The sequence below is a fragment of the Lasioglossum baleicum genome, chromosome 1 (genome assembly GCF_051020765.1).
Source record: "Lasioglossum baleicum chromosome 1, iyLasBale1, whole genome shotgun sequence".
Classification (NCBI taxonomy): Eukaryota; Metazoa; Arthropoda; class Insecta; order Hymenoptera; family Halictidae; genus Lasioglossum; species Lasioglossum baleicum.
Window position 1 is genome coordinate 1,370,426 of NC_134929.1, and position 65,484 is coordinate 1,435,909.

Genomic DNA, 65,484 nt, shown 5'->3' on the forward strand with positions numbered 1-65,484 from the left:
TCGGTACCGGATTTCGGTTCTATCATTCTGTATTCTGTATTGTGTTCGGTCAGTTCGGTCTTATATATTTATTATGTAAGTAAATATTTTTCGTTATGTGGCGGCCTAACTTCCTACAGGCGCCACAAGAGGGACAGGTAGTTGAGACCTTTCCCGCAAGTACTCGATTCCTCAATGATTTGTATATATACAGTCCTCAACCGCCTTCCGACATCCCAACCGTCTAAGGCAGGGCCCGCTAGATAGCCTTACTGATGAGTCCTCTAGCGGGCCTAGGACGAAACGCTCCTTCCTTTTTCCTCCTCTCTTTCAGATTGGCCGAGCTCCCTTTCCATCTTACTTCAGCTCCCACATTGGTGACCCGCGACTTTAGAACACAAAAACGCAACACGGAGGACAACATGGAGCCTAGGAGGATATTTACGGGGGGATGAATACTACTACATACATCAATCGAGTGGGCATTCCTCGATAAGGCTTGAAGACGCACCGTCTCGCCGTCTGATACACGATATTCATCATCCCCCCCCCCCACGATCAGTACCAATAACGACTAGTATCGTTATCTACTGGCAGGGGGGTGATGTGGCGGCCTAACTTCCTACAGGCGCCACAAGAGGGACAGGTAGTTGAGACCTTTCCCGCAAGTACTCGATTCCTCAATGATTTGTATATATACAGTCCTCAACCGCCTTCCGACATCCCAACCGTCTAAGGCAGGGCCCGCTAGATAGCCTTACTGATGAGTCCTCTAGCGGGCCTAGGACGAAACGCTCCTTCCTTTTTCCTCCTCTCTTTCAGATTGGCCGAGCTCCCTTTCCATCTTACTTCAGCTCCCACAGTTATTTATAATATAATTTAAACAATCTTTAAATAAATAAATTTTTATAATTTGTTACGAGCCAGGGCCGCGAGCAGCACGAGTGGCCGGCGAAGGGTTATTACCCTAGGAATATGATATAAATTTGTTAGTTAAGGAACGCGGACGAACCCAATGCGAAATTGGGGAGCCGCTAGGATTATTGACAGCGAGGACGAACCTGACGCGAAGTCAGGGAGCCTCTAGGAATGGAGTCAAACGCAGACGAACCCGATGCAAAACCGGGGAGCTGCTAGGAGGTTGTATAATAGCACAGACGAACCTGATGCGAAATCAGGGAGCTGTTAGGATGCGGACGAACCCAATGCAAAACTGGGGAGCCGCTAGGTTGGATAAATCTCTGTTCGGACAATTGGAATGTCGCGAAAGAACCTGATGGTTAATCAGGGAATTGCTAGGATAATTAGTAAGCCTCGTAACTAGTATAATTTAATTGATACAATCCGAGCGGTAAGATTGTATCATGTGGGGACGTTCAATTACTTGGTTAGGATATTGGACGATAATTATGGGTTTAATGAATTTGAGTTAATTATCAAAGAAGACAAATATATTGTTACTATAGAGTTTCGTTCTACAAGTGTACTTGTGTCGCGAATGAACTGAATTTAGAATAAGAAAGAAATTGAAAGGTGATATTACCTAAGCTAAGACGCACGGTGTTGACGCACTGGCAATGCGGGGGACTCGGAGCAACCTTGTCACTGCCTAACAGATTTTAGACCGAACTCGCGGAATCTGTACGGTTAAACTTTGATTCAAAAGGAACGAACGTCCGATCTCACTGGTAGTTGACTTCCGAGATGCAGCACGACGCGACACTATTCGTGATTACGACAGTACTAGCCCACGAGAGTAGAAATGTAAGGGCTTATATAGCCCTGCAATGACGGGTGGTACTTGTCAGTACCCTTCAAGTGAACCTTCGTATTTTGTCAACGACCAGTTGGTCGTGCGTACGTTTGGGCCCTAAACTAACCTAAACAGTTATGTATGTTTATCTGGAGAAAAACTCTATTCGTTTATCTAGGACGGTTCCTGCCAGAGATGATATTGAACACCTGTTTGTCATCCGTAACATCTCCCCACCAAGAAGAAACATCGCGGTTCCCGTGATGCTTTCTCATCAGGAAGGAAACGTCCTAGATACAATAGACTTTAAGAAAAAAGAAAAAACAAAAGTGGAGAGATTAAAAAAAATGAAAGAGAGAGAGAAAAAAAATTGACGGGTGTAGTGTAGGTGTGTGAGTGTACTTATTGCTAGGAGACGACTCAAATTGGCACAGCGTAGCCCAGTTGTAGCCATCCTTCAGCCACGTCGTATGGTGACTGGTTCGGAAGCCTGTCAAGGAGGAGGCGCCCCTCGATGTGGCCATCCTCTCGTGTTCTTATTTTGGTGACGGTCCCGCTCCTGTACTCCATCACGTGTTTCGCAATAGCGATTATTTTGCTGATGGGGCGGCTGTTACGTGGGCGGATGCCCTCGAGTACCAATCGGATCGCCTGCCAAGGTTGGGCCCGAAAGCGCGGCGGCAGGATCCAGATCTGGCTGATCTCTCGATCCACTTTTGTGCCGCAATCTCCCAGGAAAACTGTGACAATTCCTGCTCGCACCTCGGTTATCTCGCCCCGGAACCAACAGGATCCTTCCCGTACCGCTGTTAGGAGTCCCGGCCTGATAGCGGTCAACATAGGCACGCACAGGTGATTGCGCGCTTCCATGTGGCTACTGAAGGCTCTAAAAAACGTCTTCACCTCCTCCGAATGGTTCCTCGCGGTGATCCAGGCAGTCGTCTGGTCCTCGATCTCACGAACAACACATTGAAACGGCGCGGTCACTTCACAGGGCCTCATTTTGCTTGCAGGCAGCAATCGTCACAGGCGTGAGGCTAATAGAAGTCGTCCAGGAGAAGATTCTTCCGCACTTCGCAATACCGCTTGTATCGCGGATCCTCGATGCAAATCTGGTCCAGCTGCGGAAGGTGAGGTATCTTAGTGAAAGACCTCAGCCTCCACAGAAGAGTGACAGGTACAGCAAGGGTCGGCGCCGCTCGTAAAACGTAACGAATCGGCTTCACCAAGATTCTGTCGCTTCGTATTCGGCAGCGTCCTTCCTGTCGTAAACCGGCTGCGAAACCGATTGCTGCCTTCGACCTGTCGACTTTGATCGGCACCAGCCTCCTCGTTGAAGTTGCCCTGCCTTTCACAACTTTTCCTCCCTTCGCTGGTTGATAAGGTCGAGGGATGATGATTTGTTCTGGCCTATTTTCCTTTCCAGAGCACCCAATTTGTCCTGCCTGTACAGCAACACTGCGTCCTCCCTTAGACAATTCTGGTGGTGATGATGCGTCTCTCTGCATGGATGCTGTAACTGTGATTTTCGGAAAAATCGGTGCTCTGCCTTTATAGGAACTGGGATCCTTATCTCTCCAGATGTGTGGCACCGCTGAGGGGGTGGGGGTAATCCTGCTCCTTAGAAGATTGAGGCGGAAGGCTTCATGTTTGGGGACTGTACGCCCGCCTCCGATGGTTCAATAATATTTGCTTCCGTCTGTTCTACGCTATCACGGCGCACGTTGCATTTTCGGAAGAGTTTGAATTTTAAAATAAACATTCCAACTAAGATTAGAAATGCTACTATTATTCCCACGGAGGAAAATGTTGAAATTTGTTGATGTCTGATCAATTCTCTATGGGTCGTAATGCCCTTTACCTGTTTTTCTATCTCGCCAAGAGATATAGCCGCTGGAAGCTGATCCCAATGGTTGATGAAGTGTTCCTTACTCGGCGGATTTAACTCTATTATCTTCATGTGATGTTCCGATATCTCAGGTAGTAAAAGCGACAAATTGTATGACGCGGCAGGGTAATATACTATGTTTTCCGAAGTTTTTACTATATCCAGTGCCCTCAATTGCATGGAGTTGATCGTGGTCTGACAGCCTGCTTCTAATTTGAGAATTCCCGTTTTGTAGAAAGTCTTTACTGTCGCCTTTTTTCCTTTGCAATAAATCTGTGCCTTCTTTTCTTCAGGCATAAAATATAACCATGCAGCGGGTGCGTTTAGAGCTCACCAATATGGTTCCAAGTGTCCGGTGACCTTAATATTGCATGTATTCCAGTCTATTGTGCCGGGGTTCAACAGTAGAGTGGTTTCACAGGTGGCATGTTGATTCGTTTGGTACACAGGTAGTGTAACTGGTCCCAATAGCTGTTTATGATGATGACGGCAAGTCCTTAGATAATCCTCGGTAGGTAGGAAATACTGTTGTTCATCAGATGATACTGCGATGTACGTGAATCGTGGTTGGATGTACGATGTCACTGTTTTCGATCCAAGACGTTGGGCGGACGGACAGGGATAGATTTTGTAAAAACTAAATACCTGGTGATCTAATAGTGGTACGGTAAGCTCAAAAACTATCCTGCCTCCAGTGAAAATTATGTTCAGCTTAGTAATCCTTTCAAGCTGTTCTGTCAACAATTCCTCAGGTGAGAAAGGGAATTCATGGGAAGAGGTTTGCCTAATTTTTAAAGCTGAATTCAATAATTGTTGGGGCGAGAAAATCGCCGGATGGAGGATCCCTTGTTTTGCTAAAAGTATTGCATCTATTAACAATAGTAAATTAGTACTATAATCGTCTAGACCCTTTTCAATTTCAAATAGTGCTTCCCTTATACCACCCTCGAAACGTAGCTTGTCTATTTCTGACTGGGTTTCATGTAATTGTTGAGAATGTTCGGAAACTGCTTTCATAAGCTCAGACATTCCTTTGGTTAAATTTAACAACCTTGTATGTACTGTCGAGAACTCACCCTTGATGATATGGGTTTGTCTTGCTATTACTTCTGTGATCTCCTGTTGATTCTTGTATATTTTGTTTAATTCCTGATTGTAATAATCTGCATCCTCTTGAGTTAAAGTTCCAAATAAAATATTGCTAACCGTACCCATGAATCCAAACGGTGCACTACGTCGAGGCGATTTTACCTTTAAGTATGGGTGGTCACCTATGGTGGATCGAATTAAATCCCGATAATAACGTGTGTTTTCTTCTTTCTTGATCAGTCGGGGTCCCAGGCCTTCATTGAGACATTTTGTTGCCTCGTGTCTTTTGCAAAGTTGATTGAGCATTGAAATAAGTTGTTGTACCGGTGGTGCGTGTTGAAGATATTTGTTAACATCGAGCGAAGTTACCAGGCGCCACTGGGTTTGATAGGTTCTCAGGTCCGACAGCTTCTCGAAAAATAATCCGGTTTCCACCTGTACTTTTTCTATTGTTGAATCATTTTCCTTGTGGGGTTGGCTCGTTGTCAGCGGCAGCAGGAGCAGATAAAAAAGAATCATTCTCGTCTTCGGCTGTTGATGCAAAATGAGCATGTTTTAGTTTATCTTGGTGTTTAGTAATTATTTTATTATGTGTCTGCAATACTACGTTATTCAAATCCGTCACGTCTATTATCTTGTACGGTCCGATATAGTGAGGGTCGAATTTACTAGTACGAGGTTCTAAGAGTACGTAAACGAACTCTCCCACATTGAATGTGGCTGATTTTGCTCGAGAATCATAATAACCTTTAGAGCGAATTTTCGCATTATTCAAATTATCTGCTGCTATATTACGGATTCGGACTACATTTGTTATCAGTTCTAATAAATAGTCTCCGTATGTATACCGGTGTACCGGTATGATGTGTACCGGTTGGAAATGAGGTTGGCTCTCGAGCCTGTTTACCAAAAATTAATTCATATGGTGTGAAGTTGGTAGCTTCATGAACAGACGTGTTATAAGAAAACATTGCAAACGGAATTAATAAATCCCAATCCTCGTAGTTCTCCATATAGTGTTTGAGGTATTCTGTAAGAACAATATGGCTTCGCTCCAATGATCCATTAGTTTGTGGTCGGTATCCGGAGGTGGTGATTTGTTTAATCTTGAATATTTCTGACAGATTTGTCATAAGAGTTCCAATAAAGCTGGTTCCCTTATCCGTGAGTATGGCTCGAGGTGTCCCATATATTGCAATAAAATGCCGTGCAAAAGCATCTGCGATGGTGGTGGCTCGGATATTAGGTATCGCTACTGCAATACAATATTTGGTTAGATTATCCTGCATGGTGAGAATGTGTCGGTTCCCTCCAGGTGTAATTGGTAATGGTCCAACGGTATCTAATGAAATTTTGTCAAATGCGTCCAACGGTGTGTCAATGATCAACATAGGTTGACGAGTTTTCGTTCTGACTAATTTTTGCTCCTGACAACTTTTACATTTTCGGATGTAATCCTGAATTTCGTTGCGCATGTGCGGCCAATGAAATCTTGATCGAATGCGATTGTAGGTTTTTGTAACTCCTTTATGCCCTCCTATTAGGCTATCATGTGCTTCATGGATGATTTCTTGCCTGTCTTCTACGGAAGGTGTAGTAATAACACAGTTACATATTGTAATTTGATAAGTTGAATCTGTAAAGACTTCTTTTAATGCTTTGAAAAGTTCATCAGGCGATGATTTATGATGATCTCCGGTGGCGGATATTCGGAAAGATTTGCTCCTATTTTGTTCTAAAGCAGATTGAAGAGTTTTCAATCCATTAATTATATCCAATCCTTTTGGTTTATCATAGAAGTTATCGGAAATTACAATGCTGAAGGTTTTAAATAACCCATTGTTTGAAATTATGACCTGTCCCTTTTTCGGTCGTGCAGCTAAAAGTTCTTGCTTATTTATCAATCCCGTGTCCAGTAACAGTTTTCCTACGGGGGTTATTAGGTTGCGATCAGCTGATATGAAATGTACATAATGGTCTTCCTTTGCGGTAAGGGTGTTTGAAGAAATGCTAATCCTCTGTTTCGGTTCCGGCGGCGCTTCCAGATCAGTTTCGGTAGAAGAACCATCGGTATCGGCGTCAAAGAATGGGTAAGGGTCGGCTGTGCGATCAGGCAGTTGCCGTGCCCTTGCTTCGCGTATTATATTGTTTGGAAATCGAATTACGTTGCGTTGCAAAATTCCACCTATTTCGGGAAATGGTACCTGCGGTATGTTGGGTACATCCTCCTGTAAATTGTTCCTATTCTCTATAACGGTGTTTTCCAGTGGCTCCTCAAACGAAATCAGATCACCAGATAAGCTCGTATTCTTATCCGTAGAAAAAATTTCAGTGGAGTTCGCTGCGGGTAAAAATGATGTGCATTGTCCTGATCTTCGTCTGGCATCACTATCTCTTTAGATAAACTCGGAAGAGTTCTATTTATGTTAATAATTGGTGAGTGTTGAACCTTCCCCAGGGCGGGTTGTTCCGTCTCATCTGAACTGCTGCTTGTTTGTTGATATTTCGGCCGTTTTTCTCGGTCTCGATGTAGTTGTCTGACGCGTTGTCCTATTGAAACAGCGTCGACAGCTGTTTTCGGTATTTGGATTTTAAAATCGGGGTCTTTGACTTCCCTCGGGATGAGTGGTAAACAGGTGGAAGTAGGATTACGTGATAATGCATCAGCATTCTTATTTGTTTTTCCAGATTTATGGACAACCTGATAATCATATTCTAATAGTCGGAGCTTCCATTTCATGAGTCTTGATGTCGGATCTTTCACAGAATGCAGCCAAACTAATGGTCGATGATCTGTAACCAATGTGAATTTTGTTCCGTACACATACGGTCGGAAATATTTGACGGCGTATACCATTGCTAAACATTCTTTTTCCGTGGCTGAATAATTTCTCTCTGCTTTGTTGAGGCTGCGCGATGCATAAGCAATTGGCAGATCATTTCCTATTTCACCTTGACTAAGCACGGCTCCAACGGCATATTCGGAGGCGTCTGTTGTAACGACGAATGGTTTGCTAAAATCTGGATATTGTAAAATAGGCTCTCGACAGAGTTCTTCACGTAACTGCTTAAAACTGTTTTCCTGTTCTTCAGTCCATTTGAATTTTTTGCCCTTTCCTAAAAGGTCAATTAAAGATTTTGCTTTTGTAGTGAAATCTGGTACGAATCTTCGGTAATATCCTACTAAACCCAAAAACTGTTGTATATTTTTCTGTGAGGTAGGCGTTGGGAAATCCTTGACAGCCTTTAATTTTCGGGGATCAGGTTTTACTCCCTGTCTTGAAATAATATGTCCAAGGTATGCAACTTCTTTTCGTAAGAATTCGCATTTATTGGTTTGAAGAGTTAAACCATGTTCTCGCAAACGGTTTAATAATTTCCTGACTTTAATGTTGTGTTCGTGTAAAGACGCAGCGTAAACCACGATATCATCCAGGTAAATGAAAACGTCCGTTCCCTGGAGTCCAGTTAATACCTGATCCATGAGGCGTTGAAAAGTAGGTGGTGCATTTTTCAAACCAAACGGCATTCGTGAAAATTCATAATGTCCATTAGGGGTGGTGAAAGCTGTCTTCTGTCTGTCTTTCGGATCCATTTCTATTTGGTGAAACCCACTGGCAAGATCGAAAACGGAGAAGTATTTGGCTCCTCCGAGACGATCCAATATTTCCGTAATTTGAGGCAGTGGATATTTATCGGAAATGGTCTTCTCGTTAAGCGCACGAAAATCTATTACCATGCGCCAACGTTTGTTTCCTTGCGCATCTGGTTTTTTGGGTACAATCCACAAGGGTGAATTGTACGGAGATTTCGACGGAGTAATAATACCATCGGATAATAAGCCATTGATTTGCTTTTTTATTTCCTCTCGGTGTACAGGAGGGTAGCGATACTGTCTCGTGTTAATCGGAATCTCATCAGTTGTATGTAAGGAGTGCTTGAAATCAGATGCCTTCCCTAATTTATCTCCGGGGAGATAAAATCGATCGGGAAATTCCTTTATCAATGCGGTGATGCTACACCGTTCTTCTTTGTTCAGGTGACTCAAATTTAGCGTTTCGGAGATTCCCTGTATCCTATCTTCTCTAGTTTTGAAATTACAATGTTGACGTACCTCTGAATAAATATCTTCATCTGATGTGCTCAAAATGTCGTAAGGTTCCACGATTTGTGGCTCTATTTCTACGTCTATGGCTTCCTCGCTAGTGTTGGTTGCCATAACATGACATTTTCCTCCGTCGTTCAGGACGGCGGCTTCTCCTATGTAGAGTTGTTTGTGTGTTTTTATGCGTGGTAAATAGCCTTCTTTTATCCTTGGATTAGCTATTCTTATGGCAATCTGTTGAGATGTTCGGGCATCGATGCGATGTTTGGTCCGTACATCTGAGTCCTGCTGGTAATTTGAAAATCGAATAGGCCTGATGGGCTTATTTTTTAATACCAGTGTCCCATGGTAATAAGAAATTTCTGCTTCTTCCTGTTTTAAAAATGGGCTTCCTATAAGTCCATCTGCTTCTATTGCAAGGCGCTTCACTACGTAGAAAAACGCAGGAGCTTCGTGTATGTGAAGTATCGTAGTTCCTAGAGTGCGAATTGGATTTGTAGTAAGACCAGTTATTTCAATTTCTTCGCGTGAAACAATTTCTGCTCCTTCTCCTAAAACGTCAAGAACTACTAAATTTACGGATGCTCCACCATCAATTAGAAATTCTCCCGTGCCTGATTCCAGTTCTGGGATTTTGATTTTGATTCGTGGTGCTGGAGCTTCCTTGATGAGGGTTTTTCCTCGAAGCGGACAGTTCTTTGGCGAACTTCTTTGTTTTCGCTCATCGTGTCGCCTGTACGGTGAGCGCGATCGAAGTTTAAAGATTTGTTCGATTCCACGGACGAATCTCGCGAATCTCTTTGGAATCGCGGACAACGCGGTCGATTCTTGCAGAATTTTCCATCGTGTCCGGATGTTCCGCAATGCCAACAATACGATTTTGACATGCGATTCCTATCGGAATTTTTTGAAATTGTATACCGTTTCTCTCCGTCTCTCAAAATTGACGAATCCGAACGGTTGGAGGGGGAACCGGAGGGGCTCCTGTGACGCAAGGTCCAGGCAGACGCTCGTCCTTCTCTTTCCTCCTCAAAACCAGATGGTCTCGTGCGTTGATCCCTGTGTCGGTCATATTTGCTTGGAGATAAGGGATATGACACTTCACGATCGCGGTAGCGAGAGTCCTGGTCATATGAATCTCGGCGGGACCACCTTGATGGTGATTCACTCCGAGGCGACTGTCGTCGATTCCTTAATCTTTTATCTATCTGTAGCACGGCGTCGTAAGCATCCTCCAGATTTTTTATATCCTTCAAGATAGCCGACACCTTCAGGGAAATCCGATCCGGTAATCCATCGATGAAGTTTTCAATGACGTCCTTTTCCATCAATTTGATAAATTCTTCAGCATGTGCCTCGTATTTTTCCCTCATGGCTCCGCGCGTACAGTAGACCAAGTGGCTTGTCCTATCGATGTATTGTCGTAGGCTTTCTCCTTCGCGAATATGTAGTTTCGCGATTTCCACTTGATAATATGATAGGCTCTTGCCGGGAGCGAACCGTTTCTTCAAATGTTGAATTAACGCTTTTACGGTAGTAAACTTGTGCTCTAATGTGCATCTACGTGCTGGCCCGACGAGCTTAGTAAGAACAATTGCCAGATACTCGGTTTCCGTACCCTCCGGAATCAAAGTTAACCCGTCCTCTAAAGTTTGCGCGAATCGAATCAAAGAGGGGTCTTCCCCGTTAAAGGTCGGAATTGTCGAAGTAATATTCTGTAAGCATGTCTTTTGCGTCAACAGCGACATAGAATTTGCAAGTGAAACCGTCAAGTTCATTATGTCAACGGAAGAAGTATTTGCAGCTGAATTCGGCATTTTTAAAGAATGTAACTAGAGAAAACTAGTATATTACCGAAACCTTTCAACTAGGAAAACTAGTATATATCGAAACCTTTTAACTAGGAAAACTAGTATATTATTGGTATAAAAGCGTGACTAGCGAAAACTAGTATATTGCTAATAATATTGAGACGTAACTAGGAAAACTAGTATATTGTCAATACTCAGCTACGAGTAATTTAACGTAGTAAACCCAAAATTAAAGTGATCCTAAAATAATTGAACAGATCCCACCGCTGTCACCAGTTCTGTTACGAGCCAGGGCCGCGAGCAGCACGAGTGGCCGGCGAAGGGTTATTACCCTAGGAATATGATATAAATTTGTTAGTTAAGGAACGCGGACGAACCCAATGCGAAATTGGGGAGCCGCTAGGATTATTGACAGCGAGGACGAACCTGACGCGAAGTCAGGGAGCCTCTAGGAATGGAGTCAAACGCAGACGAACCCGATGCAAAACCGGGGAGCTGCTAGGAGGTTGTATAATAGCACAGACGAACCTGATGCGAAATCAGGGAGCTGTTAGGATGCGGACGAACCCAATGCAAAACTGGGGAGCCGCTAGGTTGGATAAATCTCTGTTCGGACAATTGGAATGTCGCGAAAGAACCTGATGGTTAATCAGGGAATTGCTAGGATAATTAGTAAGCCTCGTAACTAGTATAATTTAATTGATACAATCCGAGCGGTAAGATTGTATCATGTGGGGACGTTCAATTACTTGGTTAGGATATTGGACGATAATTATGGGTTTAATGAATTTGAGTTAATTATCAAAGAAGACAAATATATTCTTACTATAGAGTTTCGTTCTACAAGTGTACTTGTGTCGCGAATGAACTGAATTTAGAATAAGAAAGAAATTGAAAGGTGATATTACCTAAGCTAAGACGCACGGTGTTGACGCACTGGCAATGCGGGGGACTCGGAGCAACCTTGTCACTGCCTAACAGATTTTAGACCGAACTCGCGGAATCTGTACGGTTAAACTTTGATTCAAAAGGAACGAACGTCCGATCTCACTGGTAGTTGACTTCCGAGATGCAGCACGACGCGACACTATTCGTGATTACGACAGTACTAGCCCACGAGAGTAGAAATGTAAGGGCTTATATAGCCCTGCAATGACGGGTGGTACTTGTCAGTACCCTTCAAGTGAACATTCGTATTTTGTCAACGACCAGTTGGTCGTGCGTACGTTTGGGCCCTAAACTAACCTAAACAGTTATGTATGTTTATCTGGAGAAAAACTCTATTCGTTTATCTAGGACGGTTCCTGCCAGAGATGATATTGAACACCTGTTTGTCATCCGTAACAAATTTATTGCTATATTCGTTATTTAAATTGTTATTTCAATAATTTATTGTTAAAATAATTGTTTAAACAAATTTTTATAATTTGTCTCTATATTCGTTACTTACATTGTTATTTCAATAATTTATTGTTAAAATAATTGTTTAAACAAATTTTTATAATTTGTACAAATTTTTATAATTTGTTTCTATATTCGTTACTTACATTGTTATTTCAATAATTTATTGTTAAAATAATTGTTTAAACAAATTTTTATAATTTGTTTCTATATTCGTTACTTACGAACGACGAACACGAGCGAGGAAACAAATGCAAAATAGTATTTCATATGTTTTCTGGAAACAAATGCGAAAGAACATATTGTTTATTATTAACTTAATTATTAATTATTATTAACATACATTGTTTCCTCGCTCGTGTTCGTCGTTTACATCAGTAGCATTAGAGAAGCTAAAGACTAAACTGCTAAACTGAACAGTAGTACCGCTATCGCAAAGTTCGATTTATATTTTTAATTTATTAAAATGGGAAGAAAGAAATGTGAAATTGTGAGACAGTTTTTTGAAGTGACTCCATGCAGTAGAAGCCTACGCTGTTCAATAGGCGACTGTTCTTCAATCACTTCGGTATGAATATTTACTATTTACTAACTGCATTTTAGATTTACGGTAAATATTTTTCTTATTATTGAAATGTATATTTTAAGGATCATTCTACAAACCTGCAGAAGCATCTCGAAATTAACCATCCGAGTGAATTTAGGCTGGTAATGATTGAAAAGACCGACCATAAAAGAATGTCAGAAGATGGAGCAATGAATAAAACCAGTAAAAAATCGAGACATGACTTAATGCCCTTTTCCCTGATAGATGATGAAGCTTTTCAAGACATTCTTGAAATGTTACCTCAACATTCAAAAACTGACGCAGATAATATTAATGCCCATAAAGTGCGTGAAGCAGTTTCAATAGAAGCAGCGAAATTACGGGATAAAATTAAAGAAGAGTTAAAGGATGCACTGATATCCATAAAAGTTGATGCCGCAACGTGTATGGGCCGATCTTTTTTGGTTATCAACGCTCAATTTATAAAACACCAAAAAGTATCTCTTAGGACATTAGATGTGATTGAGTTGTTTAAAAGCCACACTTCGGAACATTTGAAAACTACAATACTTAACACTTGTTTAAAATTTGATATTTCTTCCAAACAAATCTATACCATTACAGTAGATAATGCAGCAAATATGGTAAAAACTGTTAATATACTAAATAAAGAAGAAAGGGGAGAAAACGAAGAAGAAACAGAAATAATGGGAACAGAGCTACCTCTCTTAATAAATTCTGATTCTTGTGAATCATATGCGACAGAATTTACAAGGGAGGTAGACTTCACAACGTATGCAATAAGATGTGCAGCACGCACACTCCAACTAGCTGTGTGCGATTTGCTAAAACAAAAAAAAATTACCGAAATCATAAATAAAGCAAGGTTTGTTGTGAGAAAACTACGCACGCCTATTTTAAAGTCTGCATTATCTGCAATGTGTTCAAAAAATGCCATATTAGATTGCACAACGAGGTGGAATTCCACCCTTGATATGCTTGAGAGACTGGTAGAATTAAAGTCATATTGTGACCAGATCACCGATAATGATTTAATATTAGCAGATGAAACCTGGGAAGAGATATCAGATCTAATCAACACGTTAAAACCTGCTCGAATTGCAACAAAACGTATGCAGAGCGAACAGCTTTTAATGGGAGAATTGTATGAAATTTGGAAGAGATGCTTCATTGATACTAGTACGCTGAACACGACGTTTTCAATTGATCTGGTAAACAGTATGAAAAACCGCGAAAAAATGTTATTTGAAAACGAAGTAGTTTTGTCAGGAATTTTTATGGATCCTCGGTATAATGTTATTTTAAGCGAGGCACAAATTGATGTAGTTAAAACTTGCCTTTTAAAAACATTCAGAAGGATTAAAACTATTAAAAGTCTAACAACAGTCAGTGGAATATCCACTGAAAACAATCAAGTGGTAGAAGAAAATGATGAACAGGAGGATGAATTCGAAAAATTATTAAAATCTGCAGAAGCAAAACGTATACGATGCAGGCCTGAAATAAATTTATTTAAAACCATTGATATGGAAATGGAGGAGTACCTAAGAGAACCACGGGTAACAAAGTCAGTAAATGTACTATCCTATTGGCACAACAGAAAGAATATAGCACCCCAATTATACGAATTGTCAAAAGTAATTTTGGGAGTCCCTGCCACACAGGTTAGCGTGGAACGATTGTTCTCAGGCTTGAAATTTATTTTAAATAGCTATAGAACAAATATGAAATCGCATCTTATTGATGATATATTGTGTATAAGACTTAATTTAAATAAATGAAAAATTAAAACACACACATTACAATATTTTTTTAATTTCCTTTTCCCAATATTCCTTCATATCAATTTCGTTTCTTCGCTAATTACCGATATCCCCACCATCTCATCTCATCGATTTCAACGATTTCTTAGTACGTTGCAGAAATCAACATTTTGAATAACTATTCTCTATAAATATACCGACATTTGCCTTCAGTTACCGACATATTTTCAAAAATTGCAGCAACGGACTGACTGACATAGAAGAAATACAAAAATTTATTCATTTAAATAATTGTTTCAACAATGTACACGTATTTAAATAATAAATATCGAAACACATATCCATAATGATAATGAAATAATAATTCAAATTACGAATAAAGAAACAAATTATAAAAATTTATTTGTTTAAACAATTATTTTAACAATAAATTATTATTGAAATGATAATTCAAATTGCGAATACAGAAAAAATTATAAAAATTTATTTTTTTAAACAGTTATTTTAACAATAAATTATTACTGAAATAATAATTCAAATTACGAATACAGAAACAAATTATAAAAATTTGTTTAAACAATTATTTTAACAATAAATTATTGAAATAACAATGTAAGTAACGAATATAGAAACAAATTATAAAAATTTGTTTAAACAATTATTTTAACAATAAATTATTGAAATAACAATTCAAATAACGAATATAGAAACAAATTATAAAAATTTGTTTAAACAATTATTTTAACAATAAATTATTGAAATAACAATTCAAATAACAAATATAGAAACAAATTATAAAAATTTGTTTAAACAATTATTTTAACAATAAATTATTGAAATAACAATTTAAATAACGAATATAGCAATAAATTATAAAAATTTATTTATTTAAAGATTGTTTAAATTATATTATAAATAACGAAAAATATTTACTTACATAATAAATATATAAGACCGAACTGACCGAACACAATACAGAATACAGAATGATAGAATCGAAATCCGGTACCGCAATCCAGAACCGAAATCCAGAACCGAAAAATAACAGTTACAGAACCGAAATAATATCGGTTCTCCAGAACCGTAACCGTAACCGATATAAGCCAGAACCGATATTCTCGTAACAGTTATAACATCATTTCGGTTCTTCATAACTGTTTCGATCAGAACCGATATATATAACAGTTTGAAACAGTTATTTTCAGAACCGTTTCAGTCCCTTATTATGATCCTCCATTAGTTTAACGCCCCGTTCAGCGGTATCATTGACCACCTTCAGTCTATGTTTCAGTCAGACTACTTATTATTCATAATAACTTCTTTTTCCGATATTATAACTGTTTTTCTTTTGTAGATTGGAGCGCATTAATGAATTTATTTATATAAGGGAGTATAGAGAGACTTCCAGGATTGCAAGATATTCAATTTCTCGATAATACAAACACGGGGTTTTTCACTAGTCAAAAACGCTAGATAAAACATCGATCTAGGGCGCTATCTGCCTCAAAAGTCCTATTTTTTCGTTCACGAGGCGTAATTTGCATTATTCGGCAGCATGTAGCTATGAAAATAGCTATATGCGCAGTTATATGCTTCCGAATAATGCAAATTACGCCCCTTAATATCACTGTCAGTTATGTATATATAAAAAAACTCTTCAAACAAAAGTTGTAGTATATAAGGAGGTGGATATAGTATCAGGGAAGAATTTTTTTTTCAAAGTCATTATTTCAAGTTTTTAAGGTCACGGATGTTTTTTCTATTAACAACTGTTTATGCTATATATGGATTCTTAAAGAGAAAAAAGACAAATTCAACGATATATCATAACGTCTATTTATGTCAAGATTTAAAAAATTCAAAATTTTCAAATTTGCTGCGCCTCATTTTCCCATGATCCAATCGGCACCAAAATTTTTCCAGATCATTTTCTCAACATTTGTTACAATTCTGGTTTACGGGACCAAAAAAATTTCATGGTCGAAAAATAAGGTCCACCCTAATGTACAGGGTGTCACAAAATTATATGTCGTGGACACCATAGCGGGATTCTACACCCCCGATTTAGTAGAAAATGACGTAAGAAACCCCACGCAAAATTGACCTTAAACGTGAAAAACAAGGTAAAAAGCCAACATTTTTTTAAAGGTTTAAGATTTTTTAAATCTTTATACCAAAATTTTCTTTTAAGATTTAAGATTTTAGATTTTAAAAGAAAATTTTTGTATAATAATTTAAAAAATCTTAATCCTTTAAAAAAATGTTGGCTTTTTACCTTGTTTTTCACGTTTAAGGTCAATTTTGCAGGGGATTTCTTACGTCATTTTCTACTAAATCGGGGGTGTAGAATCGCGCTATGGTGTCCACGACATATAATTTTATGACACCCTGTACATATACGTAAATTACGAGAAGCAGTAAAGGGTGCTTGACGTCGAAGAAGAAAATCCTGGTAATTAAAACTTAATATGTACTACATTCTACGTTATTAGAATAATTGTAGTTTAATTATGATACATTTTATATCAACATTTTTTATTTACACCTAGAAACGCCACTGTCTCGGAAGGAAATGGACATTCGAGAGAAGCAATAAAATTAGAGCATCATCGCGAAAAAAGATGAGTTTGCAATAACCTCAATATTTTATGAAATTCTATTATAATTATAGTTATGACTGTATTTTTTTATTATAGGAAGACAGAAGATCAAATTGTGTGTATGCTAGTATAAAATCAATTTATATATATTATACAATTTATTTTATTATTTGTTTGACAACTAATAAATCTACAAATTGTTTCATAAACTAAAAAATACTTCCTGCATTTTCGTATTCTCCAATCAGTCCAAATAAATACCATCAACCTGTTCTCATATACCAATTTTTATTAATGCAGTTATAACAGTAACAAAACGTTTCTATTTAAAATGAATACATATTTTGAACATAGTTTTTAGATTTTTAATTTTTTGGAAGGTTAAAAAATGTAATTAAAAAAGTAATGATAAATAAAAATAAAAAAAAAATCCCCGCTGCACGGGGACTCGAAGGCTAGCTCCAGATTGCGATTCATACGTTCGACGGCTCGACAGCCGAATTTCAGTTTCGTTTCCGTAAAGTAAAGCAATACAACATGGCAACATGGCAAGTTCTAAAAATAGATCGTGGCTGGCACAAGCGCACAAGCAGCGCACACGGATATAGTAGAGGTACGCTGGCGAGTGTAGTGCGCGGGCGCGTTGCTAACACGATACATACAGTGTCTTCTGCACCGACGAAATGCCGTCGGTGGCCTCCTGTTTCTCACTCCAGTCAGAATGTATCCTAGAGGGCGTAAGAGATCACCGAAAAATTCGAGGCTCGCCAACTCCCATAAGGCTGGCAGTCTTTAATAGTATCTCGTCGGTGCCCGCGCCCACTCGCGCCCACTTACCGGTCCCGCTGAATAACACAGGGGCCACCAACGAGGTACTATTAAAGACTGCCAGCCTTATGGGAGTTGGCGATAGTGATGCCAGAGCTGTGGTACTGTGGTACTAAACTATACCCCCACCATAGCCTACTATTGCCCCTACGTTGTTTTCCAACGCGCCCGCGCGCTACACTCACCAGTGTATCACTCTACTGTATCCGTAGAGGTACGCTGGCGAGTGTAGCGCGCGGGCGCGTTGGAACACGACGGAGGGGCAATAGTAGGCTATGGTGGGGGTATGGTTTAGTACCACAGTACCACAGCTCTGACATCACTGGTTGGCGAGCCTAGAATTTTTCGGTGTTCTCTTACGCCCTCTAGGCTAAATTCTGACTGGAGTGAGAAACAGGAGGCCCACCGACGGCATTTCGTCGGTGCAGAAGACCACTGAGGAGACTCTCGTCGCGACACGCCGGTGAGAAGGCGAAACATTACGAAAACATACGATTATCATCAAATGTTACATTCTCCGCCATATTTCAGACGATGTTTTGGTGTTGGCTTTTAAGGTTTAAAATATTAAAAGAGCAAAACCAATATCAAGAACAAAAAATTCATAGAAATATTGTATGTAAGAAAGTATTACAGCATAGTTTTAGGAAAATCTAGAATTCCTTCTTCAGATTTCATATCAACTACCTGAATCTTCAATTAAAAAATATTTCATATGTGAGCATTATTTCCTTACACTTTTTTATGTACATAATTTTTCCAAGATTCGATCTGTGGAAACAGAAATATCCAGAAAAATGGAATAACTTTTAGTTGACATACTTTTCTGAATAATAAAGAGTTCGATAAAGAATTACGTGGATGAATTAATACAGGGTGGTTCACGAAATTTGCACACCTATACAGGGTGTCCCAAAATTCGTGTACTTAATTGAAATGGCAGGTTCCTGAGACCATTCTAAGAGACATTTTCCTTTGCACCAATGTCAACTGCGGCTTTGTTTAGGAGTTATTAACGAAAAACACGGACCAATCAGAGCGCGCCCTGGGCGGCCGCGCCGCGCCGCGCCGACAAGCGAGTGTCGGTGGTACGCCGTGACATCGCAACGAACAAGAGTTTCTCGATTATGTGAATGCTCTCCGATTTCAATGAGCTTTGGATATGTGGTCAAGATCATTATTCTGAACAACATTTCTCTTTAGACTTTTTGGCGATCGGCTTTAGTTTACGAGATTATCGCGAGAAACTTTACTTGTAAATCCATGGGATCGATGTACTACTAGCTTCTATCCGATTTCAATGAGCTTTGGATATGTGGTCAAGACCATTATTCTGAATAACATTTCTCTTTAGACTATTTGGCGGTTGGCTTTAGTTTACGAGATTATCGTAAAAAAAGAGAAGAAGCACAGAAACTGATTGTATTAAAAACTCACGTATTCAGCCGTAAAACCATTTGCTGCTTCGAAATGTGTGTCACTGGGTCACTCGGTGACGAACTGCACAGATGTCTTCAGGTATACGGCAGTACCGAAAGCCAAGGGAGGTACGGCCAGGTCGACGAACTGCACTGCCGGTGGTAGAAGGCCTAAGGGATGCGCGGTCAAGTCGACGATCCAGAATTTAACTTTCACTTTCGAATCGATAAATAATTCGTATGTTTATTTCACACAGATGCCTTGAAATTTCTCCACACTCACAATCACTGTTCACATTTGTCAACACATAGTTATGCACTAATAATAATTGCCATATCCCTTGTACTGCTGCACAAATCGCAACAATCAGGTAATGGAATCACTAGACCGCGGATTTCATGTATTTGTAGCAAACATGAGTAGGTGCATTTTAATACAGTAGAGAGATTAAAATAATTTCAAAACACCATGGTATTATTTTCAACTTCTTAAAATGATCACAGTGAGAATCAAATATCTGTCTGGTTCCTGTCCCTTGTAATAGCGGCGGCCAACATTAATGTTGCATAAAGATCCGCAGTCTACTGATTAGTTTAAATATCACTATCAAGAACACAGCTAATAGCAACCGTTAGCTTTGAATTGACAAGTCTTTGGAGATGTTCTCTCTACCGCGACTCGAACGACACTGATTTTCCGCAAGATTTTTCTAAAGAATTTAGGAAGGGCATTTAGAGTGTCGAAATTCGAAATGCACGCTGTAGCACGTTTACGAAAACGAAGGGACGGTTAGACGAAAAATAGGATACGAGAAGGACCGCTTAAAGATTTATGGCAATCACATGTTCAGTTTTTCCTGCAGATTGGTACGCAGAGTCGATGGGTAACCGTTCGAAAAGGTCGTCTGTCCTTCTTTTAGAAAGTTTCTTAAGGAAGGTATAGGACAATAGGGATGGTACGCTGACCTGATATTTTTACCCCTTGCTGGGTAAAAGGACGGATGACGTTTTCGAACGCGCGGTTACCCATTGACTCTGCGTACCAATCTGCAGGAAAAACTAAACATATGTTTGCCGTAAATCTTACAGCGGTCCTTCTCGCGTTCTGTTTTTCGTCTAACCATCCCGTCGTTTTCGTAAACGTGCTACAGCGTGCATTTCGAATTTCGACACTCTAAATGCCCTTCCTAAATTCTTTAGAAAAATCTTGCGGAAAATCAGTGTCGTTCGAGTCGCGGTAGAGAGAACATCTCCAAAGACTTGTCAATTCAAAGCTAACGGTTGCTATTAGCTGTGTTCTTGATAGTGATATTTAAACTAATCACTAGACTGCGGATCTTTATGCAACATTAATGTTGGCCGCCGCTATTACAAGGGACAGGAGCCAGACAGATATTTGATTCTCACTGTGATCATTTTAAGAAGTTGAAAATAATACCATGGTGTTTTGAAATTATTTTAATCTCTCTACTGTATTAAAATGCACCTACTCATGTTTGCTACAAATACATGAAATCCGCGGTCTAGTGATTCCATTACCTGATTGTTGCGATTTGTGCAGCAGTACAAGGGATATGGCAATTATTATTAGTGCATAACTATGTGTTGACAAATGTGAACAGTGATTGTGAGTGTGGAGAAATTTCAAGGCATCTGTGTGAAATAAACATACGAATTATTTATCGATTCGAAAGTGAAAGTTAAATTCTGGATCGTCGACTTGACCGCGCATCCCTTAGGCCTTCTACCACCGGCAGTGCAGTTCGTCGACCTGGCCGTACCTCCCTTGGCTTTCGGTACTGCCGTATACCTGAAGACATCTGTGCAGTTCGTCACCGAGTGACCCAGTGACACACATTTCGAAGCAGAAAATGGTTTTACGGCTGAATACGTGAGTTTTTAATACAATCAGTTTCTGTGCTTCTTCTCTTTTTTACGATAATCTCGTAAACTAAAGCCAACCGCCAAATAGTCTAAAGAGAAATGTTATTCAGAATAATGGTCTTGACCACATATCCAAAGCTCATTGAAATCGGATAGAAGCTAGTAGTACATCGATCCCATGGATTTACAAGTAAAGTTTCTCGCGATAATCTCGTAAACTAAAGCCGATCGCCAAAAAGTCTAAAGAGAAATGTTGTTCAGAATAATGATCTTGACCACATATCCAAAGCTCATTGAAATCGGAGAGCATTCACATAATCGAGAAACTCTTGTTCGTTGCGATGTCACGGCGTACCACCGACACTCGCTTGTCGGCGCGGCGCGGCGCGGCCGCCCAGGGCGCGCTCTGATTGGTCCGTGTTTTTCGTTAATAACTCCTAAACAAAGCCGCAGTTGACATTGGTGCAAAGGGAAATGTCTCTTAGATTGGTCTCAGGAACCTCCCATTTCAATTAAGTACACGAATTTTGGGACACCCTGTATAACTTCCAAAGTATGCGTTGCACGAAAAAGTTTTGTATACAGAAGTTGCATGGTCTGAAGGGGTACATTATGTAGTCTTAATTGTTTTCTTGTGAGTGGGGTGGTGGAGGAAATCTGAAGGTCAACTTTCCTTTTTTAAATGGAATGACCTACTTTTTATAACATAGATCGATAGAGTACCAAATTCTGAGTATAAAAGTGTTGACCTCTATATGTCCTAAATGTTGTTAAAGTATACTGAATATGAATCGTTTCATATATTGCGCCCTTTTGTCATTTATAAGCGTTCGGGTCGCGCCACCTATGTGCGAACGGTGGAGACGCGCTTGTGTGCGAGTCGCGCCGATCTTTGTTGGTTGTGCCATGTACCTCTAGCATCAGTATTACTACTACCAAATATATATAGTTTATTATCCATTGGAATCCTTAATTGCTGTGAAAACTAATGGTTAATAACCCAAACCACAACAAATGTAATTGTTTATGCGTTTCAGAGCGTGTAAGGCTCTGTATCCGTTTATTGGTGATAAAACAAAGTACTTGATACAGGTCGTCGGTATTGTTGCGAATTTCACGCGTTGCTCCGAAAATGAACCTAAACGCGTGCGGTTGAATTGCGTAACAGCGTTTGTTGGTGTTCTCTGAAGCGTTCGGTGTCGCGATCAAGACAAGACTGCCCAATTACCGTATTCGCTCGTTCTCGCGAGCGATGAGAACGCGCCCGCGGGTCTAGCTAGCATACAAGACGGCGCGGATTACAAAATGAGCGAAACGGCCTCAACAGTAATAGTTAACGAGATATTATCCGAAGAAGAAAGAAAATTGTTTCGATAATATCCCGTTAACTATTAGATTTAGGACATATAGAGGTCAACACTTTTATACTCAGAATTTGGTACTCTATCGATCTATGTTATAAAAAGTAGGTCATTCCATTTAAAAAAGGAAAGTTGACCTTCAGATTTCCTCCACCACCCCACTCACAAGAAAACAATTAAGACTACATAATGTACCCCTTCAGACCATGCAACTTCTGTATACAAAACTTTTTCGTGCAACGCATACTTTGGAAGTTATATCGGTGTGCAAGTTGCATGAACCACCCTGTGTGGACAGTGCAGAGCACGATAGAAAACTAGCAGGTCGGAAACGGGGCAAGAGGGGTATTCCGCACGCTTCACCCAATCCTCACTTTTCGACTCAGGGTACGCGCACAGTGGACCCGTTTTTTCCCGACGACCGACTTTTGCCCACACAGACGAGCGTTCGGGAAGCATGTGTTGGTGTCTTTTCGACCGATTTCGACCGAAAGGTGCTCACAGTGGAGCCGACATCGGGCAAAATGGTCAAGGTCAGCGGGGAGCCGAACCTTTTCGAGACCTTCGAGAAGGGTAACAATGGACAAACCCCATGGGGTCCCGACGCCGGTGGAGAATCAAATCATTTCGTTTTTCGCCCTACGTTGGACGGTGCAGCGTTCACTTTAAATAATTTTCATGTCGCCAATTTTCAAGTATCAGTATTTTTAAAAACGGGTCAGCACAGAGGACACTTGGGGCTATATTATCATTATTTTTATTTTTCCAATTTCCTGACGGTATGATAGCAATGCGCCTGTTTAAAAAACAATTGCAAAATAAACTATGAAAATAAATATTTTTTCAACTGAAATAATTTTTATTAAACACTCTTATGTTTTCACTATGCTCACCCAAAACTAAAATTGTCATTGTTTTGTTAGTTTGGCCGTTATAATTTAATGAAAAAGTTGTGACACATCATATTCCACGTCCGCGTAGAACCATTAATTTTCAAGATTTCAAAGAATTCTCTTTGAGATACGTTCATGACTTTTTCGGATTATAACGTTCATATCAACGTCCAGTTCTAAACGAAAAAAATTAATAATTAGTTTTGTATTTTTTATAATTTAGAGTAATGCACTCACCGCACTGAATAATATCTACACTATAAATGTTTAGAAAATCAAGGAGTGCATGTACATTATAACAACAAAGAAAGTAGAAAAAATTTTTTCCTTCAAATGGATGTCGCAGTTGTTTCCAATGTCAGCGTTTGTGCTTAGGCTCTATCTCTTATAATCTACATATGATCGATGTATTAATACTGTAATGTATTAATATTTTAATGTATTTCAGTACATAGATTTTTGAAAATGGCGTTACCATAGTAAACGAATTATTGCCACGTCTCGGGGATTTTGCACCACTGTGCGACGTACGATAGCGTAGCGGCTATCAGTAGATGTTCTAGGCGGGTTCTAAGCTACTTTTCACTTCACGGGAGAGCGGTACCGCCACTTCACGGGAGAGCGGTACCGCCGAGCGGTATTGCACGAGCATATATTACGTCATATTTTTAATGGAATTATTGCATCATGTTTTTGGGGGAGGGGGAGGGGGGGATACAGCCCATATCTTGAAAGGTGGGGGAGGGGGGGGGCAGTTTCCAGGTATTGCATTCGAGACCAGTTTCCTGGTATTGCCTGGTGAGGGGGAGGGGGAGGGGTGATCCTTGGGAACGTGTCCGAACGTGTTTATGTTTTCACGTCTCTACATGCAAGACTGTTTATGTCAGTCATCGCCATCTAGCTATCGTAAAACATTCATTTGAACGGAGTTCAATGAACGTCTTGTTTAATTTCATAAATATATACAACGGTCCCCTCTGAAAGATTTATGTAAGGGGACCATACAGCCAGTCAATAATTTTTCTCAACATCGATTTGTCGAGGACCAACGGTTTTTCTCACGTGCGGAGATTTCGATGAACGTCTTGTTTACTTTCGTACAACGGTCCCCTCTTATCGATGTAGTGCAAGAGGACCGTGTCGCTGTTTCCGTCTGTCATCGCCATACAGCCAGCCGTCGTATACAGCCAACCGTCGTAAACATTCATTAAGAGTAGCATTTACAATAATTTTCATCCATCTTTTTTATCGTAGTTGGGGTGGGGATGGCAAGAATAAAAGAACAGGGTGCGATGGAACGCGAAGTCTTCGTAAACGGTCCATCGCTGCAAGCGTTTATCGTGTTGAGATTTGGATCACCGACAAACTGCTGACATTCGACGAGGATTCATCATCCAGTTATAATGTGTTTCCAAATCAAACCACGCGCCACTGCCAGGGAGAAGGCAGTCAGATTCGTCTCTCCATTTAACTGGCACCTGTGCTACCAAGGAACCGTCTACTCCGACATCGACGGCCAAGAAGTCTGCCAGCGTTGCAGCCCGCTCGTACGAGGAACCGGAGAGGCATTCCACATCCACTCCATCCAATAGATAAGATGGACGAAAAACACCTGTGCAAACTGTAAAGGGCCACTGTTCCACACGCAACCCCCGCTGGACTGCAGCGAATGTGGGGCAAGGCTAATAGTCATGGCCAAAACAATATTCAGGGACAGCCCACACCTTGAGGAACTCCGGCAATATCTGCTCCCACCGAGAGCCAACAATCCGGCGCCCTAATGCCGCTTCATTATCTGTTCTACGGCACGGTCCCCTCTTAAAGATCTTCTTAGAGGACCGTGTCGCTGTTTCCGTCTGCCATCGCCACCCAGCTATCATAAACACTCATTTGAACTGTGCTCGATAAATAATTTTTTTCACATTAGCGACAATAAATAAAAGCGTGGAGCGCTAAACTGACACGGTCCCCACTTAAAGATCTTCTGCGACACGGTCCCCTCTTAAAGATCTTCTACGACACGGTCCCCTCTTAAAGATCTTCGAGGACTGTGTCGCTGTTTCCGTCTGCCATCGCCACCCAGCTATCGTAACCACTCATTTGAACGGAGTTCATCACGTTTGTCATCGTATCCACACTACAAAACGGTGCTTCGAACCGAAGGTTTTCAATCACCCATGCTGTTCAAAGACATTGGGAAAGGGCATAGCCGGATAAGGTAGTCAAAAATGCCCTTGAGCCGAATTTTATCGACGATGTGCCATTCGATAGAGCACCAAGAAAAAACATACTGTGCAAGATTTCAACACTGTATCTCGATCGGGAGGGTAGTTATGGGGTAAAAACGAAAAATCAGTTTTTGGCCTATTTTCCCTAGTTAATGACGTTTAAAAATTCTGAAAAAAATCTGACACATGTCAAAAACCCAAATACATACTTTGCAATTGGTTTCAGATTTTTAAAATGGAAATCCTGCTTGTAAAAAATCAAAAACCTCAAAAAAATCGGAAAAATGCAGATTTCACATGGAAGTTTTAGAGTGACAACATTTATATTTTTACAGTAGCAGTATATTGTTATAAGTATTGTTCTTGAATTTTTTCAGATTTTTTGGTTTGGTGTGCCGTTGTTAAAAAAAATAAAAACCGATTTTTTCGACGTTTTTTCCGCGAAGAACTAAGCTAACCTTAAAATTATTACGTTTTATTTATTCTGTAAGTCTATCAGGCACTGATAAACCTTGAACATTAAAAAAAAAAATTAAACAATGAAATCGGCTTGATTAGTATTTTTACTATGTCAGCGTATTACATCTGAAAGTATTAACCACATTTTCAACAGCTCGGTTGGCTCAGCGCGTTAGGCGTTCGACTGTTGATCTGCTTATACTAGGTTCGCTCCCGGCATACGTATACATTTTTTTTTTACTTGATTAATTCTTTTTTTTTATGTCTAACTATATAATAATCAATGGTATGTTTGTAGATTTCTTTTAGAAGCAATATCTAAATATTAAAAAAATATTTTAAGGGAAAATTCGCAAAAAAAATTTTGGAGCAATTATTAACATCATCAATTTTTAGTTACACATCTTAATTCTGGTAGTATTAAATATTTTCTGCAGTAAATATGTACGTGTCTTCGAGTTTTTCGAAGCACTCGTTTTTGGTATCTCGTCTTTCATGCAGAACAGCAGTTATTGTGTATGAACCACCGTCGTGTAAAAAGCGAACGGACAAAGTCTCCGTGTTTTATTATCTTGTTCCTTTAGCCCGTCCGTTTACCTTCACCTTTACCTTTACCTGTACGTTTATGTTCACCTTTTCTTTTCTCCACTCGCTTTTTGACTTTATTGATCATCACTACCAGGTAGCGGATTACTAGGGTTGTCGTTACCTGTTAATCGTTTATCGGTCGCGGGTGTAGTTGAGGGCAATGGTACGGTCTTAAAACTGTACTTTCCCCCTCCAGACCCGTGTAGGGGAAAAGAATACCCCGAAATGTGAAAATTGTTACTCCAAGCAATTCTGGTCAGTCTTGGACCGAGCTCCAAACGGTGAAGATCGTAGTCAGTGAATTATTTCAGAGTTCTTTAGTTGTTTTCTGAGTGTTATCAGCATGGAAAGTGAAAGGATAGAAGTCGTTGATACCAAAACCTCGCATGTTAGGTGTATTAAATGTAACATTCTAGTTCGGAAATTGCGCGGTACAAAAAAACAGATAAATACAGTTATAGAATCAATAAGGTGGTCTAGAATTTTACATAAAGAGGTGATTGTTGGTGATATTCTCTGCAATAGGTGCCGCCTTTTTACATATAGAAAGAATACACCTCATGAATTTCAAGAAACCACTGTTGAGACTTCCTCGAGTATATTCCCCATAGCTGGAACTTCATCCACCGCGGTATCTCTTTCGTCTATAGCTTCGGTTGAAATATCTCCCATCGGCCCATCTCTAACGGTAACACCTACGGCTGGTACTTCATCTACCGAAACTCCTCATAGGACAACACCCATTTTAGAATTGTGCTCTAATGAATCGTCATTTGTTACTCCTTTATTGTCAGTGGAAAGATCTTCAGGCGGAGCATCATTAAGTGAAGCGTCTGCCATTGACATAACAGCATCACCTGATATGTCATCGTCAAGCTTAGGAAATATATCTTCAATCCGAAATTCTTCATCTTATGATCCATCGTCTTTGTCGGTTGAGGATTCATCATTTGCATTGAATTTGAGTATTCCCGTAGATCCAAATCTTTCATATATTGAATTGCCATTTTCAAGAGTTGTTTCAACTCACGGGTATTGTTTCATATGTAGATCAACAACTGATATTCATATTGTCCCCCCTGAAGCGAGAAAACAGGCGTTTGTCATGCGAAGGATATATGTTCCGAAAGGAAATCGGTGCTGCCGCGATCACTTAATATTAGGTAACCTTTTTTACGAAGATGTTATCGAGAGTTTACGTATTTATTCAAATACTAGTATAATTGATTCCGAGGAAGTTAAAAATTATTTCGAATATCTTGCGATTAATAACGATTCTAGCATTAAAGATAAAGTGGGTGATTTTACATTGTCGGAAGAACGCCTTAAAGTATTTACGGGATTAACTTGGGAAAATCTAATAGAACTTCGACAAATGATGACGTCCATGCGAAGTTCACAGCAACGAGATGTTACTCAAGCTATTGTTGTGTTTTTATTCAAATTACGTACGGGGAATTCTAATAGTTTAAGAGCTGCAGTTCTCGGATTAGAGCGAGAGCAGCAAGTATCTGATTTTTGTAATTCTGTTCTAAACTCTTTCGAAAAAGATATTTTACCTTATCATTTCGGTGTTAAAGCTTTTTCTCGCGAGCACTTAATTGAAAACGAGACATCTCTCATCGCGAAACAGTTATATAATATTCAAGGTCAGTTAGCACTGATCTTCGACGGTACATATATCCGGCATGAGAAAAGCTCAAACAACGCGTATCAGAGAAAGTCATACTCGGGTCAGAAAAAGGTGCCACTGTGCAAACCTTTTACAGTGTGCACAACAACTGGTTATATTGTCGACGTGTTAGGACCTTTTTACGCAAACCAGAATGATGCGGAAATAATGCGGATCGTTCTTCAAGATCCAAATGGTTTGCAATCTCTCATGAGACCGAAAGATATATGTATTGTAGATAGAGGTTTTCGAGATGTCCAATCTTACCTGCAAGAACTCGGTTTCGAAGTTCTCATGCCAGCATTAAAGGGCAACCGTAGTCAACTGACTACGGAAGAATCTAATGCTTCCCGCAAAGTAACTAAAGTTCGTTGGGTAATTGAGGCAGTTCACGGCATTATAGGACAGAAAAATCAGCTTCTTAGCCACAAGTTAGATAACAAGCTTCTCCCCAAAGTTAGGTCATATGTAAGAATTGCCTGCTTTTTGCATAACAAGTTTGGTAAACGTTTAAATTCCGACGTAGCCTTATCCGCGGAAATAATTGATAGAATGTCAACTCAAGCACACGTGCAGAATACGCTAGCAGCAGAAGTCGAAACAGGTCATTGGAACAGACGTACACGTCCTTTTAAATCTATAGTATCTTCCGAATTACGCGATTTTCCACGGTTGACGGAAAACGATTTGAAAATTCTATTTACAGGAACATATCAGTTATCTCAGGCAATTTCATATTTAGCAGAAATAATGGATGCAGATGATAATATTAATATACGTTCTCTCATAGAAGACAATAGCATAGTTAAATTCCAAGTACAATCTCGCCATATCAATAGTAGAACCTATCGATGTTACATTCAATATGCACCTAACACAAGCGGATGTTCAGGGATTAAACGATATTGTTGTGACTGTGCGAATGGCAATCGTATAATACCTCTCAAAAATTATAAGACCTGCTGAAATATTGAGCAAGATATTCAATCAAGAAGAAGTGACACCGGTCATTAATGAGGACAGTGACGAAGACTAAGGACATCACATGATGAGATATTTATTTCCATCGGTCAACAATTTTGACGATAAGTATTTTTAAAATTAATGATTCATATGTATGTATTTATCGTCAGAAAAGACAAATAATTCTATATTCTATTACAGGGCACGCGCAAAAAAGGGAGAACAAATAGTTCTGACGTCAACAATACTGACGATAAGTATTTTTAAAATTAATGATTCATATGTATGTATTTATCGTCAGAAAAGACAAATAATTCTATATTCTATTACAGGGCACGCGCAAAAAAGGGAGAACAAATAGTTCTGACGTCAACAATACTGACGATAAGTATTTTTAAAATTAATGATTCATATGTATGTATTTATCGTCAGAAAAGACAAATAATTCTATATTCTATTACAGGGCATGCGCAAAAAAGGGAGAACAAATAGTTCTGACGTCAACAATACTGACGATAAGTATTTTTAAAATTAATGATTCATATGTATGTATTTATCGTCAGAAAAGACAAATAATTCTATATTCTATTACAGGGCACGCGCAAAAAAGGGAGAACAAATAGTTCTGACGTCAACAATACTGACGATAAGTATTTTTAAAATTAATGATTCATATGTATGTATTTATCGTCAGAAAAGACAAATAATTCTATATTCTATTACAGGGCACGCGCAAAAAAGGGAGAACAAATAGTTCTGACGTCAACAATACTGACGATAAGTATTTTTAAAATTAATGATTCATATGTATGTATTTATCGTCAGAAAAGACAAATAATTCTATATTCTATTACAGGGCACGCAAAAAAGGAAGAACATATAACAAAAAGAAGGACAAGCATATAACAAGTGGTATTCTTTTCCCCTACACGGGTCTGGAGGGGGAAAGTACAGTTTTAAGACCGTACCATTGCCCTCAACTACACCCGCGACCGATAAACGATTAACAGGTAACGACAACCCTAGTAATCCGCTACCTGGTAGTGATGATCAATAAAGTCAAAAAGCGAGTGGAGAAAAGAAAAGGTGAACATAAACGTACAGGTAAAGGTAAAGGTGAAGGTAAACGGACGGGCTAAAGGAACAAGATAATAAAACACGGAGACTTTGTCCGTTCGCTTTTTACACGACGGTGGTTCATACACAATAACTGCTGTTCTGCATGAAAGACGAGATACCAAAAACGAGTGCTTCGAAAAACTCGAAGACACGTACATATTTACTGCAGAAAATATTTAATACTACCAGAATTAAGATGTGTAACTAAAAATTGATGATGTTAATAATTGCTCCAAAATTTTTTTTGCGAATTTTCCCTTAAAATATTTTTTTAATATTTAGATATTGCTTCTAAAAGAAATCTACAAACATACCATTGATTATTATATAGTTAGACATAAAAAAAAAGAATTAATCAAGTAAAAAAAAAAATGTATACGTATGCCGGGAGCGAACCTAGTATAAGCAGATCAACAGTCGAACGCCTAACGCGCTGAGCCAACCGAGCTGTTGGAAATGTGGTTAATACTTTCAGATGTAATACGCTGACATAGTAAAAATACTAATCAAGCCGATTTCATTGATTAATTTTTTTTTTTAATGCTCAAGGTTTATCAGTGCCTGATAGACTTACAGAATAAATAAAACGTAATAATTTTAAGGTTAGCTTAGTTCTTCGCGGAAGAAACGTCGAAAAAATCGGTTTTTATTTTTTTTAACAACGGCGCACCAAACCAAAATATCTGAAAAAATTCATGAACAATACTTATAACAATATACTGCTACTGTAAAAATATAAATGTTGTCACTCTAAAACTTCCATGTGAAATCTGCATTTTTTCGATTTTTTTGAGGTATTTATTTTTTACAAGCAGGATTTCCATTTTAAAAATCTGAAACCAATTGCAAAGTATGTATTTGGGTTTTTGACACGTGTCAGATTTTTTTCAGAATTTTTAAACGTCATTAACTAGGGTAAATAGGCCAAAAACTGATTTTTCGTTTTTACCCCATAACTACCCTCCCGATCGAGATACAGGGTTGAAATTTTGCACAGTATGTTTTTTCTTGGTGCTCTATCGAATGGCACATCGTCGATAAAATTCGGCTCAAGGGAATTTTTGACTACCTTATCCGGCTATGCCCTTGAACGAGAAAACGACGTTTCCGTGAACGTGTTCGAATGGGTGCGGAAGAAATGTGTAACGCTTCATTTGACCGGGGAGAAACGGAGGAGGCATGTAAACTTGCTGTTTCTACAGAATGCTGCAAAGGCGCACAGCCATTTCGCATGTATACGAAATTTGTCACGATTGGTTTCGTCGCAGCTTAACAAGAAGAAAAATCTCAAGTATATTTGTGATCGGTAAGTTGCACGTTTTTGTGTTTTTTAAAAATTCTTTGAAGCAAAAACGACATAATTTTTTCCTTCCCACAGGTGTTTGCAATATTTTCCCACGCCGGAGAGATTAAACATGCATACGATTGACTGTGAACGGATGAACGATTGTGCTCTGGAGCTTCCAATATCGGAAGAAGATAAGGGGTTACAGTTTAAGAACTACACGAACAAAGAACAGGCGCCGTTCGTTATTTATGCTGACTTGGAGTGCCTGCTGCTGCCTGGGGAACATCAAGGGCAAGACCGTGCGGCACGCGTACAATATCAACAACACCACGCGTTTAGTATAGGATACTACATGCATTGTCGCTATGATGAATAGTTGTCCGAGTATCATGATTATCGCGATAAAGAGGGATGTGCCGCATGGTTCGTGAACAGGTTATACGAGCTAAGTTGTAAATTACAACCGATATTTGATAAAACGGTGACAATGAATCCACTAACTGAAGCGGAAAAGTTAAATTTTCATACGGCCACACATTGTCATGTATGCGAGAAACCGTTCGACACTTCTGACGCGACGAAAGTACATGATCATTGTCATTTCACAGGCGCGTATCGTGGTCCGGCTCATAATGGATGCAATTTGAACTATCAATCTTCATACACGATACCGGTGGTTTTTCATAATTTATCAGGTTACGACGCGCATTTCATAATCAAAGAATTAGCAAACGCGTTCGAGGGGCGGGTGGACGTGTTGCCATTGACGAAAGAAAAGTATATCTCTTTCACGAAAAACGTTTCCATCGAGAGACAGCCGGGTAAAGAGCGAAAGTACGCAAAGTTGTTGAAATTTCGCTTCATCGACTCATTCAAGTTCTTGAACTCGAGTCTGGACAAGCTGTCGTCATACTTGGACAAAAGCAAATTACACATCGTACGAGGTGAATTTGCATATCTTTCCGACGACGATTTCAACCTGTTGACCAGAAAAGGCGTGTTCCCATACGACTATCTGACATCGTATGATAAATTAAACGATACATGTTTGCCGTCGCGCGAAGAATTTTACAATCAGTTGAATGGCAGCGAGATATCCGACGCCGATTACCTTCGCGCGAATACGGTTTGGTCGCGTTTCGCTATACGAACGCTTGGACAGTACAGCGATTTATATTTAAAATTAGATGTGCTGTTGTTGGCGGATGTTTTTGAAAATTTTCGCGATGACTGTCTCGAGAATTACAAGCTCGATCCGGCACATTATTACACGCTCCCCGGTTTCGCATGGGACGTGATGATGAAAATGACAAAGATTGAATTGGAGTTGTTCACCGACGTCGACATGCTTTTGTTTGTGGAGCGAGGAATACGTGGCGGATTGAGTCAGTGTTCGCATAGATATGCATGCGCAAACAACAAATATTCATCTAGCCACGACTCGAGCAAACCATCCACCTACTTAATGTATTTCGACGTGAATAATTTGTACGGTTGGGCTATGTCGCAACCTCTACCGTACAGAGACTTTCGATGGGTGGAGGAGGACATAGATAATTTCGATGTCGAATCCATTCCAATCGATAGTCCCGTAGGATACATTTTGGAGGTGGATTTAGAGTATCCACGCGAAATTCACGATGCTCACGCGGATCTTCCGTTTTGTCCAAGTCACGGCACGGCGACCGACTCGAGTCAAAGAAAGTTGATGGCAACACTTCACGATAAGGAACGATACGTTGTACATTATCGATACCTCCAACAAAGTCTAAAGCACAATCTGAAATTGAAGAAAATTCATCGAATTCTAGAGTTTCGACAGTCGCGATGGTTGCATGGCTACATCGATTTGAACACAAAATTACGCGCCAACGCGACCAACGATTTTTCCAAGAATTTGTTCAAATTAATGAACAATGCTGTGTTTGGGAAAACGATGGAGAACGTTCGAAATCATGCAATCGTGAAATTACTTTCTCGATGGAATGGTAGACACGGCGTCGAACGATTAATAGCTAGACCAAATTTTCACAGCTATACAGTGTTTTCCGAAGACTTCGTCGCGATTCAGATGAAAAAGCTGCTCGTTAAATTTTACAAACCAATCTACGTAGGCATGGCTGTATTGGATATATCGAAATTTCATTTGTACAGCTTCCATTATGAGTACATGTACCCAAAACTCCAGAAAAATTGTAAGATTTTGTACACGGACACGGACAGCTTGATATACGAGATCGCTTGCGATGACGCGTACGATGCGCTGCTGAAACGTGATATCCATCGATACGATACAAGCAATTATGACCCGAACAACGTTTACGGTGTTCCGATTGCGAATAATAAACAACTAGGATTGATGAAGGATGAGAATGGCGGTAAAATTATGAACGAGTTTGTAGGACTTCGTTCAAAAATGTATGCGATTCGCGTGCATGGTGATGACGAAACTAAAAAAATCAAAGGCATCAGAACAAACGTTACCGCTCGGAATATCAGTTTCAAAGACTATATCGATTATCTTCACAATAATACAGAAAAGAGGGTTAATAGTAATCGTATAGTGTCCGTACAACATCAGGTGTATTCGATGTCGGAAGTAAAATTAGCATTGAGTTCGAACGACGATAAGCGATATATTTGTAATAATTTGATCGATACGCTTCCTTGGGGGCATTATAGCATCAATTAAGAAAAACCGAGTCACCATTTTTTATCCTCGTAAAAGAAATGGAAGTGGTAGGGAGAACGAAGTGGTAGGGAGATTATTGTAAATCTTTGTAGACTAGTCGGGGAGGGGATGCGGCCATTTTGTTGATCTTATCTGTAAAAGGAGTGGTGGGGAGACAGCATATAAAAATATCGTATCCCGAGCGTCATGCTTCAGATCAAGACAACCGTCACTAAAACGTAGACAGCACGATTCAGCACAACCGTCGTCCACTCACTGAATGTGATCGTTCAAACATCGAGGAGTCGCACAAAAAGAAGAGGCTAAATAATATGTAAGTAGAAAAGATGAAAAATTGTAAAAAAAGAAATTTAGAAAAATGTCTAATTTTGAAATCTGTTGCAGGGGTTTTCACAATAGCAGCCCCATTGCATCGATGATACAGCCATCATCGTCGTCACCGTCGAGTTGTTTGCACGGCGCGCGAGTCTTGAGTCGAAGATATTCGATAGCTGGAAATTATTTTAAATATCTTGAAATTGGTGTGCACGTTGGTGATGATATTTGCGTGGAACTGGCTATAGGAGATAATCGCAGTAACGAGATCACGTTTTCCCTGGATGCATGGACAGAGTTGTTGCGCACGAAGGAGTATATTTCCAATTTACAATCTATGCAGAAACAGTGTCGAAAAATGAGCGATGATTTAACATTACAAATAGTTAATCACAATGGTATGAATCTGGTGAAATTATCGAATCAGTTCGTGGCTCTGTACATCACGGAAAAAACTATGCATAACTTGTACAATCTCGAATTCTGCGTGTACAACATGTATTCATGGTTGATCGACAATGTTCCTACGGTGACTGCTAAATTTATGAATTTTGCCGCTGCGGTGAAGGATAGCAACGCGAAGAATATCATGAAAGCGATCGTCGAGAGCGAATCTTTCGATCAAAGTTCACTGATCGATTGTGAACTGGCGGCTTCGTGCGCTGACATCATCGCGGCGCAAAACAGATAGGTTAAAAAATTACTGTTGTGTGTGTGTGTGTGTGTTTTTGTAACGATACACATTATTTTAAAATAAAATTATTCGAGAATATCTCTTTTGTACTTTATTTTATTACAAATTACATTTTTTCACTATCATAAATCTTACATATAAAATACGAGTAGAAAATACAAAATTAAAGTATATTTGTTTTAGATATCCATGAATTATGTGACGCATCCATCCCCAACCATTTTACATATACGTTATTTCCTTTCCTACGTAATATTTTTTCAACTAAGTATATGTCAGGATATTTTGTCGCACGTATCTCGTGTTCGTAAAATCCTCCGGCAATCGGTTTGCCCCTTACGTCGGCCAAGAGGTATGTGACAGGATTCGTTCGTTTCACCGCGATAATCTTGAATATTTCGGTTGACCAGTTCGGCGTGTATCCTTTGTCAAATAGGGTTTTGAACTTGCTAATGCGCACGCGATCATTGAGCTTAAATTTGGCAGGACCAGCAATCTCCATCTTGTCGTACACGGTGGACAGAAGGCGGCTGGCATTTTTACGGTTCACGTCGACGGGTCGCATACGGATGGTACGATGTTTTCGATTATTGTAGTCCTCGGTCAACGTGGGAAGCGCATCGATCCAATGATATTTTCCGCTCAACGAGAAAAATTTCCACATGCTGTTCTTCAACGTGCGATTGAAACGTTCCACGACGGATGCTTTCATAGTGCTAAACGTAGAATAATGGTTGATGTTGCGACTCCTTAGATAGTCTTGAAACGTTGTATTGTAGAATTCTTTCCCCATGTCGGTCTGCAAGTTGTTCGGGACTCTACCGTCCTTCTTCAACGCTGATGCGAAAGCTTTGCACACGTCGCTCGCATTTTTACTCTTCAAAGGAACCGTCCATGCATATTTGCTAAATACATCGATTATCGTGAGAATATATCGATGCCCTCGATTCTCTCGCGCGTATTTTTGAACTTCAACGATATCGGCTTGCCAAAGATCATCGAATCCCCGCACAACCACACGTCTACGCGGGTAAAAACGTCTCGCCGGGGCATGCAGCTCTTCCACCACGTTTTTTTTACTCATCGTCGTCGTCGTCGTTCTTCTCGCTCTCCCTTTAACCGATTATTCACTTTTCAATCGTGTCTTTCCAGTCATTAAAGCGATGACTAACAGGTACAGGAACAGGTACAGGTACAGTATGACGATTGCACATCATATCCACGGATTTCCCTCAAGGACCGTCGACACGTTTCTTGTGTCAGACATTATCGTTTCTTTAGCGGTCTTCAGGACTTCGATCAGCTTTTCATCCCCTGTTTAGCTAATATTTCAGACTTATTTCATGTCGTCCTCTTTTCACCTTCTCCTTCAAGGTCTCGTTGATATCGGTTGATTTCATATTTTCGTTTGCATCGTATGGAACACCTTGCATCGTAGCCAATATTTCAGACTTTATCGTTTCTTGAGAGGTTTTCAGTTTTTTGACCAGTTTTTTCATGATCTCTGATTCGAGCTTCGCGTTAAGCGTGTCCACGTATACTTTGGTTGCAGCGTGATCGTTTGCCTTGGGATTCGCCACGCGCCCGATCCTCATACCTTTCGCATCATACAATTTAGCATCATCGTTCAAACATATAGCGTTATCGCACACGTAACTTTTAAAAACGCCGGGGTAGAAAATTGGAGAAACATTCGACTCGCGTTTGTTCGCTTCGCGAAACACCATGCCAAATTTGTTGATAGACATTGTTTCGAGTTAGTCTTCTTCTTCTTCTCCTTCTTCTTCTTCAGGTATCACCAACTCGTACCGCTCGCACAACCGTTTTACCTGTCCTGCGATCCACAGTATTCGTTGAAATATCTCATCCAGTTTTATCCTTAAACTTTGAAATCTCAAGTTCCAGCTTTCACCGTTGTCGTCGTCGTCTCCTCCCGAGGATATCGTTTGATTCGTTTCGCAACAATTAAGATGAATACGCATTTTTATGAACCGCAACAATTTTATCGATTGACATTTCATTCGTCACTGACTCGACGAACGCATGCACGCTTTAATTTATAACTATACCGGCTTCACGAAGTTCTTCGATTATCGACATTATTTCATTGTCATGGTTGGAATGACCGGCATTCTTCGAAGCGGTTAACAATTTCAGACGATCGACGAGTTCGTTCGGATCGTCCCAATGCACGTAATCGATTGGATGGTCGGTCACGCGCATAGAAGTTGGAAGTTCAATCCCTCTCCCACTTCGCGACGAAAACAATGGTCCTATAATTTTCTTATACTTGTAACCTTTGTTTCCCTTTAGCTGATTCCCGCGTCGATGTGCTTGCGTAAGATTGAGAATTCTTTTGTACACGTTCTTATCATCCTCGGTGTACAGCCGCTCGTCGGGTATTTTATTGAATATCAATTCGTAAAGACCGTGAGTCCCCTCGTACCTTACTCCGTTAACGATGATATCGTCGTTGCTGTTCACATCGAATGTGTAATTTCCCAGCATCAGTTTATCATCGTGCAAATATACCCCGTACACGTTGTCGGAATTTGTCGTTGGACCGGTAAAAAATTTTTTTAAATACTCGCGCGCCAACGGTCCTAAATTCTCGGATATATGTTGATTTTCCTCTTGATGAGTTTCAGGATTTTCAAAAATATCACGCATCGAAGATTCCAAAGATGCCGTGTTCGTCGGCTCCATCTCCTCGTCGTCGTCGTCGTCGTCATTGTCATTGTCATCGTCATTGTCATTGTCATCGTCATTAACCCTCATTTTTTTTATAGAGGACGAGGTCGGCGGTCCTCCAACATCTGAGAATCTTCTTTTCTTTTCGTGAGGGTGGAGGGGAGGGTGGTGGCGTTTCCTTGATATCTGAGAACACGTTGTCGTTCGGCTCGACAGTAGCCGTATTTTGAACTAGCTGTTTCAACGGTTCAACGATCGGTCGTAAATTCGTTTGCAAATTCTCCTCGGTCGCCATTTTCCCAACTTTCAACGCCAAATACTTTTTACGTATGGTATCGCTGGTCTTCGCTATTTCGTTTGCAATCGAAACTCGCAGCTTCTCCTTCTTTTCCTTTTGAGCCGGCATATTGATTGGAAGCGTAAGAGAGAGATTTACAGCCACGATACAACACCGACAACCCTTACCGAGCAACTGTGCTCATTACAGTACGACAAACTCGTTAAATCCACGTCTGTAACGACCGCGATTCGCGGGGCTATCTTTATCGATCACGAGAAATCCATACTTCCTTCGCCAACAATTCGCACATAACGCGCTAAACGTCTCGAACGACATATCGGTATTTACGTGATCCTGATGAATGTGACGCAAGTTCATGGTATCCTGTTTGAACAGAATCAACAGATTGGCATTGTCGCGAATTAAATGTTTAGGTATTCTCGCGTACGACTGACCCAGGTAGAAGCAATCGACGTGCGAATGTCTACCCATCGCGAAATACTCTCTCATGATATCCTGCTCGTCACACGCCACGTCGTCGAAGATGAATATCGAATCGGGTCGTGCTTCTGCGGGAGGGATTACGTCGGCATTGTCCGCGAACGCAAAGTAGCCTACATCCTCCCCCACGGATGAGAACAGTTTGCTCAAGTATTGATATTTTGACTGGCTCAGCGATTTTGAGTACACATAAACGTTTGCGAATCGTAGTCCGTTCTCGCTTTCCAGCAGGCTAATCATAACGTTCGTTTTACCGCACCCCGATGGGCCGCTTATGACGCATCGTACATTGCATGGTAACAACGATCCATGTTTACGCATCGTCTCATCACAATCGTCGAACGCGCGACACGTTGGAACACGAATATCCAAAGATTGTCTTACAAAACGCATGATCTGATTGACACGATAAGGGAGGGGGAATAGTATTTATACGAGAGCTCGAACATCGTAGGTATCAGTCACTCCCCACCCCCTCCAAACGTGAGGAAGTTCTTTTCTTTTAAAAAAAAGAGAGAGCAGAAAAAATAGCTTATGCGCACGAATCGTTGTTTGCAACGACGTCTCGGTCCACATACGGGTAAGGGGTTTTTAAACAGAGCTATAAACGCATTACCGTTCGAATTGCATATACCCGGTTATCAATTCTGCGGTCCTGGCACGAAACTGACCGCGCGATTAGCTCGTGGGGATCGAGGAATCAATCCGTTGGATGCGGCCTGTCGCGAGCACGATATAGCGTATTCGCAGTACAAGGATCTTGAAAATCGTCACGCGGCCGATCACGTTTTGGCGAATCGAGCGCTGCATCGAGTAACGTCTGGAGACGCAACGTTGGGAGAAAAAGTGTCTGCAGCTACAGTGTTGGCAGCCATGAAAGTTAAAACGAAATTGGGCATGGGTTTGACAAAGAAAAAAGGTGAAAAGAAAAGAAAAACGACAAAACGAATTCTCCCGATCGCCAAACGCGGTGGTTTTCTGCCGTTGTTGTTGCCTGCTTTGTCAGCTATAGGAGCATTGACGGGTGGCGCCGCGGGAGTATTCAAAGCTATAAACAATGCAAAAGCTGCGAAGAAGCAATTGCAAGAAGCGGAGCGACACAATCGAGCCATGGAGGGTCGTGGGTTACGTCTCGCACCGTATAAGCATGGAAAAGGCTTGAAGGAGAGGAAGAAGAAAAAAAAACAACGAAGAAAGACAACACGACGACAGACGTTGAATTAATGGCCATCTGTAAAGGATTACCATACTTCCGCGGAGTTTTTATGCGTAACGATTTGCCGCTGCGTGCGTGGGTAAATGAGCGAGGTATAGTCAATCTAGATAATAGTTGTGGGCCGGGAACGCACTGGGTCGCCTATATAAAACACGGCTCGCGTGTCAAATATTTTGATAGTTTTGGAAATCTTCGACCACCGATCGAGTTGATTCGCTATTTCGGTGCGAACGCGACGATCTTATATAACCACGAACGTTTTCAAAATTATAACGAAAGCGTGTGTGGGCAATTGTGTGTGAAGTTTCTCCGAGAATAAATTCTCTGGAAAGAGTCTCTCTCTCTCTGCACGATGCATGCGAAAAAGTCATTTACGTTCACGTTGTCGGGAAGAAGCAGCGTGCTGTCGTCCAAGCACTTTCCGCCCATAGATCTGAGCAATGGCGAATACGAACTGGGATTGCTCGATTTGCAAACTTATTACACGATACCGAACATCAGCGCCAACATTGGAAACAATCGATTCTACTTCGGCGAAAAAGATGAAGAGATCGTCATACCCGACGGTTCATACGAATTGGAAGCGATAAACGCATACTTGAAACGTGAAATATGCGCACGATATCCCGCAAAAAATGTCGATGAGTTGTCCACCACCTCTGATATCGAATATCCGCTGGTCTTACGAGCGAACACCAACACCATGAAAAGTGAAATTATAAGGAAGTATCAAATAAACTTTGCAAAGCCTTGCAACGTGGGCTCTATTCTAGGATATTCCATGGATCGTGTTTTACCACCGAACGCGTGGCATACATCGAATGTGCCTGTGAATATCATCAGCGTGAATATCGTACGAGTAGAATGCAACATAACCACCGGATCGTACGACAACGGTAAACTCGTTCACACGATACATGAATTCACGCCTCAGGTACCGCCAGGGTATAAATTGTCGGAAACGCCGGCGCGAGTCATTTACCTTCCGATCGTTGCACGAGTAATTGACGATTTAACGATTCGCATAGTTGATCAATCCGGACGTTTGATTGATTTTCGAGGTGAAGAAATCACGGTGCGACTACATGCGCGACGAAGCAATGCTAATTCATAACAATACAACATTCCATACGTTGAACAACAGCGCCTGCAGCAACAACAGCAAGAAACTAACCGCTGAGAAAAACGTAAAGTCATCGATTCGCAAGAAATTAACCGTGGAAAACGCCAAGTATCTACGATCTTTGGGATTTATTGTAAAAAAGTGAGAGGGAAAAAAATCATGTTTGACAACATTTTGAACATCTCCGAAGCACCGATCTTCGACAATCGCATAACGAAGATTGAGCTGCACACGTACAATCCGTATGCTAACACAACGTTCGAGAACAGCGACGAGATAAGGATACCCATTCAGCAACAAGACCTGTACACGCTCCCGTGTAAAAGTTTCCTATACGTTGAGGGAAAACTTAGTTTACCGAGAAAACTCGAATTACCGACTGGATCAGGAGGAGAATCCAGCATCGATACGGCAACTCTTGAGAACAATGCCGTTGCGTTTATGTTTGAGGAAATACGCTACGAATTGAACGGTGTAGAAATCGATCGATCCAGAAATCCCGGTGCGACGACAACTCTGAAGAATTACGTGAGTCTGTCCAGAACGAGAAGCGGCGCATTGCCCAACGCTGGCTGGCTGTATGGTGATGGTGGACAGAAACAGGCTGCAACGGCCACGGCTGCGATACATTTCAACTTTTGTGTACCTATGAACATTTTATTAGGCTTCTGTGAAGATTACAAACGTGTTGTGATAAATGCTCGACACGAATTGATTTTGATTCGCTCGCGTACCGACGTGAACGCATTGTACAGTCCTTCCAACAACGCGAAACCTATTCTGGATCTGTACAAAATTCAATGGCGAATGCCACATGTTGCATTGGATGAAATACATAAGCTATCCATGTTACGTATTTTAGACAGCGACAGATCGATCGGCATGAGCTTTCGATCGTGGGATCTGTACGAATATCCTCTACTACAGACGACTACGAAGCATACATGGGCGATAAAAACAGCTCTGCAAATGGAAAAACCGCGATACGTGATATTCGCCTTGCAAACCGATCGAAAGAATAACTTAAAGAAAACAGCTACGCGATTCGACCATTGCGCATTGACAAATATTCGTCTTTACTTGAACTCGGAAACATATCCGTACGATGATTTAAATATCGATTTTGAGAAAGGTAAATACGCGTTGCTCTACGACATGTATGCAAAATTCCAAGAATCATACTATGGAAACGGTGAAGCGCTACTCAACACCATGGATTTCCTGCGATACGGTCCACTCGTCGTTCTCGATTGTTCTCGACAAAATGAAGCGCTAAAAAATGCTACGGTCGACGTGCGAATCGAATTCGAATGTCGAACCGATGTCCCCCCATCGACAACAGCCTACTGCTTAATGATACACGACCGCATTGTGGAGTACAATCCATTGACGAACATTGTTCGAAAAATTACTTAAACCGCTCTAAAAATATTTATCATTTCTCTACTTTAATTGTATTTTTATTCTATAGGAATTGTAAAGGAAGGAACTTGTAATAAAATAAAATACAAAAGAGATATTCTCGAATAACTTTATTTTTAAAATACCTTCTCGAAAAATTTTCACATACACATCCACACATACATACATACACACACACACAATTAAACTATTAATATTACCCCCTCTCCATTGACATGTTTACATTAGCGGCATTATAAATTGCTCGCTGCAGTCGCCGTATGAAGTAATAGCATAAAAAACGTCGACGATCACGGTCGCTATACGAAGTTACATCGCTGGTGTGTTTTTATCATCCGACCAGTCAACTTTGCGCATTCCCTCTCTTTTTCAACGGTAAGTACAATAAAAATTAATAAATTACGTAAAATCTAGTGAAAATACTTTCTTTATTTAGATGGATCGAATCACTCAAATCATTGACATGGACGGTTTCATTGTGGAAAAAAAATTTATATGCAAAGAATTAGCTATGATCGATGTTTGTCACGACGGCTCGTTCGAACTCTCCGAATTTCGCTTGGGGAAGAACTGATACCATTGCAGTCTGCGCGAAGTGCGAACATTTCGAGCATGGGTTAACAATTATAAAAACACGTAAAGTATCAGTTATAAAGACGCGACTTTAAATTTTTTCCACGTCACAACCACATACACCTCTTTTTACGTTTTTGATTTTTTTTTTCACACAGTGTTTCACAATGATTGCAAAATCGGAGATGGATCCCGCAGCCGTCGCAACAACCGATCACACAACACCACCCGATTATCGTCTCGAACGCGACAGACTCCAAAGTTTCCGCAACTGGCGTTACTCACACATCGTCCAACCGGAGAAACTCGCAGCCGCTGGATTTTTCAGTCTGGACTATGAAGATAGCGTCGAATGTTTCGAATGTCGCGTACGGCTGGCTCTGTGGGACGAGGACAATGATCCCATGAAGGAGCATCGCGCCTGGTCGAGATTCTGCAGATACGCCAGCGGATTGAACTGCGACAACGTGCCGAGCGGAGTCGATCCCGGCACAATCCCGTCAACCCCTCGTGGTGTGGATGTCTGTGGAATCGCGAAAGAATCGGCGCTCGAACGAAAATAAATTAAGAAATAAAAAACCTATATAATGAATGTATAAAAAATTTTTTATTTTTTTAAATAAATATATTATTTTAATAATTATATGTAGGATTTCCCTATTTTATATTATTTCGGTGGCGATCGAGTTAGCTAATCGATCTACGCGGGCGGGGAAGCAATAAAAGGATCGACTCTTACGATAACTGTTTAATAATATAATGAAGAAATAAAAAAGGTAGAACAAAGATTCAATGACAACTTTACAAGGCGACGACCGGCGAGAGACTGCCGTTCTCGCTTCTTCCACGCCTTTTTCAACCGTCTTCGCCTATCGTTTGTTTCGACAAACGGCAGGCGAATTCATCTGTTAAACTTTTTCGTGGAACGCGCGTTCCGCTTGCTTTCGGCGGGACGCGCGTTTCGCCTGTTTCTCGCGGGACGCGCGTTTCGCTTGTTTCTCGCGAGAATTTACACCTCCCACACTCGGCCATCCTGCAAATCTTCGGACCCCGAAGATGTACCCAGATACGGCTTCATATAATCGGCCGCGGTCGACGTTATTCTCGGCCCTTCAGTTTCGCCAATTCGCACGACTTCGTATCGATCATTCCGTTTAACTTTTACAACTTTGTACGGCCCTAAAAATTTCGGTTTAATTTTTAGTCCAGTTCCAAACTGCGTCCTTTGGATCGCTACTAAATCCCCTTCTTTATATTTAATCGCTTCTTTACATTTTCGGTTATGGCCGCGACGATTTTCCTCCTGAATCTTAACAATATTTTCGGTTGCCGCGCGCCTCAAACTATCACGGTTCGCATCGAACATCTCAACTGTTTCTTGTTCGATAAGTGAAAGAATTCTCACATCCTCTTTTTGTCGCATCTTGACACCAAAAAGTATCTCGAATGGAGTCATACCCACCGCGCGCTGAAAACTGCTATTTAAACATCGTTGCAACCGGTCGACGTGTTTGTACCAATGGTCGGGGTTATCTAGCGAGAGTTTTGTCAACACCGGAATAATGGTACGGTTAACGCGCTCAACTTGTCCATTCGCGCGTGGTACACCCGTTGTAGTCGTAAGATGTTCGATGGACTCCGACGCACAATACTCTTTGAAATCTTTCGCAGTAAACGCGGTTCCCTTATCAGAAATAATACGCTTCGGGTTTCCGAAAATTTTTTGTTGCGCGACCAACCTACTTAGTACTTCCGCTGTATTTGTCGTCTTCGTTGGGTAAATCCATACAAATTTAGCAAAAGCATCTACTACGACTAATATATACTTATAATTTTTACTCGTCGATACCATCGGGCCTTGGTGGTCGATATGATACGTGCACAACGGCGTATCTCCTTTGGGAATGGGGGAAAGCATCCCTTCCTTCTTACCTTTTTTCTTTTCGGCTAATATACACGGCACGCAACAGCTGATTACTCTTTCTACTCGCTCGCTTAAATTCGGAATATAAAATTCTTCCTTAATTCGCTCTACAACTTTCTTCACTCCAAAATGTCCATTCTCATGCACTCTTCGAATAGTATCTACAAACATACTCGCTGGTAGCACCACAACAGTTTTATCACCGTATCTCTTTAACAATAAATCATGTTCCATTAAATAGTCCTCGTACGCTTCCCTTTCCAATACCTGTTTTATGGCCCGAATGCGTTCATCTTCGTTTTGTGTTTTCCGAATAATTTCGCGCATCTTATCTTCCACGATAAACACCGGATACCTACTTAGCGCATCAACGTGTTTCAGACGTTCACCCGATCGGTGTTCGATTTTATAATGGAATTCTTCGAGAGTCAACGCCCATCTCGCAACTCGCGGACACAAATCTTTTTTATACAGAGTCTTTTGCACCGCTTGGCAATCAGTAATTATTGTGAAATCTAATCCTAATAGGTACACCCGAAACTTCTGCACTGCTCTTACTATCGCTAACAATTCTAATTCATACGAGCTGTACTTTCTTTCTGCATCTGTAGTTTTTTTGCTCATATAATGAACGGGATGGAACACCTTTCCGTCGCACGCTTTTTGCAGTAAAACTGCCCCGTATCCGTCTGAACTAGCATCGGTGTGTAATTCTGTCATAGCTGTGGGCTGAAAAATACGTAACACCGGCTTACAACATAACGCGGTTTTTAACGCGATAAACGCCCGTTTTTGCTCTACGTCGAACCGAAATTTGACACCGTCTTTTAGTAAATCTGATAATGGATACGCTATCTTTGCATAATTTTCTATAAACTTTCGGAAATATCCTGTAAGTCCGAGGAAACTCTGTACGTCTTTTTTCTTAGTTGGCTCCGGAAAAGCCTGTACCGCTTTAACTTTATTCGGTGACGGGCCGACATGACCGTTCGTAATAGTATGACCCAAAAATTCAACTTCTCGCTGGAGGAATCTACATTTTTTCCAATTTATCCGTAAACCATTTTTTTCTGCGACATTTAACGTGATTTTCAAATTTTCAAACGCGTGCTCATCGGTTGTGCCCGGCACAATCAGATCGTCCATATAGGTTATGACTGTTTTGTTTGTAACTAGTTCGCTGAAAATATTGTCGATAAATCGGAGGAAACTGGTAGGACTGTTACATAAGCCGAAAGGGGTTCTGATAAACTCGTATTGCCCGTCGGGCGTTACAAAGGACGTGTACTTTCTGCTTTCTTCGACGACGGGGACATGAAAAAATCCATTCTTTAAGTCAAGTACTGAAAAAACTCGCGCGCCCGATAAAGAATCGATGCAGTCCTCGATCAGAGGCATAGGAAATCTATCTTTAATAATTTTCTTATTTAATTCGCGATAGTCTATACATACGCGGTACGAGTTGTCTTTTTTCGGTACGATAACAACAGGACTAGCATATTCGCTACAACTTTTCCTAATTATTCCTTCTTGCAACCATTCGCGTATTTGTTGATTTAATATTTCCTTTTCCTTAAAAGCTAAACGCCTGGGACGCAGTCGGACTGGATTTTTGTCTACAACCGTAATTCGAGTTTCGATCGCTGTTGTTATATTTTTAACTGGCTCATACCTTTCTACAATATTCCGCAGCTGTTCTTTAAATTGTCCACTAATAATGTCCAATTCACTTTGTTCGATGCAGTTGACGCTCGCCAGGTCACCCATCAGGACAGCTTCCGACGCATCGGCGATTGATTCGGGCCTTTGCTTCACTTTTTCTATCACGACTTCACCTTGGTTTATCTGCACTTGCACATCTTTTAAGAAGTCTTGACCTAGTATTAATTCGGTTGACATAGCGTCATTCGGCACCGCGAACATTTCAACGTCGAAATCGTTATTGCCGACGCGCACTTGCGTTTTAAATTTACCGACGGGTATCGTCCGCGCATTTCCGAAGCCGGTAAAAACCCGCGATGTCGACTGTAACTTAGGACCACCGATTTTGGGACACGTGTCCTCTCGCATTAAATTCACCTCACTTCCCGTGTCTATAAGCGCGTAACACACAACATTGTTTATAGTAACAGCGCTCAGCCTGTTTTTTACACTTCTCACACAGCTGACATTGTCTCCACTATTTAGCGATTTTGCACGCGTTTGGCAGTCTTTTGAAAGATGTCCGAACTCATTACACGCAAAACATTTAGGTCCCTTTCCTTTATGAGTGCAATTTTTTACATCGTGTTCGGCTGACCCACAGGAGAAACAATGCATCTTCTTCTGGAATCTTGCCTCTTGAAACCGTGCTGGTCGTTGTTGCATCTTCTTGTTTTCTCCGTCGCGTTCCTTCCTTTCCCAGGGGCGTCTGCCGCTGTCGGCGTCCTTTTCTTTCTCTTTTCTTCGGTCGTATAGCTCTAGTCTTCTCCTTAATTCGTGAAGCGACATCGCTTCATACAGCATCGTTTTGCTGTGTTCTCGATCTTGGATGCCATTAATAATATGTTCGATTAATGCATCTTCTTCCACGGATCCTTGGCTTGCAATTTCTTGCATGGCCCCCACATACTGTCGTGCGTTCTCATTCGGCCGCCTTTTTCGTTTACGCAACTCTTCATGGATTAACGCGCCGTTCATTTCCGCCTTAAATTCTCGCAACAGCCTCTTTTTAAGAATCTGCCATGATACTATCCCTTTTTCATAGGTAACGAACTGTTTCGCTGATCCCTTCATCATTCTTTTCCCGTATAGCAACTTTTGTAAGTCGTTCCATTCAAGCAACGCACTTAGTTCTTCGAAATCGTTGACCCACTTTTTAATCGGCAATTTGTCGTCACCTGTGAAGTATGGAATACTATTGTCGACGTCTTTAATTGTGAATTTTATCACTTCGTTTCTCGAGGTTGTATTTCTCCTCGGTGTGCGATACTTTTTATCTTCTTCTATTGCACTTTCCATGTTTTCGTCGGAATCGTCGTCTGTTTCCTCGTCTTCGGATTCTTCTTCCTCCTCTTCTGTTCCAAGGCGTAGGTGATTTTTCAGTCTCACACGCATCTCGTTCTTGTTGCCTATATCTGCTAGTTGCAACTCTCTTAATTTTTCTCGCAACTCCTTAACCTTCATTGCGTCTATCGTCTCTTCTGATAATCCTTCGTTCGTCTTATCCTTAATCTTCGTTCCACTTCCGTTCAACGTATCCAAATTGTTCTCTGTACCTCCATTCATCTTGGTGATCTTCTGATTACAACGTAGTGTCGCTCGACGATTGTTAACACTTCTTTCGGCTAGTGGCCAACTTACACACTACCGTACAACTGAATAAATCGCGAATCGACACTTTCCACTTCTCTTTCAACTGCACCTCGTAACCGAATCGTCCCGATCACACTCGCTTTAATTGCCCACGCAACCACCGGACTGGACGAGCCCCCAAATGTAGGATTTCCCTATTTTATATTATTTCGGTGGCGATCGAGTTAGCTAATCGATCTACGCGGGCGGGGAAGCAATAAAAGGATCGACTCTTACGATAACTGTTTAATAATATAATGAAGAAATAAAAAAGGTAGAACAAAGATTCAATGACAACTTTACAAGGCGACGACCGGCGAGAGACTGCCGTTCTCGCTTCTTCCACGCCTTTTTCAACCGTCTTCGCCTATCGTTTGTTTCGACAAACGGCAGGCGAATTCATCTGTTAAACTTTTTCGTGGAACGCGCGTTCCGCTTGCTTTCGGCGGGACGCGCGTTTCGCCTGTTTCTCGCGGGACGCGCGTTTCGCTTGTTTCTCGCGAGAATTTACACCTCCCACATATATGTATTATTCTTCCTCTTCTGGCTGTAAAAAAGAAACAATGTTATTAAGTATTAATTTTTTAATTAATAAATATATAAAATTATTTTAACTTTACTCACCGGATTCTCGAACAGTACCCTGATTGTCGTTATCACATTCCAATTCTCCATCGGAATATTATATGCACGCATCGCATGCATCCATCCGCGCATAAACGCGGCCCTCTCTTCGTCGGAACCAAACATCTGTTGATAATATAAAAATTGTAATATAAAATAACACTATATCAATAATATAACATATTACTTATAATATTTCTTTGTACTTACCACCAACTCCATTGCATCAGTCAGGGATACATTCTCCTCCTCTACAACGATATGGGTTACTCTTTCCATCGTGACGAAATGTTATAATAAGAGCATCGACTGCACCCATTCTTTTATACATGTATCCCCACCCGGAAAAAGAAGTAGGGAAATCTCCACCCCCACGAAATTAAATAAGATGTTCATCGAAATCTCCGCTCGTGAGAAACCGACGGGTCCAGCCGCACGTGAGAAAAACCATTGGTCCTCGACAAATCCATGTTGAGAAAAATTTTTGGCTGGCTGTATGGTCCTCTTACATAAATCTTTCAGAGGGGACCGTTGTATATATTTACGAAATTAAACAAGACGCTCATCGAACTCCGTTCAAATGAGTGTTTACGATAGCTGGGTGGCGATGGCAGACGGAAACAGCGACACAGTCCTCGAAGATCTTTAAGAGGGGACCGTGTCGTAAAAGATCTTTAAGAGGGGACCGTGTCGCAGAAGATCTTTAAGTGGGGACCGTGTCAGTTTAGCGCTCCACGCTTTTATTTATTGTCGCTAATGTGAAAAAAATTATTTATCGAGCACAGTTCAAATGAGTGTTTATGATAGCTGGGTGGCGATGGCAGACGGAAACAGCGACACGGTCATCTAAGAAGATCTTTAAGAGGGGACCGTGCCGTAGAACAGATAATGAAGCGGCATTAGGGCGCCGGATTGTTGGTTCTCGGTGGGAGCAGATATTGCCGGAGTTCCTCAAGGTGTGGGCTGTCCCTGAATATTGTTTTGGCCATGACTATGCTTAGCCTTGCCCCACATTCGCTGCAGTCCAGCGGGGGTTGCATGTGGAACAGTGGCCCTTTACGGAGTAAAACCTAATAGTGCAAAAATAGAAGCAGTCAAAAATTTCAAGACTCCTAAAACTCCAACTGAAGTAAAATCATTCTTAGGACTTGCAGGATATTATAGGAAATTTGTAAAAAATTTTGCAAAAATCAGTAAACCTTTATCAGAGCTGACAAAAAAAAGATATTCCTTTCCATTGGACCGACTCTCAACAAAAGGCATTTGACATACTTAAACAGAAATTATGTGAACAACCAATTCTACAGTACCCAGACTATAATAAGACATTCTGTTTAACGACTGATGCATCAAACGAAGGATTAGGAGCAGTTTTATCTCAAGACGGACATCCGTGCTGTTACATATCCCGAACTCTCAATTCAGCCGAAAGAAATTATACCACCACTGAAAAAGAATTATTAGCGATAGTATGGGCAATCAAAAGACTTAGACAATACTTACTTGGACGAAAGTTCATTATACAAACTGACCATCAGGCACTTAAGTGGTTGAAAGATATTAAAGATCCCTCGTCCCGACTGATGAGATGGCGACTCAGATTAGAAGAATATGACTACGATATAGAATACAAAAAAGGAAAGGAAAACACAGCCGCAGACGCATTGTCCCGTATATTCCCTATAACAGACGACTTAGCCCTTACCACTGACGACTTACTCGACTTATATAATGACACAAGTCCTGATGCCTTACAACCTGAATCCTCACAACCACGAGACAAGCTCCACCAACAGTATATAGATTGGAAGACAACCCCATCTGCATCCCCAATAACAAAGAAACCTAATTCCTTTAAATGGACACAAATCACTAAAGAACAATTAGGAAATTATAACGAATCAGACTGGTTAAACAAGTTACACGCAATAGTTATCTCAGAAATCGACAGAACTAAGAAATCGCAAATTCAACTAGGTATAAACGATCCCACTATAACGCGACTAGAAATTGTTCATTTGGAACTTATGCTCAGATTTCTTATCTCAAGAGTACCTAACGGAAAATTAACCATAGCAGAAGATCCACAATCCTATTCCCAAGAAGATAAAAATACCATAATTCGAGAATCCCACAGTCCGGAAACCTCCCAACATTTTGGAGAAAATCGTACGCTAGCCAGAATTAAAGAAAAACATAATTGGACCGGGCTAGAAAAAGATGTAAAAGAATTCATTGAAAATTGTGAAACATGTCAACGAGAAAAATTAACACGCATCCGTCCCAGAGAAGAAGCTGTTATAACCGACACACCTCTTGAGCCTAATGACAAAATTGCAATGGACATATTCGGATCTCTGCCCAAAACCAAACACGGAAATCAATTCATCCTCTCAATACAAGACAGCCTAACCAAATACCTTGTCCTTATACCTATGAAAGATCAACAAGCAACTACTATTATACCGAAACTATTGGAGCATTATATATACATATTTTCTTCCCCAAAACATATTCTAACAGACCAAGGTAGTAACTTTGTTTGTAACCTAATGGAACAGTTCGAGCAAGCATTCAAAATTAAACACATAAAAACAACATCTTTCCATCCCCAGTCAAACGGTTCTCTTGAAAGAACGCATGCAACAGTTAAAGACCTAATACGAACATGTACCGCCGACAGACAGAATGAATGGGACGAAAATTTAAATCTAATTTGTATGGGATATAACACATCGTTACACGAATCTACTGGATTTACACCTTTTGAACTTACATTCGGTCATAAAGCCAATATGCCCTCGACAATAGCTGTTACACCTTCATTAACACGCGAACAATTATTTAAACTCTGGAAAAACCGACATGAAGAATACCTGAAAAGAGCTAGAGACACTATGACAAAAAATAAAGAACGTTACAAACGAGACCAGGACAGACGAATTATACGAACGCAATCTCTTTTTAACACTGGTGACAAAGTATTGGTTCACAACGACCACAAGAAACATAAATTAGACACAGAATGGTTAGGACCTGCACAAATAATCGAGACTAAGCCCCCTAATTACACTATCCGATATTTAAATAAACCCGATAGAACGCAAAAGATACATGGTAAACGACTAAAACTTTTCCGATCTATTACAGGTTAACATGGATCCCATATATTTAATGATATTATTATTACCTTATGTAAATTGCTTAATAGTTAACCCGCTTAACGATTCAACGATACTCATAGAAAAATTAGGGAAAAGTTTTTTGTACCATAGCGAATTAAAATTGGTAATAGCAGTTGACCCAGAAAATATTATACAATCAGCAAACAATATTAGAGAACTTATGAACAAAACGATCCAACAATGTAAAGATTGTAAATTCAAACTAGAAATAGCTGAGATTAATAGAAGAATATCCAGAACGCAAAATATTGTAAACCGTTTAAAACAAATATTATATGTGAGAATGAAACGAGGATTATTGAACATAGTGGGTAGTGTATCAAAATTTTTATATGGAACTTTGGACAACGACGATTTAGAGCTCATTAACAAAAATATAGATAAACTTTTCGATGCCAATAACAACCTGACCAATATAGTACACGATCAAACTAATATGATTCGTACCATTCTCAACCAGTCTAATTTTTATGCATTCACAAATTTACATCAGGAAAGCCATCGGTTGTATGTTGAAACACACGACGAATTACATATCACAGCACAACTAATAGCAATAGAATCCCTCACAGCTGAACTCATGGAAAACACTAACACACTTAATACAGCAATATTGTTGGGCAAAAGCGGTATCATCCACCCTGAATTAGTAACACCAGAGACATTCCTTAGAGCACTAAAAGAAATTAGAGAAAAAAATTCACTTTCTGATCCAATAGAAACAAATCCAGATAATTACCAAACGTTACTTTCCATCAGTTCAGTAAAGATAATTATTAAGTCAGGAAAAATTGTTTATCATATATCCGTACCCTCGTTAGAAAACACCGAATGGACCATCAAAAGATTGTACCCTATACCTCAAAAGCGCGGCAAAGTCTTCATAGCCCTAGTATTAGATGACAATATTATCTTGGAATCAGGACACGAATTCATACTGTTAGACAGCCAATTTCTAAAAGAACAATGTACTACCCATAGCGCATTTACTCTGTGTAAACGAACAAGACCCAGTCACTCACTTATTAATAGTCACGAATGCCAAAGCGAGCTTTTGAAACTTCATACCAAAACCACGAAAAATTGCGGATTTGCTTTATTTAAAATATCTGAGTTAACTTACATACCGATAGATAACTCCAACAGATTTATTGTAGTTCCCGAGAACCCGACGACAATTCAAGCATTATGTAAAACGAATCAAATGGTACACATCGATATCCCAAGTATTATATACAGTAACAGTGATTGCATCCTTCTGAGCGAGAACACTGTGATGAAAATAGGAGGAAAACCGAAAGAGATAGAATTCGAAACGCGATTCAAAAATATTTCTATAAATTATGCACCGGAAGATCTCGATGTAATTCGCGAAAAATTAGACCGAACAAACGTAATATCTACTAACTTCAAGGAATTCCGAACCACACTCGATGAGATGGACGATCAATTAAACAAATTAAAGGGCCAACACCGCATACAGAACTGGACATCAATTGGATATTCAACACTCCAATATTTGGGGTATCTGGCTATAGGACTTATTGGAATCTACCTGCTATACCGATGTGGGGTCCTCAACTGTTTAAAAGGGTTCACTCGTGTTGAAGTTCAACGTCTATATATTTTAATAGCCAGCCCAATCACACAAAACTCAACGTCAGCTCGTCTTTAATTAATGGTTAATTTAACACCAACGTCAATCGTGAGGATACAACAATATCTCAGCGGAATTTCGTAACCGATTCCACAACTCACGTGTTTTTCGCTGCGAGGTCGCACACAAGAAGAAGAAGAGACAGGCGAACAACCAACATATATGTTATGTACACAATGTGCACATTCGTTCCATCTGCTGTATTATTGGCGTACCTCCTCCTCACTTACGCCATAATTTTCGTGTGTGGAAGGCGGGCTAATTAAATGTATACCTCAACACTCCCTCTCGCATTACACACACGATCATTTTACAGAACAAAATTTAACAAAAAAGTACAATCAATCCATACCCCATCGCGCTCTAATATTCAAGAAGGTTTCCTTTGGTAACGGTTTCGTAAGAGGGTCTGCTAACTGATTTTCGCTCTGTACATACTGAACATCAATACTACCGTTTTTGTATTGATCGCTTGTATAAAAGAATTGTGTTTCTATATGTTTGGTGCTCTTAATTGATTCCGGATTTTTAACAATCGTTATCGCACGCTGATTATCACACATTATATGAGTAGGCGTCCTTAAATTGTACTCTAGTTCAGCCAGTAGTTTTCTGGTCCAAATGATGTGTTTCGTTGCAGAACACAGTGCGACAAATTCTGCCTCAGTTGTCGATGTAGCTGTTACCGTTTGACGTTTCGAACTCCAGGCAATTGGATGATCATTTAACAAACATAGCCAACCAGTCGTACTTCGTCTAGTATCTCTGTCTCCTGCCCAATCTGCATCGCAATATGCAGTCATCTCAAATTGATTTGATCCTGCAGAAAAAGTTATACCATAATTTTCAGTACCCTTTAAATATTTAAATACTTTGACCACTCCATTCCAGTGTTCTCGCTGAGGATTCTCGAGAAATCTGCTTAAAACTCCAGTAATATAGGCCAGATCCGGTCTGGATGCGATCATTAGAAACATTAATGAACCTACTGCTTCTCGATATGGATAATATTGACCTTCACTATTATTATTATCGCCTTTTGAGAAATGTAAACCTGGATCAACTGGAATGGAAACAGACGCACAATTATCAAAATTAAATCTTTTGAGTATTTTTGACGTATAGGCACTTTGATGTATTTTTATTGTCCCGTTAGCTTCATTTTTGTGTATTTGTAAACCGACAAAAAATTGTGCCTCTGAAAAGATAATTTGAAAATTAGTTCTCAAACGTTTTAACAAATTGTTTATAGAATTTACATCATTTCCGCAAACAAGTCCATCATCAACATAGAGTGCCAAATACAGTCTTTCACCCTTTTCAGTTACTTTGAAAAACACACAAGGATCAGCAGCACATTGTTTCATTCCAAAATTTATCAAGAAATCTACAATTTTCTTATTCCATTGTCTGGGTGCCTGCTTCAAGCCATACAAACTTCGTTTCAAAAGACACACTCGGTTGTCCTCTGCAAATCCGTATGGTTGCTCCATGTAAACCTTCTCGTTCAATTCTCCATGTAAAAACGCCGTTTTCACATCAAATTGGTAAATCTTCATATTCCAAGCTGCAGCAATTGATAATAGCAATCTGACAGAGTCAAATTTAACCACCGGTGCGAAAGTTTCTTGATAATCGATACCCTTTACTTGAGAGTATCCTTTTATAACCAATCTGGCCTTGTACTTGTCTATTTCACCATTTGCCTTATATTTTCTTCTAAAGACCCATCTATTTCCAATTACATGCATATCTTTTGTTCTGGATACGAGTGTCCATGTATTGTTTTGTTTTAAAGCATGAAGCTCTTCATTTACTACCTGAATCCACTTTTCAGCATCCTTTGCCTCCAAGGCTTCTTCAAGATCTACTGGTTCTACTTGAGCCATAAATGTTTCAGCCAGAGTTACTTCTGAATCATCAGTTCCTTTGGGAGACTTGTTTCGCAAATTGTAAGGATCTCGTGGAATCGGCAAACGTGGATTTCTGTATTTTGAAGGAGTATCATAAGATTGTTCACTGCTTCCCTCTTTAACTAACTTTTCATCCAGATTTCTTGTTGCTTTTTCATTTTCTTCTTTCTCGTTCAGTTCTTCAATGTTTTCTAGGCTAACATGATGAGAATTATTGTCTTCATTGAAGACGACGTCTCTTCGTACTAAAACCTTCTTTGTTCTAGAATTAAATACTCTGTAAGCTTTGCAACCTTCGCTGTATCCAAGAAACAGACACTTTTCAGAGTTGGTTTCCCATTTTGTTCGGTTTTCTTTTGGAATATGTGCATAACACTCACTTCCAAACACTCTAAGGTGTGACACAGATGGCTTTTCTCCATGCCATTTTTCAAAAGGTGTAATTCCTCCTATTGTTTCTGATGCTGTTCGGTTTTTGATATATACAGCTGTATTTACAGCCTCTGCCCAAAAGTATCTTGGAAGATTTTTGGCATGTAACATGGCTTTTGCGGCATCAATCTCTGTTCTATTCTGCCGCTCAATGAAACCATTTTGTTGTGGAGCTCTGGGTGTGGTTACCTCGTGTTTAATACCCTTCGACAGTAAAAATTTCTTTACTTCAGCATTACAAAATTCTTTTCCTCCATCAGTCCTTAGCCGTTTTATTTGTTTATTTTCTGCTAGAACTTCGGCATAAAATTCTTGCAATTTATCTGCAACATCGGATTTGTATTTCAGAAAATAAACGAAACAATACCTGGAACAATCATCCTTAATAAGTAGAAAGTAATCTGATCCTCCTATAGACTGAGTACTCATCTTTCCGCAAACATCTGCATGAAATAGTTCACCAGGGATTTGTGATCGTCGCGCTTGATTTTTCGGGAAACTTCTTGTGTGTTGTTTTCCAAGAACACAACCTTTACAAAATGGATCTTCCTCTGTCAGACCAACAATGTTTAGTCCTTCAACTGCATGTTGCCGATGCATTTGTCTCAAGGTTCTGTAATTTACATGTCCTAGGCGTTCGTGCCACATCATAGGAGAATTGCACGCTGCTAAGTTTGCCTGTATTATTCTTGCAGGACTGACCTTTAATTTATACAAGTTTCCATCTCTTACTCCAGTAATGATTGTTTTTCCATTTCTTTCAAGTCTCATTGTATTTCCTCCCTCTTCAAAGGTAACTTTGGTACCTCTCATAGTTGTTTGATAAACAGACAATAAATTTTTCTCTATTTGTGGAACGTATAGGACATCCTTGATAGTGTGTGTTCGAACAATACCATCATCTCCTTGAATCTGAACATCCACGTCGCCTTTTCCACGTGCATCGATCTTTTCACCATTTCCAACCTTTACACAACAAGATTTTTCCGGATATGATTCAAAATTCTTAAACCAGTCGTTCTGAAAGGACATGTGATGCGTTGCACCTGAATCTGCAAACCACACGTTATGATGTTCCTTGGAACATTCAGCAGTTAATAAAAATGGATCATTGTTCGAGTTTCCATCAAATCCAACGGAATACCTTTCATTTTTCACAGGTCCTTGTGCCATAAAGGAACGTTGATTTTGGGTGTCTGGGTAATCTCGAGCTTTCTTTCGACATTCCCTTGCCCAATGTCCTGGTATTTTACAATAGTTACACTTTCCTGGACGTTTCTGAGAATTTCCTGTATTTCTCTTGAAATTATAAGAGCTTGAATCATTGTTATAATTTTTTGACTCATAATTTGAATTTTTCTCACCTCTTTGATTACACGGTCCAACAAATTTCAACTTTTTTTGTGATTTCAATATACTGTTGGGTCCTTCTTATAGAGTTTTTTGCGCTGATTCCGAATCTGGTTTTAATTTTTTTCCTATACGTCCAGTTTTTGAAAATCATGGCTTTGAAAAAAAAACATATTTTTCAACTTTAAACAAATATTGTGATGTTATTATAAAAGATATTGAATTGTTGTTTACAGCAAACGATTCTGTAGACTTTCCCGAATACAGTGACATCCAATATTAATACATTATGATTGTTTAAACATGTTTAAACAATGATTAAAGACGGAGATGCACCACATTTGCACCAATTTTTGCGGATATTTTCGAATTTATCTCAAAAAATAAGGGTCCAGCGAAAAATTGAACTATACCACGCGAAAGAGCAGACTTTTATCTTGAGAAACCCCCCTGTGAAGTTTGCATGGTCGACGTTTTTACCGAACCAGAAAGCAAAATATCTTCGCCCGACATGCGTTGACGCCAGTGGTGCTCTTCCACTAGCGCGGTCGTTCGTCGGGATACGGCGCGGCGCGCTGCGGTGAAACGGCGCGTGGCTATAAGCGCGCAATTATGTCAGCTTACTTAAATGTAATATTTTATTAAATGTTATACTATTGTTATTTATTATTTATTAGTATATTTATTCAGTATAAATTATTTTAAGTATTTTTTAATGTTAGTCTCTCGTTTATAGTATATTTCATACAAAAAATACCTTTTGTAACAAAAAAATAATTTATTCACACACTACACTATTACACTATTTACAATGCTAATATATATGTGTACACTATTCAGATATAATACACTACTAAAATACATATATTATATACAGAACAACTAAAATACTATAAATAACTATAAATGTTTTTTATGAAGTTTTATACGTAGCAATGCAGATTTGAAATGCTTGACACGACTGATTTCAACAAACACAAAGCCGAAACTGAACTCTGGCATCAGTTTTCTTAAGAACCAACACGATACATATTTTGAAATAAATGATGGTCTACGGACAACGGAATACATACAATGTAAGGAAAGTCTGCAATGCGGTGACTGAAAAATTTTATTTTCAGTAATTGTCGTCTTATCTATGTATTGTAATTATAGTGCCAATGAACACTCGAGATTCTTCCGAGTAAAATAAGTCCAAACACAATATAAACGGGACTATTTTTATTGACTTAAATACATAATTAAAATAGTTTGCTCCATATTAAATCGATATAGTGTATTATATCTGAATAGTGTACACATATATATTAGCATTGTAAATAGTGTAATAGTGTAGTGTGTGAATAAATTATTTTTTTGTTACAAAAGGTATTTTTTGTATTAAATATACTATAAACGAGAGACTAACATTAAAAAATACAAAAATAATTTATACAGAATAAATATACTAATAAATAATAAATAACAATAATATAACATTTAATAAAATATTACATTTAAGTAAGCTGACATAATTGCGCGCTTATAGCCACGCGCCGTTTCATCGCAGCGCGCCGCGCCGTATCCCGACGAACGACCGCGCTAGTGGAAGAGCACCACTGGCGTCAACGCATGTCGGGCGAAGATATTTTGCTTTCTGGTTCGGTCAAAACGTCGACCATGCAAACTTCACAGGGGGGTTTCTCAAGATAAAAGTCTGCTCTTTCGCGTGGTATAGTTCAATTTTTCGCTGGACCCTTATTTTTTGAGATAAATTCGAAAATATCCGCAAAAATTGGTGCAAATGTGGTGCATCTCCGTCTTTAATCATTGTTTAAACATGTTTAAACAATCATAATGTATTAATATTGGATGTCACTGTATTCGGGAAAGTCTACAGAATCTTTTGCTGTAAACAACAATTCAATATCTTTTATAATAACATCGCAATATTTGTTTAAAGTTGAAAAATATGTCTTTTTTTAAAACTCCATTTTCTCAAAAACTGGACGTATAGGAAAAAAATTAAAACCAGATTCGGAATCAGCGCAAAAAACTCTATAAGAAGGACCCAACAGTATATTGAAATCAAATTTGGTGTTGGACAGTGTTATAACTCGGCTGACGAAATTTGCCTCTCACGAGCAGGGCTGTCTCAACGCTGGTTTCCTCCTTTGATCTACTGCACAATATTGCTTCCTCGTTTACTAAATGATCTGTTAATCTATCAACCGTTTGGTCCCGTTTCGGAACTGCATACCAAGCAGTTCGAACATTATCAAATTGCGGAGAAAGTCCACTTAATATTTTGGCTATAATTACTGGCTCCTTCTGTTCAAGGTCCATATCCTTTAGACGTTGAGTGAGGGATACTATTCGTGCGATGAAGTCCGCCATTTTCTCATTTTCCTCCATTGTAGCATTGATAAATCTATCGAGTAGAACCTGCACGGATTGATCACTTTTTTCTGAATGCACAGTACGTAATCTTGCCCACATACTTGCTGCTGTAGAGCAATCGGATAAATACTTTAACTGTTCTAACTCTAGACCTCGCATCAGGAATGCTTGTGCTTCAGCATCCTTTTCATCATAAAGTTTGCTATTTTCTGTAGTTCGTTGTACACTACCGAGAATATATGGTTTCAATTTATTTTCCGTCATGAAGATTTCCATTTGTCTACGCCACAATTGGTAATTATGACCGTTGAATCGATGTATTTGAAACAGACGTTGCTCACTGACCTTCATTTCTCTTATCTATTTATTTCTACCTTTTTGCGTTAAATTTGCTTGAAATTCTCTTCCAGGATTTGAACACTTTGAGAAGAAATGAATTTGAATTTCAATATGTAATCTAGATAGAATCTATTAAGTAAAGAAAGCAACTAACTAAATTAATAAATCTAGATTCTTCTATAGCCACGTGGCTGGGCCCATAACCTGTTGAAGTTCAACGTCTATATATTTTAATAGCCAGCCGAATCACACAAAACTCAACGTCAGCTCGTCTTTAATTAATGGTTAATTTAACACCAACGTCAATCGTGACGATACAACAATATCTCAGCGGAATTTCGTAACCGATTCTACAACTCACGTGTTTTTCGCTGCGAGGTCGCACACAAGAAGAAGAAGAGACAGGCGAACAACCAACATATATGTTATGTACACAATGTGCACATTCGTTCCATCTGCTGTATTATTGGCGTACCTCCTCCTCAACTCGGTTGACGATCAACATTTGCTGCCCAATAGCTCATTCTACGCAAAACAACGAAGTCAACAATCTAACATCGACCACCCGCCCTCCACCGTCATATTCTGGATCACCTCGGCAAGTTTGCGAATTAGAATTAACATCTCCAATCCCCAAAATAAAACGAGTTAGGAAGGTACGTTTTTCGGGACTAAAAACAAAATAAGAAGGGGAGTGTGTAACCATATGCGATTCGAAACATAATCAATACCTCAACAACCGACACCTCAATGAATATCCCAATCGATATCCCCACGACATGCTGATAAGAAAACCATTCGATAGACAATTCACCTGAGACCCAATCGATACCCCCCACTATGCGCCGATAAGACCCATTATATATGCCCGATGAGCCACTGTAACGATGGTAATAAAAAGATTGTCTTTTCCCACGAACACATGTCATTTCGCTTCACCTCATTTTTTTTTAAAAGTCGTAAGAGATATATCTTTTCACGAATTAATCTTTCTTTTATTTCAATCGCGCTAAAGCACGAGTGTTAGTTCGATAACTATACGTTAGTTTTCTTCTTTCCTCGATTGCCGCGTGACACTGTCGGTGATCGTATACGGTCGCATCAGATACTCCTTCAAGGGGTATCCCTGGTCGCCGATTAGCACATACGGCAGAGTTACGTTTCCCAGCACTCTGCTGGGTGGCATGTCAAACCTATTATTTTGGAGACGGCGGTATACATTTGTCGTTGAAAGTGCAGCGCTGTCGCTTCGTCTCCCATAATCCCCGACATCCACCGCAACGAATTTACATTTGGCGTTCGCAATCCCTTGTAGGTGGATGGAGAAGAATTTCTTATAATTATGAAACCTTGATCCAGAGTTCGATGGACATTTAATGCGGATGTGCTTCCCATCGATACTCCCCACGCAATTGGGAAAACCCCATAGCTGTTCATATCCCAATGAAACTTCTCGTAGCGAATCCATAGTTGGAACTGGCATATGGACTTCTTTGAAAACTTCCCAAATTGCCTGGCACGTCTCGGATACTATTCCAGAAATGGTGTTATTCGCCATTCTAAAACTGAACGCCAAGGACCTGAATGCCAGTCCCGTTGATAGAAACCTAAAACAGAAATCAATATTACGTTAAAACTGTGCCATAGGAAGTATTCGATGACATTAATTTCACTGTCCAACACCAAATTTGTTTTCAATATACTGTTGGGTCCTTCTTATAGAGTTTTTTGCGCTGATTCCGAATCTGTCCTTAATTTTTCTCCTATACGCACAGTTTTTGAAAAACATGTCTTTGAAAAAAAAACATATTTTTCAACTTTAAACAAATATTGTGATGTTATTATAAAAGATATTGAATTGTTCTTTACAGCAAAAGATTCTGTAGACTTTCCCGAATACAGTGATATCCAATATTAATACATTATGATTGTTTAAACATGTTTAAACAATGATTAAAGTAGGAGAGACACCGCTTTTGCACCAATTTTTGAGGATATTTTTCAATTTATCTCAAAAAATAAGGGTCCGGAGGACAATCGAACTATACCACGCGATAGAGCAAACTTTTATCTTGAAAAACCCCGGTTTGAAGTTTGCGACATCGACGTTTTTTTCGAACTAGAAAGCAAAATATCTTCGCCCGACATGAGTGTCCGCCAGTGACGCTCGGGACGGGATACGGCGTGGCGCGGCGCAGCGACGGGATACGGAGCGGCGAACGACCATTCTGGTAGTGAGCGCCACTGGTGACAAGTCATGTCGGGCGAAGATATTTTGCTTTCTGGTTCGAAAAAAACGTCGACATTACAAACTTGAAAGAGTGGTTTCTCAAGATAAAAGTCTGCTCTATCGCGTGGTATAGTTCGATTTTCCTCTGGACCCTTATTTTTTGAGATAAATTGAAAAATATCCTCAAAAATTGGTGCAAAAGTGGTGTCTCTCCGACTTTAATCATTGTTTAAACATGTTTAAACCATCATAATGTATTAATATTGGATATCACTGTATTCGGGAAAGTCTACAGAATCTTTTGCTGTAAAGAACAATTCAATATCTTTTATAATAACATCACAATATTTGTTTAAAGTTGAAAAATATGTTTTTTTTTCAAAGACATGTTTTTCAAAAACTGTGCGTATAGGAGAAAAATTAAGGACAGATTCGGAATCAGCGCAAAAAACTCTATAAGAAGGACCCAACAATATATTGAAATCATAAAAAAAGTTGAAATTTGTTGGACAGTGTTTCCATCAAATTAAAAGATAACTTACCTCAACGTTACAGCCAGCCTCTCCTCTGGCGATATGCACTTCCGAAAATTCGACTGTTTTACAATTTTGCTTCTGATGCCTTCCAACATATAATCGGACGTTTTCTTCGTCATCCTCATATATTCGCGAAACTTGTCCAGATTAACCTTCAGCTCCGGAAACAGAAGGTGGTATTCACTTTTTTCCTCTCGCGATTGGAAGATTTCATGGACATGAAATCTCCTTTTTCGCCGAAGATATTCACTTAAAAGTAGGCTTGTTTCATAGCACAGATATTCGTCAATGACGACTACCTTGAAATGCTTGCTGAAAAATCTCGGAACAAGTTTTTTTCGGGAACTGGTAGCGTCTCGTTATGTTCTGACCGTCTTCAACTCGGTATCTTCGCGATTGGCCAATTATGGATTTAAGTGGTGGGATTTTGAACTTTCCAATTGGTCGTGGGTGTGTCAGTACGATTCTTTGTGGTGGAGTGGGAAACTGTCAAAAAAAACTTTTCGTATTCGCACGTGTTGACGATGTCGTGATTAATGGCCGGTCGTCGTTCACTGGTCTATTGCAGGTCCGGGTTATAGGACGTTTTGGAATGCAGTTGTCGAGCTACGGTGGGCATAAAGCAGTTAAAAAGATTTCGGAACCGGCCCGCAATTTTGACATATAAATCAAGACCTTTGCTTCTTGACATCATAAATGAAACAGATGTGTTTCCCTCGCGGAACAGTTGTGTAGGCCGCCGAACCACGTTCAGCGAAGCCTTTTGGAAACTCGGGGTTTATGATATGTACCAGGATTTACAGTTACAGCAGAAAACTCAGAACGGAACATACTTTTCCCAACAATATTCATTGGACGAGCTATAAACAGCTTTCTTAAAAACAGCTTCGCTGTCCATCGCTCTATAATGGCTCGACCATTTGCAGAGGAAATGTATAGAGGACGAGGAATAGAAACTACGCCGCATATACAGCCAACAAGCATATGAAAGAAAAACATAAAAATATATCCGCACTTCTTCAAAGTTCTGGACTATAATTTGGAGAGCTGTATTTTCATGTAATATGTAATTCAGTGATGACGTAGTTGAATTACTATATAATTGAAATATAATGTAATTTAATAGTGTAATTGAATTAGCACAACTCTGAGTGGGTTAAGATATTAAACCGTTACCGCCTACTACTACACGATTGTAGGGGGTGGCAAGGCGTCATCTCGTATGGGTCTGACTTTGCGACATTGTATTGCTGCGAGCGTGAGAATAAGGTTCCCAGGCAGGACCACGGTGACGTGCCTCTAGGTACGATGCGCGCCCGATTGGATTAGAGTGGAGGAGGCAGGCCTCGTTTCACACGCATGTTCGGCTGTTGTCGAAATATTGGCTACGGCGGCCACACATACTCTCTAGCGTACAGCGTCGAAGTCAAAAAATTGGGACCACGGGCGCGGCTGCGGTGGGGATAGGCAGACCTACAGATGATAGGCTCGATTTGTTTATGTGCCGTTCCCGGGGCTGTTCTCAATGAAGAGGTTTATGACAGATCATTACTATTGAGCTGGAAGTCGGCACTTTCTCGGACAACACGAGTTGTACTTTACTTAACTCAGTTGTAAAGTAATTTAAAAATTTCTTTACAGTATAAAGAATTATGATTTGGACGCGCCAAATGTTTTATTGCACGTGCCGATAGCCGCTACGCTATCGTACGTCGCACAGTGGTGCAAAATCCCCAAGACGTGGCAATAATTCGTTTACTATGGTAACGTCATTTTCAAAAATCTATGTACTGAAATACATTAAAATATTAATACATTACAGTATTAATACATCGATCATATGTAGATTATAAGAGATAGAGCCTAAGCACAAACGCTGACATTGGAAACAACTGCGACATCCATTTGAAGGAAAAAATTTTTTCTACTTTCTTTGTTGTTATAATGTATATGCACTCCTTGATTTTCTAAACATTTATAGTGTAGATATTATTCAGTGCGGTGAGTGCATTACTCTAAATTATCTCTATATCTCTATCTCTATATATAATAAAATCGTGTCTGTCTGTATGTATGTAACGGCATCACTTGAGAACGGCTCAACGTAGAAAGCTGGGGTTTGGACCGTTAGACGCGGCGTTTCTTCGGGAAGGTTTAGGAACAAACCGCATTCAAAAAAGTCTATTGGTTCAAAAGTTGCGACGTCATTAGTGAAAAAAGTCAACTTTTTCGCTCTCTTTTGGGCACGTTTCTGCTTATAACTTTTGATCAAATGGACTTTTTCGAATGCTCTTTGCTCTTAAACCTTCCCGTGGCAAAGCCGCGTTTAACGGTCCAAACCCCAGCTTTCTACGTTGAGCCGTTCTCAAGTGATGCCGTTACAAACATACAGACAGACACGATTTTATTATCATTTC

General features: G+C 40.0%; 3 protein-coding genes across 3 annotated transcripts; 2 read left to right on the plus strand and 1 right to left on the minus strand.

The window, feature by feature from the left end:
- The first annotated feature begins 29,604 nt into the window (after window positions 1-29,604).
- Window positions 29,605-34,350, plus strand: LOC143208799 (uncharacterized). The gene is made up of 2 exons (XM_076423626.1): window positions 29,605-31,676; window positions 31,749-34,350. The coding sequence occupies exon 2, from the start codon at window positions 32,146-32,148 to the stop codon at window positions 34,348-34,350; it is 2,205 nt and encodes a 734-aa protein (XP_076279741.1). The 5' UTR covers window positions 29,605-31,676; window positions 31,749-32,145.
- Window positions 34,351-41,329: 6,979 nt separating this feature from the next.
- On the plus strand, window positions 41,330-42,586 carry LOC143221852 (uncharacterized). The gene has a single exon (XM_076447449.1). It carries the CDS (start codon window positions 41,330-41,332, stop codon window positions 42,584-42,586), a length of 1,257 nt encoding a protein of 418 aa, XP_076303564.1.
- Window positions 42,587-56,658: 14,072 nt separating this feature from the next.
- On the minus strand, window positions 56,659-60,313 carry LOC143221871 (uncharacterized). The gene is made up of 4 exons (XM_076447482.1): window positions 60,093-60,313; window positions 59,705-59,993; window positions 56,858-57,532; window positions 56,659-56,784 (listed from the first exon to the last, which is right to left on the minus strand). The coding sequence occupies exons 1-4, from the start codon at window positions 60,311-60,313 to the stop codon at window positions 56,659-56,661; spliced, it is 1,311 nt and encodes a 436-aa protein (XP_076303597.1).
- Between the last annotated feature and the right edge of the window lie 5,171 nt (window positions 60,314-65,484).

What these genes read in the sequence shown, in the direction of transcription:
- LOC143208799 (XM_076423626.1), top strand. Translation starts at nt 32,146, where the DNA reads ATGAATCCACTAACTGAAGCGGAAAAGTTAAATTTTCATACGGCCACA.
- LOC143221852 (XM_076447449.1), top strand. Translation starts at nt 41,330, where the DNA reads ATGTTTGACAACATTTTGAACATCTCCGAAGCACCGATCTTCGACAAT.
- LOC143221871 (XM_076447482.1), bottom strand. Translation starts at nt 60,313, where the DNA reads ATGAAGGTCAGTGAGCAACGTCTGTTTCAAATACATCGATTCAACGGT. An exon ending in CTAGAGTTAGAACAGTTAAA is followed by an intron (nt 59,994 to 60,092) that starts GTATTTATCCGA and finishes TCTACTCGATAG; the next exon opens with ATTTATCAATGCTACAATGG. An exon ending in GCGTTGAGACAGCCCTGCTC is followed by an intron (nt 57,533 to 59,704) that starts GTGAGAGGCAAA and finishes TATAATTTCAAG; the next exon opens with AGAAATACAGGAAATTCTCA.